Source organism: Ixodes scapularis, unplaced genomic scaffold, assembly GCF_016920785.2.
Source record: "Ixodes scapularis isolate PalLabHiFi unplaced genomic scaffold, ASM1692078v2 PGA_scaffold10__122_contigs__length_95168666, whole genome shotgun sequence".
NCBI classification, from domain to species: Eukaryota; Metazoa; Arthropoda; class Arachnida; order Ixodida; family Ixodidae; genus Ixodes; species Ixodes scapularis.
In genome coordinates, this window is record NW_024609836.1 from 1,113,628 (window position 1) to 1,185,716 (window position 72,089).

Here is a 72,089-nt window from a genome sequence, read left to right on the forward strand (position 1 = left end):
GGAACACAACCGAATGGATGTGGACGCAACATTTCCTCCCAGCATGGAAACAGCACCTAGCAAGAAGAACCACAGAAAACACTAAAAGGCCTTCGCTTCGCGTCATTGGTGACGTCAACCTTACAGAAAAAGCCAAGAAGGTACTGGAACAGGGTCCAAAGTTTGCAGTACCGCCAAAGCTTAAGGCCGTAGACAAGGTTGCACTAGTAAGACGCATCGCGGCCAAAGCTCCAGAAGAAAATGCATCGCAGATAATAAATGAAGGGATTGCTTGCCTTGCAAGCCTAAGGAGCCCTCAACATCAGAAAATGAGTTTTCACTCTACAGTGCAGGAATTGCGGACCAAAGATCTAAAACTATGCGTATCAGACAAGGAGGGAGGGTTCGTCGTCCTCGACAAAGGAAAATACGGAGAAAGAGCTGATCAAGCCATTACAGAGAATTTCATTCCAGTAGATCAAAAAAGAACTACATCAACAAAAAAAGCCATCCTGAAGATACTAGAAAATAACCAGCTAGGCAGTCTCGTCACAAAAGTTAAAGGATCGAAGAATAACCAACTGTCGGTTTTTTTCTCAGCCAAGACACATAAAGAGGGGATTCCGTTCCGGGCAATTATATCATAGAGAAATACATGGCAAGCACAAGTGTCAACATTTCTGGCCAAACATTTGTCCCAAGTGCAGGTACAAGACCCTTTCAAGGTTCCAAACTCAGAAAGTGTGATTTCCTTTCTGCAAGAAAATGGGTCTAACATCGCCTCTGGATTTTCCCTTGACATAAAAGATATGTATTACTCCATCCCCCATGCAGGCCTCCTAAACATACTTCGAGAAACAATTGAACAGCAAGGTCTCGCATCATTCCAAAGTGCGGTTGGCATGTCCCTCGACAGCTTTTTGGAATTGCTTAGTACTTACCTGAAGGCGACGGTGGTGTCCTATCAAAATCAGCAGTATGTGCAAAAAAGGGGCGTTTGCATCGGGTCTCGCGTGGCTCCCTACCTCAGCGATGTGTTTCTCGCATCATGTGGACTTGCTATCCAACGAAGCATGAAAGATCCCCGGGTTGAAGTCATCTTCCGCCACGTAGATGATTTTTTAATACTTTGCAACACGGAGGTAGAAGAACAAAACAACGGTTGCCGCGAGCATGTCATGAGGTGCTTTGAACAGAGCTGCTCAGGACTTGAGTTCACTCATGAACTACCCGTAAACAAATCTATCAGATTCCTCGATCTAGCCTTAGACTTTAAAGAAGACCACGTCTGCTGGCGATACAAAGCTCGATCCTGCAAAGCGTTCCTTCCATTCGAATCCGGACACTCAAAGAACGTGAAACGTGGGGTTGCCACCACGGCACTAACATCTGCCTTAAAGAAGTCTTGCGAACACCAGATCCAGAAGAGTTTCGACACTCAGATATCCAGGCTACTTGATGCTGGGTATCCGGAAACGTTACTGGTATCAATATGTGAAAAGATCTCCCAGAAGTTGAAGCGTGGACAAAAAGGCACCGAGCAAACAACAAAGAAGAAGAATGCAAGTCCCATAGTGGTAGCACCATATCTCCATGGCATCACTCACCGACTAAAAAAGATCGCAGGCCGGCAAGGGGTCCAAGTGATAAGCTCCGCGCCAAACAAAGGGTATTCAATGTGCGGCAGGGTAAACGAAGACCAACGTAGGCACCAAGAGGAATGTAACATCGCACACAAAACAAAGTACGCCCAATGTCAAAAAGAGGTCATTTATAACATTCCATTAACATGCGGAAGGTGTTATATTGGGCAGACAGGGCGCTGTATCAACGATAGAACCAGAGAACATGCCACATCTCTACGAAACGTGACAGCAGCAGGACACCTTGCAGCCCATTGTCGCGCATGCCAATGCGGGGCAACCTTGTGCAACGTAAGCATCGTGGGGCGACATAAAAATCAACTCGCCCGTGAACTCCTGGAAGCCTTAGCCATCGAAGAAAAAGGCGAGGACTGTGTTAGTGCCCCTTCCGTCGCACTACGCAACTCCGAGAAGATTTTCCTGCGGAGTGACATGAGGACCAGGCAAAAGTAGAAGAAGAGGAAGACCGTTTAAGGGAGACAGAAGAAAAGGGATGAGAACATTCTGAAGGCAGAAAGGACAATGCGTTTAAGGAAGAGAAATTCCGAATTAAGCGTAAAGAAAAAGAAAACGTAAATTAAGTGTAAAGAATTAAAAAATCTAAGTGTAAAGAAAAAGGAAACCTGAATCAAGGATTAGCAGAAAAGGAAAAAGAGGAATCATTAAATGTTGCTAGTCCAGCGGTGGGAATGTTATATTTTTTCTCTGTGTGTTTTCCATGTTCAGCTGGCCCCATTCACAAGCAATGAACCAACATGCTCAGCTTCAGCCAATAACTGGTACATGAGCTGACCTTGGATGATTTTTACATTTGGATTAGGCGCCGAGTGTGGACTATAACCCAGAAAATATGGTAATGTTTTTTTTCGTTGGGGGGGAGGGTGGGTAAGGTCTTAGCAAGCTGCATTTTGGTGGCTCTTTGCTTGTATACTTTTACCATTTGAATAACAATAAAAAATTGAAGCACAGAATTTTCTTTATTTTACAGAATAAACAGGAGGATCCTTAAAACTAGAAAGGACAAGACATGGTCGAGTTCCGAGGGCAAAGTCTTGCAACTGGAGCAAAGACTGCAAACTAAACAGAACTCACTAAAAATACATTCAACAGCTTTAATAATACCTAAAAATGCAGCTAACAAAAGTAAGATATGTTACAGGTGCAAAAATAAATTGACATAAAGAAGCAAGAAAAATTCTAACAGGTTTCGTTTCACAATGCTGAGCACACCAAAATCGTCAATCACTAGCTAAAACAGTTGTAAAACAAGATTTGCGTCGATGCTTACACAGTGGAATCTGCCTGGTGTAAACTATACTGGACAACTTGGGCAGACCAGTACAACAAAAGAAATTGGTGCAGGTTTAATGAGCCATTCTAGTTAGGCTTTGAAAGAGTTCCAGTGATGGAAGTGCTGCGCCCTTTTGCACCATAATCGAAAGTCTGCTACATCTTGCGCTGCAGTGACATTTTTGCTAAGAATTTCGCCACACCTGCACAAAAATAAGCGAAGCAAAAAATAAAAAGTTTATTGCTTAGTTATTAATTAGGAAAGTAGGAGGCAAGGAAAAAAGTCTGCTACAGAACCTGCTACAAAAGGTTGAATGCCACTTTCATCGCTGGAGCTCCTAACGATTCTTTCACCAAATCTGGAACATGGCTTTACTTCATCATTGCACCTTTCTGCACGAGACCTCTTTGGATTTTTTCTTTGTCTACACCAGGCAACTTCCACTGCCACATAACCTCCCCTGGTGGACTAGAGAAGTAGTGGGTGTATACTTCTCTAGCTGCCCCAGCCTCATCTGAGAAGTTGCAAAAAAATGTCGGCTGCATCGAGAAGAGCAGCTTCTTCGAAGCCTCCGACGTTTCCGCTCTCCAGGACCCTTCTGTGGTGTTCCCGAAACAATCGTCCTTATCTGCATAGCCTTCGGGATGCTCGCGGTGTTCCAGCAGGTAGTTATGCAACACACACGTGGCCTTGACGACGTAATCCACATTTTGTGGAATCAGGTTGATTGTCCGCAACAGGATCCTCCACCGAGCCGCCATTTTGCCGAAGACATTTTCAGCGCACCTTCTGTGAGGTGGAAGAATGAATGAGGACAGATATTGTAATTCATGTTGTCACAGTTGTTGCTACATGTAATGTAAGCTAGCCAACTAGTTGTCTGGGCATACCTTCCTCGGCTAAGCCTGTAGTTCAACACCCGCTTCTCCCCGGTCAGGTCCTTGGCGGGATATGGCCGCAGAAAATCGGGCCTCAGCTGAAACGCTTAGTCCCCGACGAAGACGTGAGGGGCCAGTCGAGGATCCTGGCACCGGGGGAGCTTGCCCAGGTCGGCGAGGTTGAGGGTGCCGTTCTCGAGGGCTTGCCCAAAATCGGATGCCTTGAAGACTCCCCCATCGCTCTGCCGTCCCTCGGCCCCAACGTCGATTAAAACGAAGCGGTAGCCACTATCGACGACCGCCATCAGCACTATGGAGAAGGTGTGCTAAGAAGAGAGGTGTTGTGGTTAACAAAACTGCTCATGATAACATTACACAAAGTATCACATGTTTGCTTAACTTCAGCTTGGAGACGGTCAACTGAATAATGTTTCCACATTTATCATTATTTGCAGCTGCAGTGCCACAATCATTTTCAGATATCATCAAGCTAACCATTCCACAGTATTTCTTATTCCAATGCCAACTCGTGCACCAATTAACTCTAAAGCGTGGTTTCAAACCTTTAGCAGAAGCTACAAGTGCGAGCTCCGTGCTTTCAGCGTCGCTGCCAAGCACGCGCGCTCGTGCGGTACAAGCACTGTTGAGGGCCACATGCTCGCGCTTCTAGCATCTGCTGCGTCTGGACTTAAGCTGAAGCAAAGTATAGGACAATTATACTAAATTTCAGCCCTTAAGTACATGCTGCATTTGTGCCGATTTTGTTATATTCATAAAAAGCAAAACATGGAAGAAAGCACTGTTCTATTCATGCCGTCTATGCTAAATGCTATTCTTCTGAAAACTTTTCCGGCAGTTGCAATTTTTTTAATAGACTGCTATATCGCAACCTCACTAAGAATCTGAGTAGACAATGCATGCTTCAAATTTATTTATATATTTGTTCTATAAAACAAAATGACAGATACACATGCAAAACGTCTTAGGCCCAACTACACGGACTGTTTTTTATGTGCTTCACCAGTGTCAATGTCTCAGCATTAGCATGCACCTGATGTGAGATAAGGCAGTGTACTGGTGCTGGACAAGAAAGGTTCTTTAGTACTTACAAGCTTTTAGGTTTAATGTTGCAGTACAGAAGCTGTACCCTCAATCTCATAACATTCATAACTTGCTGCATAGGCCACACAGAGACTGACTCGGAAGTTCCAGCCGTTGTACTTAGCCTTACTTCTGCCATGCACCAATCTCCAATTAGTCTCTGCACAGCAAGCCACTTCCGGTGCCGACACCGAAATCTGGCCGGGACAGACATCGGCACATTGCATGAGGAATGCCATGTGGTTGTGGCTTTAGGCATTCCTCAGCAAATTTCCTGTTACTTTTACACAAACCACACAAAATTTGGGCCGTTAGAATTGCTACAGGTTTGTGGTCACCTTCAGTTTCATGTTGATTCTTTGTTATCTTACATTAATTTTGCGAAGCATTATTTACTATAATCCGCTTCACAATAAGATGGATTTCAGTAAAACTATAACCACTTTAGCCAATCAAGTGGTCTGTGTATGTGAGGTGCCTTCACTAGGCGTGTATCCCTCTAGCCAGTTAGAAGGTCACATGGCAAGCTTGAACTCTGTATTGACTTCGGTGACTTGCAGCATCGGCTGTAATCCATTCTAAGCTGAACAGGCTATAACAGTGGTCCCAGGGGTCGAAAAGCATGTACCCACGTGGTATCATCTGCATAAGGGTTTCATAAAAGCTATAGAAAATTCACAGCACAACGGTCAAGCCTGAATTCTGATCATTTACAAACTACCAAGCTATATCTAAGACATGGTGACAAGGACCAGAGACATACCTTGTAGTTGTAATAGGTGCTGCCAGAGTCCTTGGGGCAGGTTATCGCGACATGCTTCCCGTCCACTGCTCCAAGAGAGTTGGGGAACTGCCACCTCCGCAAAAAGACGTTTCCCACTTCGACCATTCAGCCTCCGTGGGGGGCTGTATAATAGACAACATTTATTTATAAATTTACAAATCAGGCTATGGCTTACCAACAAAACAAATTTTATTCTCTATTATTGGGGGTGGAAGAGGAATTGGCAGTGAAGTGTGTTACAATACTTGTATGGCAGGCTCTGACGTTATGAATTCAATCCTACTGTTACCAGTCTACTATCACTACCGGTTACAACTGTCACATCACCTTGTATTAATGTTTACAACACCGAGCAGATTTACCCCAGACACCCTTTAAGTTTACAACATTTTAGATGGCTATAATTATTTTGAAGCCTAATTACCATGTCGACGGCATGGATAGCCTTGACAGGGTCTGGAGGCAATAGTCGGTCAAATGTGACGACTGCTGTTTAACATGCAGACAGCTGTTTGAATGTGAAGAATGCACTGAACGTGAACCGGGTGGGTCGGACCACATGGTGGTGCTCTCGAGTTAATGTTGGAACAATACAATCAAATGTTATGACAAGAAGACTCCTTAAATTCACTTCAAGGGCATGCTGCGCAGGCGATGATGGTCTGATGGCGACTTGTTTTCTTTTTTCACGGCATATCTATCAACATTCTCGGTAAGATCGGGCAGGCAGGAGCCACATGAAAACTGATCATGACGCCTTTCCTAGATCTTTCAGTGCAGCCCCAGTCTACACAATACCGCAAAACCTTGGGAAGGAAAGTTTCTAGTAAGAAAACATAGCAATGCCCGGCCCGCATGCAATTTTCTGCTCACACCTTGAACTGGAAGTGCGCCCCAAGCACCACTGCTGCGGCATGACGTAAGATAGTTGAGTTGGTGTGCAGAGAGTAGACACAAAGGGAGAGCTTTGTCTTCCTGAAGTCACAAACCTTCAGGCTCCGCCTTGATTAAAGAGGAAAGGTACCTCTTCACTACATTCCTTTGTCACCACTCTCAATACACTCTGTCACAGAGCTTCAACCTACCAAGGTGCATAAGGGCGCACTGCACATGATCGCTTTTTTGACCGTTCCATAGCCATTAAGTGGCTAGTTGTATGCAGGCTTAAGGTTTCTGTACTGACACGTCGCCAGGGATTACGAAAACAGAACCATGGCCGGATGACAAGACTTTGTGCACCAATTTTCCAAACGTTCTGATGTGCTAGATTCGGTGTTCCAGATGAACTGTTATAGTTGTGTGAATTTCGAGGGTGTATGCAGAGCAACAAAACATGTGGAGAAACTGTCTCACAGTGAGATATGGAGCCAGAAACCAAAAAACCACCCCTCAATTCCCGTTTTCCACTTGATAAACAAAAACACTTTCCTCCTTTTTGCGAGGACTAGCTAATGGTAAATTCCGCTCGCAGATCTCGAGCGCTCCAAAAGCTCTCCCATTTGGAGCGCGCATATTCTGCTCGCAGATCTGGCTCGAGTTGGTCATCTTCCGCTCGTAGATCTCTGGCAGCGCCCGCTCCGCGGAGCGCATCAAACCCCACCGAACTTGCTCTGCGGGATTTCCCAGATCTCTGCGGAAGTTGACAGAGCGGCCCACGTGGTTTCCGTCTAAATCGGCAGTGCGCATGCGCGGCGAGGTAGGAGAGATCGGCGGCACCGGCGGGCCGGACCGGTCGGGTCATAGAGTTGGATTTGTGTGGGTGCGTCGGTTGTTTAGGCGGGATTGTGACAGCTCGAACGCTTCTACCTCGCGTAGATAAGGGTACAAAGCCGGGACTGTGGAGCGTGGTAAATCGTAAGGGCTGACATCTGTGATCGTGAAAGGAAGATCGACAAAAAAGCCGCAGGGAGACGCAAGGTTAGGCCTGTCCATTCTACAGCCAATAATTGTTTACCTTTTTACACTGGATTCCGCCGGCGTTTTCCCGTGAAATAAAGCAAGAAGTGATTAGGCAACAACCGCGCAAGTGATGGTTTGTTACCTCTGTGTTTATTAAAGTCGTACCAGAAATCTGAATTCCACAACTGGCAATTGCTGTCCGTGCCCCACCGCTCCGAGGCGGCCGAAAGGTTTGTGACGGTGCCGAACGCGGACGTCATTGTTATTTGTGACATGGGCGCCGTGTACGTATATTTTCGCCCGGCCTATGTCGCGTGTTATTTCTGCAGCTAAGCAGTGACAGTCGTTACTGGTCGTCGGAAAGATCAATCGGCGGAAGCGTTGGTGGGCTCATCAAGTTTGAGCAACGGCCATTTTGAAAGGAGGAGGGGGAAGCGGTGGGGAGGGGTGTGGGGGAGGTCGCTCTAAAAATGCAAGTTTATCTTCCCCTTGTCGATTCGTAACGGGTTCCACGGAGCGGAATTTTGCTTCCCTTGCGGATTTCGGAAAGCGCTCCGGATCTACGAGTGGAATTCACCATAAGAAACATGATCCTCCCGGAAGAAGAGAGAAAAGTGTGAAAGGGAATCAACAGAAGCCTGCAGGAAAAGGGTTTTCCTCATGGCAGATAATTCTGTAGGTCTGCCTTGAAAGCCGCATTGCAAGGTAAAGGCCCGTTCACACGATGCATTTTTCTCGCGCATCTAGTGTCGCGAAACGTAGTTTCGCGAAATGGTTGCGCTGTCTGAACGAGTCCGAAAAGGACGCTTGCATCTAAAAAAAGTTGCGCGCACACCTCGCTTCTGGAGCGAGCTTTTGCTGCAACTTTGCCGAGTCCTGTCAATCACTCTGAGGGAGCCGCCAATGGCCGCTCAGAAACGCTCTCACGTGGCCTTTGAGGGGGGAGCGAGCTGTTTGAGAAGACCACTTCACTGCCGGTGTTGTAGCCGAGCCAAATCCGAAAAAAAACCGAAACCACGAACGATGGATACTGCCGGCGCTTCCGCAAGCAGGTAAAGCACCACTGAAAGAAAAGTGAGTAACATATCGGAAAAAAATCCAGCGATGGACGAAGACGTAATTGGTGATGATGATAATTCGCATGTATTTTTAGTCATAATTAAGAAATAAAACCTTGAGACAAGGAAACAAAAAGGGACGTACACAGTACCGTCTCAAAACCAGCACAGCGTACAGCTCTCATTTACTTCCACAACAGTTTTCTTCTTTGTCAACCTCCATCCAAATTATACATATTCAACAGTAAATAAAGTAAATGTCAGTAAATGACAATTCAACTAGTAAATGACAATTTAAGAGTAAATTAAGTAAATGAAAGTAAATGACACGACGCTGAATGGCTAATGGTGATGATGATGATGTTGGCTTTCAACTGAAGCGCCACTTTATGGTCAACACCCAAACTATTTTCGCGAGTCTGAACGTCATCGTTGTTGCACGTGAAGGGGTACGTGTGAACGAGCACATTTCGCGAAACTGTTGCGCGCCAAAACGATGCCTCGTGTGAACAGACCTTAAGATGAGGGGCAACAGTGCAGCAGTGCACCGAGTGCTTGCCAGGACTCACGGGAGACAATGTGTGGATGACATGTGAACTACAATTTGTCTATAGCCTACAGATCAGAGTCTGTAGGTTATGGACACCTCCAGCGGTGTAGACTTTCCATTTTCCCGGGAGGGGCAGGCTGAGTTCTCCTTGGGGGGGGGGGGGGGGGGGGGGGGGGAATGTTGCACGTTTTTTTCTCGCCAGAACTGGAAGCTAACGAAAGCACGCTGAAATTCTATTTCCCATGTATTTTGTCAATAAAGGCAACGTGGGTGTTCTTTTGTTCACATGCTGCTACTAGAAGCTCGTTACATGGCACGTAAACAGCGTCTTGGTAAGGATCACGGCCCGGGCCCGGGGGCGGGCTCTGTCCCCCCCCCCCCCCCCATCCGATTTCACCAGGGGGGGCACGAGCCCCAGTGCCCCCCCGTAGTCTACACCTATGGACAACTCTTAACAAATTAAATTTGTCACATCATACAACCAGTATTAAAAATAAAGTGCTCACCTTCATGTAAATGGGGCACAGTCTGGCCCAGAGGGCGCGGCAGGTCTCGTGAACAGCCAGCCGAGCTGTTTCCAGCCCGACCGTGTACGCCAAGGCCATGTCCTTCACATCTTGACCGGATGCAAGGTAGCTGAAGTAAAGAATATATTCAATTACCGGATGCAGTTAATGCACATATTTTTTAAGTGTTCTTTGTAATTCATATCATTAATATTCAGAGCAAATGGCAATGCTACTGCTATAGCATACTTCTGTGGTTAGAAAAAATCAAATTCATAATCCCTACATGGGGGAAAAGTACCTTTCTACTTGCATTGAGTACGTTTATGCTCCGACGTCGACGAACCTAACGTCCGACGACGTGAAACGACGTTCGTCGTCCACTTCGCCACGCCGCGTTGCGCTGCGAAAGGAATTGTCAACCGTGTTTATAGTCCGGCGTCGTTCAAAGCGCTCCAACGAATTGCTTCACATTGCGCATGCGCGTCTCCATGGCGATTGCGTGGTTTGGTCTCGCTGGTGGCGAATTTCCACTTCCGTTCGCAAGATACAGCGCTGCCCGGCTGCCCTTCGACGGTGATGATGAAAGCAGTTAAATGTGTCAAAAGCTGCGATTCGCGGCAGTTGATTTCTCTGCACTGTGGTATGCTTGAAAACGAGGAAATAACGAAGATAACTTGCATAGAAACACATTTATTTCCTAACGAAAGTCATACGTGGTCAGCGAAAGAAGAACAGTATTAGCCGGTCATGGTGTCGACCAACATCAACAAAAGAGAAGTAGATGGTGGTTCAGAGCGACCAGCTTCTAATATATGTCCTGCGCACAAACCTCATGACTAGACTTTTACGTCGAAAACTCACGGATATGACGCCAAAATGGGAAGCCGATGTTCGTCGAAAAGCTTCAAGCGCGTCCGCGGTGTCGTTACGCCTACACATTTTAACGGCTCCGAGACAGGTGTACGTTGACGCGCCGGCTCACTCCATCGAGCAAATGGAATCAACAGAATGACATCGGCAAACTGTGCACCAACACAAGCACATCCAACTCACCAGCGGCTACACTCCATGACACAAGCACGAACAGCAGGCAGACGAATACACAACTCCGCCTGACCGATGCCCGACTGGAGCAACGACGGGAGCACGGCAATCACAGGAGCTGGCGTGAAGGCTTCTGGGTAACGACCGTCGCCAGCCGACGCCGAAATTCGAGCAGAGCCTACCTTGTTGAAAGCTTCGTCGACGGTTGCCGAGGCGCGCAACGTTACGTTGCGTTGCGTTCGACTGTTGTCGAAGTATAGAAGCTCCTTTCATAGCAACGTAATGCAACGAGGTCGGGCGCACGCGCCCGTCAACGTTACATTGGAGAATAAACAAGAGCTCAAACGACACCGCAGACTTGGTCAAGAGAACAGGCTGTCTGCCTCTGAAGAACCATTGCCATTCACGCCTCAGTAGGAAACTACACATACCTCAGAGTGATGGCCAGTCGCTCTTCCGATGCCAGGGGCTCACGTATGCAGTGCATGCGCTGCAAATCTGCCTTTGACAAGCTCGTGCAGCTTGTCAAAGGCAGCTGGGCTCATCCGATAAAACTCCTTGAAGAACTGGTGGTCTCCTTGTCTCATCAGCTTCATCTGAGCAAATAGGAAAACCTTGTAATTAGCTTGCCTGGTCAATATACAGCTTGTTTTGGGAGAAAAGAGAACCATGTTTTTCTGACAGTAAATTTAGACTATATCACCGAACAGTGTCTCTGTCCAAATGTGGCGCAAACGTTTTCAACCAGATGCCCGATTTTCATTATTTTTAATTATGGACATGAATGGCGTCTTTTACTGAGAACCTTGTCTATTTTTTAATGAAGGTTTACAAAAATCGCAAACTTGTTTTAAATCAGAGAACGGAAAGGTCTGAAACTTCGGCATCTGGTCCCAACTGTTACAATTCTTTACTTTAGCTGGCCAAAATAAGCGCCATAGCGACACAAAATATTATTTAACTGTACATGCAAAGTACAGGAAAAACAGTTTTTGATTTTTCTTGATTTACTCAGGTGAGCCAATCTTTCCACAATTTTAGTGAAAGCTTCCACCACCTTCAGGAACATCTGTAGTAAATCCTAAAGCGATACGATCTAAGAACCCGATTTGTGCGGACAGTCTAAAGTGGGATCGAAGCAATCTCCGCCGCCGCCTTTGGCATGCATCGTATCGTTTGGAGTATCGTTTTCAGGGGTGTCGGAACTCTACTAAAAGTCTATATTTATAAGCTCTTCTACTCACGGCAGTGTGGTAGAGCCCTTCCTCCTTCCTCTTGAGAAAAATCGGGCGAACCCAACAGGTCCGCTTGCTCCGGTTCCTCTTTTCGCGCATTAATCGTAGCAACGCTACCTTCTTTCGTAGGAGAAGCACTTGTAGCTCGCGCTCCATCCTTGCGGAGTCCGGTAAAAAACACAATGCAGAACGGACAGAAAAAGGAAAATACTCGGAATAGCTAAAAACAAAAGTACGAGGAACAAAGCTGCGTACCAGGAGACAAGCTGCACACCGTCAAAACTAGCAGAACGGCGCGCTACTGCGCAGGCGCGTGGTGTATTTAATGATGATGATAACAAATTTGGCATGTCAATACTGAGAGAGACAAAATATGTTGGCACGTAATAGCATTGAAGTATATTTATGCGTTAGATAACAAGTTAATACAAAAGGATAACTGAGTTTAAATCAAGTTTCGGGTTTGATGTACTCTTATTTTCAAGCTACAGGTTGGCAACACCGCGCTATACGACGAGGAGACGCCGACGGAAAGCGCCGTATGTGGGTCGGCGACCCTTCCCCTCTTCCTTCCTACGAAAAAAACGTCCGCTAGACGCCACGATTACGCCCGCTAAAACGCGCGTAAACTCGTTGAGAATACGCCCTATGTTGTTCGGGCTTTAGGCGGCCGTTTCCGGATTAAGTGGCGTCGCCGTCGGCGTCGGCGTAACCGCGCGCGGTGCGTTATGGGATGTCAGAGTTTCCCCGCTAAATTTACCGGGAAAACTGAACTGGCGTTGAGGCCATGCGACGTAAATTTCCCTGCTAAATTGAGCGGGGAAACTCATCCCGCTAAATTTAGCGGGAAATTTAACAGCAAATTTAGCAAAATTTCCAGCTAAATGGGAGGCGAGGAGGAGGGGAGGGTACGGAGGAGGGGGAAAGCCATACCCTCCCCCCTCCTCCTCAAGGGCTGCACTCCAATTTCGTATTAGAGAAAATTGTAAACGTCTTTCATTTTTTACAGGAAGCTATCAGCACTAAATGGTCGTCGAAATACCAGAAATAAAATCCAGTGTAACATGAATGCAAAGCAATATATCGGACTTAACTTATGCGTCTACAAAGAGAGTTTAACTTAAAGGGACGCTGAAGGTAGCTTAAACCGTTTTTGTAACTGGAATGTTTTAAGATTGCAACGAGTGTCAGGAAGAAAGTTTATACAGACATTTTAACTCTGAAACGTGTGGAATAATGAGACAATACAAAAATACGAAGCTCAGTTTTTTTTTAATTGAGGCAAGTGTAATTTGTTTAAAAGCTGATTAATAAAGAAATCAGCATTAGACAAGTGACGTCAAAGACATGAGCTGGCCTATGTGTGCGAGGCATAGGTGGCCAAGTCACTTCTATTTTGTAATTGAATGACATTAATGATTAGTTTGTCTCATGTGGCTGAAATGTAAATGCAGTAGAAAAGTGTGATTGAATTCGACTACAAATTACTTTAAAGAAGTAATGACATTACTTATAAATTACTTTCTCTTTGTTTTCACAAAGTGAAGCCAATTAATGCTTTCTAACTACAGATCGTTTAATTTACATTATAGATACCTCACCTCGTAAACCGCTGTTTGAAGTCTGCCACACTAGGCCGAAGTATCGCGAAGCTGATCGTGAAGATGCGAGGCGAGAGGTCTAGCAGCAACTTTTAAGGCGATTCCACGAATCCAGATGATTTTCTTTTTCGCTACGCCTAGGGGATTGGAACAAGGGGAATCGATATTTTGCCAGCTTCGTTTCGGCTCCCCATAATATCCCTCTGAAGAAAACAAAACTTAAAAGACCAGTAGCTGCCTAGTCGTGCTCTTACCAAAAATCGTAAAAGTACATAGCAATTTGCTGGGCAATTGTGTTGTACACGAAACGTGTGGTTTCGGTCTGATTCCGCTAGGATTTGTCTGCGCTCTCGGCGCTCTTCATCAAATAGTTTAGCCACTGGCTTTCCGCGTGGCATGTACACACAATAGAAATTCCTGGAATTAATATACCGGCGCTAACCCGGGCTTTAAATCCCTTGCGCTCTCCCAGAACCTGAACCAGCCAACCAGCGTCGAGCCAGGGGAGGGACGTCATCAGCTGGCTCAGCCAATAAACATTGAGTTAACCGGTGGCTTCACTTTTCGGATTCACAAAGTTTTAGACCCAATAAAAAACCAAAAGCACGTTTCACGTAAAAAAAAAAAGAAGAGCGAGCCTTTTAGCATCCTAACTGTCTGGTTGGTGACTGCTCTATTCGGAAACATCTGCAACCCAGTTGGTGCCAGGAGCACTTGTAGTGCAGAGGCGCAATGCCTTTCTATGCTCACCTCCACACCGAGTTGCGCTGTGAACTAAGTGCAATAAATACTATCAATATCACTACCTAATCCCGCAGTCTCCTAGTTCCCACCTGAACGTTTCTGTTCTGTGAAGAGAGCGCTCCGTTTGTTCGTTATAATTGAGAAACCAGCCTCAAAATAGAAGTGCTATAGTTGTTTAGGGGAAAAAGGTCCACTCTGAATTCCTGAGCCACTTCAGGTCTTTTTTTGTTACCTGAATTCGAGCACCTGTACTCAAGATTGCGCAATTCTAGTGATGTAAGCAATTTCTAGTCTTCTAGGCGCGTACATAAGCCAGGTTTATTTTTTTTTCAATAGGTTTGTCCTAGCTGCTTATATTTGTAAAAGAATTGCCCCTGGTTCTTATCCTCAAAACGAAGATGTAATTCGGTATTTTATTACCATTACCGCGTTAGAGTGATGAATTATATTACTGATTCCTGTAAAATTGATTTGATTACTGCAATTTTAATACTTTTAGTTTAATAACTGCCACATTTGGTGCGAGCACCTGCAGAATTTGCGTGACAGTAACTTTGGCAAGCTTACAATGACAGCAATGTCACGTGCTTGTACACACCGGCTAAGGACGGTGCATTATGCACGTAGATAACCATTATCATTATTATCTGTGACGCGGGTGTATGGGTAAAACAACATCATCGTTATTGGAATAAATCTGCAGCTTTTACGATTCTCTAAAAAAACGTTGCATTACACGTGTGGCTTCAAAAAACAATTTGGTTGAACAATTAAACATTTCTGAGCCGGAGCCATTTTCTTCCGAAGCGACTAGCGAAAACTTCCTGACGCTTAAATTTCGGTGATCACTGGGACGGGTTTTGGCAAGCCAAAAAAGAATGTACTTTTGCGAATTCCCGGCAGTAACGTCAAGGCACCAGACGCCTTGGGTACCAGACAGATGAACACACACTCCTCTGAAACTCAGAAATGTAAATAATGTGCAAGTGCGAAAACTTAAAAAAAAAAAAAAATTAAGCGAAAAAGTTTAATCATGCAGCTTGTTCTATTTTTGTAACAATATCTAAAAGTGCAGTGCAAGTGAAACACGGTATTCACCATCCAATGGTGCATTTTATAATGTTGCAGTTTTCGATATTTATGCATAAAAAAATATACAGCAACTGTCTTGTACCACTTCGCGGCTTATGTGGTTTTTTTGTAGACTGTTGCAAAAATTTCATTAATGACATATTGGACTGGATTGTTTTGCGCTGTATTATATTATAGGTCAATGTATTGTATTGTCTCAGGAGCGTACAAGTCAGTGCCCGTGTGATCGAATTGACTACAAGTTTCTCGCCACTCACTCAAGTCATCCTTCTCCTGCGCTGGTTCTGCTGTTAGGGAGAAAAAGGTGTGTCAAAAGCAAATCAGGTTAGGCTTTGAACGTTCGGATAGCCAGGTCTGCCATAGTATAAATCCTACCAACGGAGCTGTAAACACCAAAGTAAAAATGTTCATTGTGATATTTTAAATGTGTCCAAAAGAGGTTATACGAATGTATAAATGGACTAACCAGAAACCGGTTCCCTAACACTTCAACGATTACGAAAACTAAAGAAACCTCGTTATTAAAACACAATTCATGCGCATCATTAAGCCAGACTTAAATAAAATATGAATATCAGAAATCCAAATATATACCACGCCTACAATGGGAACAAGCAGTGACCAATTACTAAAACAACAAAGCTCAGTGCTCACTAAGTAGAAACTCACAGCTAAAAAAAAACAACTTCACTTTACGAGACTTGCTCCGTCATTTCTTCTTTGCGATTCTATGAGGAACGCAAGATCGTCTGCTTCTTGGGCAGGGGTTGCGGTGACGTCAGAAAGACGCCGAGCTCTGATTGGCTCTGAGAGGAAGGATAGTGGGTGTCTACCCACTATCCTTCCTCTCAGTGCCAGTTTCAACCTGCAAAGCTCAAAGTTCTGACGTCACCGAAAACCCTGCGCACGAAGCAGACGGGCCTGCGTTCCGGTTAGGTTAATGCCGTATTCCCATTAGTTAAGGAGCGGTAAGAAGATGCTCGCAGCTCGCCGTGCTTTGCGCTTTCGGAGCTCTCGATGACTAAAATGCCTATGCTCTGCGCCTATATTCGTGCCGCTTGTAAGTAAACAATGAACCCCTACAAGTGCAGGCGGCCACGAGAAAACAATCCGAAAAATCCTTATAATCTATAGAATCGCCAATCATTTTCATAGGTGCGCTAATATACAAGTGACCCCATTTCGTACGGCTCTGAAGAATAAAGGTTTTGCGTTCCTCAAATGGCGATCCTTTGAATTATTTACTGAAATAGAATTGTGTTAGTTGTACTATTTCTGCGTTACTAAGTTCCGTAATTTCGCAATGTTTAAAATTACCCAAACAAATTTTGTGCCTTGTTTCTCAATTTTTTATATCTGAAACCCGAACGCATGAACACCTTCCCAGCTACGCCGGTGACATCCCGGCTTAGGAAGTTAAGGAGTAAATATATATTATTTTATCATGTGTTGATAACTTTTGCAAGTTATCCGGGGTCACCGTGCCCGCATATATGTACGAAAGTAAGTCAATAAAAACAAAACGTAAAAATATTTTTGCTGAAATTTCTTAAACATTTCTCTATTTTTTTAAGTAGTCTATTTCGTTCAATAGAGGCGTTTTAGCGCATAAGTGCGTGAATTCTTGTGAACAAAATATTTCGGTCCCATGCGAAGTCGCTCATGCCCGGCGTGTTGCACCTTCTCGTCGGACCGGAAAGGACTTCTTCCCATTTCCTTCTAGAGGGGTGCAAAATGTAGTAATCAGTAGGGGCGAGAACCATGAGTGCCATTGACAAATAATTTCATCTACCATCACTCGGCTATTTTTGTTTTATTACGATGCCTTCAACTGCTGCAATTGCCTCTCTGCTCAACACCGGGTGTGCCTCAGCAGTTCAGGAGAGTCTGTCACAAAAGTCACGCAGTTTTCTAACTTCCTTACCGATTCGCGTACTTTTTCAAGTTAGAGGCAAGAATCACCCTATTGCAACTCCATTCGATAATGCGTTGTTTAATAGTTCTTACTCCTTCACTGCCTGAAAACGACAGCCAGAACGCCGCTTCTCTTTGGTGCGTTACTCACGTGGGCTGTCTATCTTGCTACTGTAACCTAATACGGGTTGTCTGCACTGTGCTGCTACATGTTGGACAATCCTTTAGCAAATGTTAAATAGGGTGCCAACTTGCAGAACAATTACACAACATTTCGAAATATTATTTCAATTTAAGCTTTTCATTGACTCGACCCCGTGTATAATAAACAAATTAATCAAATACCTGCATCCTTTTTATAAATAACTAGAGTGTAATCCAGCAATTTGTTAGAGGCACAGTGTGTTAATTCCTGGCCAAAAGACACAAACGTCTTGTCGATTGCTTTTTTTACTCTTGTAGGGAACCGCAAGGACATTTGGATCATTATCTTTATCTCATTTACGTCATAAACTACGCGCAACGTTCCTACCCATAATTTTAAAGTGGTGTTTTCTCACCATTCAAAAATGCCTACAAAAATATATGGTAATAACATTGTCCTAAGAGTACATTCTAAAAACAATTTCATGTCAACATCTCGTAATCAAACGATAAATACCTTTTTTAAACTACACAGAGTCTCTTCACTATTCTCTTAGGTGAAACGAAATACGCTAAGGTGTCATGACCACCGAAACCCGCTAAATTTAGTGGTGTATAAACACATTCCCCTCCATGTGAGAAACAAGCGACAGCGTTCATCTTGGAAGTATCGTATAACTTACTATACATGAACGGTTGCATTGAGATGTGATCCCCCAAAAACGTATTCTGCGCATCACGATTTTCTCGGGTATGACAGGGTACTGCTGAAATTCGTTTTAGAGCGCAGCTCTTATGCGCCCGTTTCCGGCTTGAGCGGCGTCACCGTCGCCGTCGGCGTAACCGCGAGGTCACGTGACCCCCCCTGAAATCACGTGACCTATTGATGGCATGTGACCCCCATGACGTCACGGGTGTCACGTGGCCCCCGTGGCGGAGTAGCAGGCAGGATGACGAGGTGAGGAGGAGGGGTATACCCTCCCCTCAGTACCTTTCCCTCCTCGGTCCTCCTCCTCAAGAGCTGCGCTCTAACTCGGCATTACAGCGTTACAGGGGGTTGTAAACGGCTTTCATTTTTTTCCTCTCTGATCCCCCGGGGGAGTTCCCTTGAAAACGAAAACCATCCAAGCAGGACAGTTGCAGACATCTATTGTTACCAGAGAGAAACATGAGTGACATAAATTCCTGACCGGCCGGCAGTACCGCGTTCGCAGGCACGTAGCCAGAATTTTGTTTCGGGGGGGGGGGGGGGGGGGGGGGCGCCTATGAAAAAATGCTGTATGAGGGGAGGGGAGAGACGAGGTCCAGCAAAATGGAAGATTTCGGGGGGGTCCAGGGCCCCATAGGCCACCCCCCTCGCTACGTGCCTGCGCGTTCGTACCCTCGGTTGCACTGTCCTTCGAGTTGCCCGATTGGTCTCTTTTTTACTTCGATTATACATCAAGTCGCTGTGTTTTCTAGATGTCGCGATGTAAACAATCCTATATTGCGCTAGTTCTCTAACACATACGCCTTTCGAAAATGCACCCTCTGTTGAAAGCCGTCTAATGGATGCACAATGGCAGACACAAGTACGTGTGACTTTCGATTGCGCTCACCTTGGCCTCTGCTCTTACTACCTTTCACGTTCCGCGGTTTCGGTAGTTCCGCCATTGTGCAGTAAGTGGGTTAGATCTTCTATCAAACGGGTCGTGACATTCGAAAGAAGTGGTGAGAAGTTAAACGCTGCTTACGAGATACCATGTTGATGGAGTGCTCGTTCGTCGTGTCCTTTTCTGTCGTTGGGAAAGAAGGAGCACCTCAGCCAAGTGAACTAAAGTGCGGAGAGAGAAAGAAAGTCACCAGCGTCGACGACTCCCTTGGACGTGACGCCTGCGTGAAAACCGCCGACAGCGTCAGCAAAACGGGCAATCCGGATTTCCCGCGGAACAGTGCAGCTCTTTCGCGTAACCGTTAAGGCCCGTTCACACTCTTGCGACCGACTTAGACTGAGAGAGACCAAACTATTTTAGCCTTTTGCGACTTCTTAGGACCAGCTCCGCTGCATCGCATCCGGTCCCTAAGAAGTCACAAAAGGCTTAAGAACCGGTCTGGTCTCTCCCGGTCGAAGTCAGTCGCAAGAGTGTGAACGCGCCTTCAGGGAGGACGCACTAATTCCGCGTGATAGAGAAAAAAAGCCTATGGAAGCTTCCTGGGCACGCTTTTCTAGTATATCCTGTTCGTGCGGCAATTTTTTTAATATACATGTGTATATATATATCTATATATATATATATATATGTGTGTGTGTGTGTGTGTGTGTGTGTGTGTGTGTGTGTGTGTGTGTGTGTGTGTGTGTGTGTGTGTGTGTGTGTGTGTGTGTGTGTGTGTGTGTGTGTGTGTGAATGGAAACAGTCGAAACATGAAAAAGAATCAAGTTGACCACAAAGGTAAACAACACAAACGGACTGATGGAATGAGAAACCAACGCAGCTCTCCGACGCCGCAGCACTAGCATCTTGGCGCCCTGAAGACTCTCAGGCAGAATAAGCGGGTTGGTTATACGATTCACCCATTTCCCGGGGGGGTCATGGGAACACACAACTTTCCTTGTGCCATGCCTTAAACGGACGAACTGCTTTGTTTTTAACCGACAACCTTTACCGGTCTTAAGCGGACGAACTGTCCTGTCCTGTCCTAAACAGACGAACAGACACAACTTCGGTTGTGTCTGTTCGCTTGTTTATGTCCTCCTTCTAAATGCGTGAATAGACCCTTGTCAAAACCCCACCAAGCAACATTGGGGCGTTTTCAGATAAGATCGAGCAACCATGTCCGGTGATCATTTTTAGTTTTGATGAAAAAATATATATTGCTGCCTCCATGCCCAGAAAAATAAAACCAACTTTTGTTCTGGAAAAACAATTGTCTTTGCGAAAAAAGAAATTGTAAGCACACTGTCACTCACAAGCGCGTTTTGCGTATCGCACGATGTTGGCATTTCGGGAGGCTTCCCCTCCCCAAAATATATCCTGGCTACGTGTCTAGAAATATTTACTAACAAATTACGCATAGGAAGGATTGACAAAAAGTATTCATCACCGACTATTAGGGTCGTTGTTTTGAGAAACAAGATCGCAGATACCGCACATTGCGCAATAACGCTCTGGATTAAAGATTTGTCTTCTCCGTATTTATAAAAGCTAAGGTCTTCACACTTTGCCAGTGTGTTGCCCTCTATATAGTTCATCTGTGCGGGAAATATTGTTGTCCTGGTTAGCAGGAAAATTTTACAAAAATTCTTCGCATAGGGGAATTTAACTGAATATGCATTGTTTTGAAAATCGTTTAAACAAAAGAGGTCGTCTTTAATATTCATTACACCCTCCGAAATGAACGTTTATAATATGTACTGACAGAATCTACAACAATATAATGTAATATTTGTATTGCTTCGAAGTTATGAAGCGAGAGATATGGCCAAATTGACGCTGACGCGGTTGCCATAAATGGGGCGTGCATATACACATTCTCCACAATTTCATTATTTTTAAAAAGCCTAAAAATGCTACGGAGTGGTCAAGAAAAGACAATGTTGAAAGCACAGAAGTGGACGGTAGTCTTGGGGGGAAAATTGCTAATCAATGTTCGTGCAACCGAGCCAAAAATGTCCATGGGCCGGAGCGATCGAGAGGCGCCACCCTGTAACATCCTTCGCGGTGCCTGTTTATTTTATTTTTTTTATTTATTTGTTTTTAACCTACTTCGCCCAGTGGGCATTACAGTAAAGGGGGAGGGGAGGGGGATAGTACATGAGAAATAGCGCAGAACAGCAATATATACAGAAGATGCCGTATAAATAAATATCCTTATTACAGTGCTAACAAAAAAAATTCATACAACGAAGGATGTTGGGCACCTTACATCAACATGATAGCGTCAAAAAAAGAGCAGACAGAATAATGTCCTACTAAGGCATCCGCGAGCATATCCCATTCGTGGATCGTCTGGGGAAAAAACGAATACTTTAGGACATCAGTCTTCGCACAGAATTCTCGATTTTTTTTTTTTTAATTATATACCTGCGGGAAATGTAGGAAGGCGTTATATAATATTTTGACTTATCTAGACCTGTGTTCCCATAATAAAGATTTTGCAAAAACTTTAAACGTAGACATTTTCTTCTAAACTGCAGCGATTTCCATCCCAGTGTGCGCTTTATTTCTGGGGAGCTTTCCCTGAAGTTATAATTAACTGAAACAAATCTAGCCGCTTGGTTTTGAATCCTGTCTACTTGATTAATACATGTTTGCGTATGCGGGTCCCAGACAATACACGCGTATTCTAAAATCGGTCGAACCTAAAATAAATAAAAAGTCTCTTTTAGGTCTGCGTAAATTGGCAGAACGTTGCGACGGAGAAAATGTAATATGCAGCTAGTTTTAGAACATAAACCCGTGACGTGATCATTCCATCTCAAATCATTGGACAAAAGCACTCCAATATATTTTGCCTCAGTAGCAAGATCCAAAGGCTGGTTACCTAGAAGATAAACTGAAGGAATTACTTTACGTTTTCTTGTAAATCTAACATGGATACATTTGGATGTATTAAGAAACATCTTCCATCTGTCGCACCACCCTGAAATGCTATCTAGGTCACTCTTTAGAACTTGAACATCTGCGACTCCGCGTATTTCTTTATACAAAGCACAATCGTCCGCATACATGATGTGAGATGAGATTCCGTTTGTAATATCATTTATAAAAATTAGAAAAATTTTTTACATACGATGAGTGAATTCCGTTAATGACGACACGTTGTTTCCTGTCACCGAGATAATTTGCTATCCATTGCAGGACTTTTGTATCGACGTGCAGACTACGCAGCTTGTGAAGAAAAAGCGAGTGGTCGACTACATCAAATGCTTTCATAAAATCCATAAAAAAGTACAATCAGCTTGAGAGCCTTTATCAAACGAATAAGCAAGGTCGTGATAAAATTCGAGCAATTTTGTGTTACATGAAACCGTGCTGAAGGGTAGAAAAGGAGTTATGGTTATTTAGATGACGCGCAAGACTTGAAGAGATAATATGTTCCATTATTTTGCAGCATTCACTCGTTAGTGATATTGGCCTGTAGTTGCTTACATTATTTTTCGCGCCGTTCTTGTGTATGGGAACTGCATTTCCACTTTACCAGTAATCAGGGAAACAGCCGCTTTTAACGATTTCGTGTATAGTATGATTAGATATGACGCGACGATATCAGCAAATGATTTCAAAACAATGTTGGGGATTCCGTCCGGTCCGGTGGACTTTCCCAGTTTGATATTGCTTAATAATTTACGTATGCCGTTATGATCAAAGGTAATGTCGTCCATAGCATCATTAATTACGTCAACAGTTGGCGGTAGAGACACAGAAGTTGAAGTTGAAAAGACAGACCTGAAATAACCATTGAATGCAGTCGCTTTTAGGCTGTCGTCTGTTACAAGAGCGTTGTCAATCACAAGTGGAGGGACACCCGCCAAATTGTTTTGCTGAGATTTAACATATTTTCAGAGCTCTTTAGGGCAACCTTTAATTTTTTGACCAAACGAGAAGAAAGAATCAGACTTTGCATTTTTTTATTTTAGTTTTGAGCTCCCGTTGAAGCTCTTTAAGATGATCGAGTGTAGATAAATCGCTAGTGTTTTTATACCGTGCGAAAATACGCTTATTTCTAACAATTGAACGTCTAATTTACGGATTCATCCAAGGCTTATCTTGCTTGCGCCTCACACTGACTATCTTAGTAGGTAAGTAAACGTCAAGCAGTTCATTTATCTTATCCTTAAATAAATTCCACAATGCGTTTATATCGGTAGATACACTTTGTACCTCAAACCGAGGAAAACATCCATAAGATCAAAACTTAGGCCATCAAAGTCAGCTCTGTCGAACATGTAAACCTTTTTTGGTTGGCTTTTATATCGTGGTACACTTAAACATTTTATTGTCGCTACAACTGCTTCGTGGTCGCTTATGCCTGGTATTACAGAAACAGAGCTGACAGTTGACGGCCTATTACACAAGAATAAGTCCAAGACAGTTGATAGGCTGGCACTGGTTCTGGTGGGCTCGGTGGCAAACTGATACAAATAAAAATCATTAACAATATCCAAAAACGCTGAATAGAGACACCATGAATGAGTAGTCGTGGGACGATAATTTACCCAAGATACATCTGGGAGGTTGAAATCCCCACCCAAAACTACATTTCCCGGTGCCACAACGGACGTCGCGTTGTACAGCGACGTAAGAGACTGCGCCGTGCTCGACGGAAGCCTATAGAACGCGCCTAACGTCAAATATTCACCTTGAGAAAGCGAGCCAAAACGAAACAGGTTTTACTTGAGCTAGTTGGTACATACTTGAATATGGTCAGCTGAACAATTACAAATTAGAAAAACCGTGAGAGGAAAGACATAGGTGCTACATAGGGCAAACGGGGCGGTGTGTGAACGATCGAGCTAGGGAGCACGCGGCTTCTGTTAAAGGAACATCGGCAGGACACCTTTCTGCACATTGCCGGGCCTGCAAGTGCACTCCTAAGTTTAACAACATCACCATTCTAGAGGGGCACCGGAACGCATATGCACGTGAAGTAATTCAAGCCCTGGCCATCGAAGACACTGCTCAACTATGCGTGAGCAGTGTCTTCTATCACAATCCACCCGAAAGAAAAACAAGACCTGGGACGTGGCACCAGCCGCATAACACCCTAATGGGTGCATCGCGCGGACATGGGGGATGGCTTTCATCACTAGCAGTAGTATACAGGAGAAAAGGAAAAAGGAAGACGAAGTATTAAAGGCAGCAAGTTGATAGTCAGCGGTGTGTATGTCTTTCCTCTCACGGTTTTTCTAATTTGTAATTGTTCAGCTGACCTTATTCAATCTTTCACCACACCGTTTCACAAAACACACCATTATTGTCCACTGGAGAGCTCTGTAAGTTCTGGTTAACAGGCAAGAATACACCACCACCATGATTTTTCTTTTCTTTCTATCAGCTCGGTAAACGTATAGTTCAGAGGAAATACTTCCGTGCCAAGGACAGAGGCGTCAAGCAATGATTCGATTCCGATAACGACGTCGGGTGTGGTGACCGAGATAAGACCAAAAAAACGATCGTACGATTTGTTTTTTAAACTTCGGCAGTTGACGATAAGAAACGTAAGGTTGTTTACTGATGCGGCTCGTGCCACAGACCTGCTTTGTAATTGCTAGCGATAGCAATCCACAACGGATGCAAAACTTTCGTCATACATGTGGTCCTATGGATGTGGTCCTATGGAATGTTTATTAAATCTTAGTTTGTACGGGAGGTTTTTGACCTTGGCAAAATATAGTAGCTTCTTGCGCTCGAAGCGCACCTTGGGAGAGGAATCCTCGCTGACACTAAACGTCGTAATTTATAATTTGGGACTCCGAAGCAAAATCTCTTGTTTCGTCTTGAAAGACATTAATTTAACTATGACAGGTCTGTTCCGTCCATGACTGTAAGCGCCCAGTCTGTGAGCGCGCTCAACAGCGCACGGCTCGAGTGCGAAACCGAGGTTGTCGCGACAAGGTTGTATGACTTTTTGTTCAGAAACAGACCAGGATTCATTCTCAGAGTCAGAAATTCCATCGAAAATTAGGTCTGGCTTCCTAGACTGGTTTTCGAGACTATCCTGTTGTGCGGCAAGCTTCGATACTTGCCGCGACAATTCCTTCGTGGCGACATCGACGGGGAGGACCTGAGTGCTGTCGTTTGAACAGCCGGCCTATAGCGTCTCCGTCTACGCGACGTAAAGATCAGCCTACAACCTTGTCCATGACATAGGAGGTAGGGCGCGGAAGAACCTGACCCTGCGCCGTCTGTGAGCGTCAATAGATCCGCCGCCGAGAAAGGCCGCACAACGCAAAAAAAAAATGAAAGACACTGCAAAAAAAAAAGGAGAATTGCGATTGAATGAAATTTCCTGTAACTTAATTTATATGACAACGGTTTGGAGAATCGTTAAATCCAATTTGGGTATGTTCGTGTGGCCTGCGTCAGTGATGTGCAGCAAGCGACTTTTAGAATAAATACCAACTACACGAGTTGCAGAGCAACAAGTACACGTCAAAGAAGTGGATTTGTTTCGCAACTGTACGTGGCAAGAGTGCGTGCAAATGAATCGGGGGTCGTGTCAAGCACCAGGCAACGTTGTACAACCTCCGAGGGCCCACCACGTCGGTGATCAAGTCAGCGTCAAAGATGGTTGCCCCACTGAACACTTAAGGACCGTTCACACTCTTTCGACTGATTTCGACCGAGAGAGACCAGACCGGTTTTTGAGCCTTTTGCGACTTCTTAGGATCGGATGCGAGGCAGCGGAGCTGATCCTAAGAGATCGCAAGAGGATTAAAAACCGGTCTTGTCTCTCACGGTCGTACTCGGTTGCAAGAGGGTGAACGAGCCTTTAACCGCCGAACTTGAAACTAATCCACCTCCCGAAAGCTGACGACAAAGCGTTCAGGGACAGGGAAGCGAAGGAATGGGCGCGTTCAGTAGCGGCTCCTTTGTCTCCGAACAGAGTAACTCGAGTCAGAGCCCTCGGAGTGCCTACTAGACGGGAAATAAGGGCGCCGCTTGCGCCACCGCGCGACCGAATGTTTGCGCATTTCTGTTTCCGTCAAATTCGCGCGCGAAGATCCTGCTCTAACAAAAGAAGAAAAAAAGTGAAAGCCGCTTACAACTCCCTGTAACGCCGAATTAGAGCCCAGCCCTTGAGGAGGAGGAGGGAAGGGCGCTGGGGGGGTTAGACTAACCAGGGGGGGGTCACGTGACCTTGGGGGTCACGTGACCCCCAATGCCGATGATGTCATCAGTGACGATGACGATGCGGGTACCGATGACGTCATTAGTGACGTTACTGATGACTTCACCAGTGATGATGACGATGACGATGCGAATGTCGGTGACGTCATCAGTGACGTCGCTGACGACGTCATCAGTGATGATGACGATGACGATGCTGATGCCGGTGACGACATCAGTGACGTCACTGATGACATCATCAGTGATGATGACAATGACGATGCGGATGTCGGTAACGTCACCGGCATCCACATCGTCATCGTCATCATCAATGATGACGTCACCGGCATCCACATCGTCATCGTCATCATCCCTGATGACGTCACCGGCATCCACATCGTCATCGTCATCATCACTGATGACGTCACCGGCATCCACATCGTCATCGTCATCATCACTGATGACGTCACCGGCATCCGCATCGCCATCGACATCATCACTGATGACGTCATCATCACTGATGACGTCACCGGCATCCACATCGTCATCGTCATCATCACTGATGACGTCACCGGCATCCACATCGTCATCGTCACTGATGACGTCATCATCATTGATGACGTCATCATCACTGATTACGTCACCGGCATCCACATCATCATCGTCATCATCACTGATGACGTCACCGGCATCCACATCGTCATCGTCATCATCACTAATGACGTCACCGGCATCCGCATTGTCATCGTCATCATCACTGATGATGACGTTATCAGTGATGATGACGATGACGATGTGGATGCCGGTGACGTCATCAGTTTCGATGACGTCATCGGGGGGTCACGCGACATCGGCGGGGGTCACGTGACCTCGGGGGGTCACGTGACCTCAGGGGAGTCACGTGCTCGGGGGGTCACGTGCCCCCCACGAAGTCACGTGACCCCGGTGGGGGGCTCGCGCGGTGCATTATGGGACATTTCCCGTGGTGCACCGCGCGGTTACGCCGACGCCGACGGCGACGGCGACGCCAACGGCGACGGCGACGCCGACGGCGACGCCGACGCCGCTCAAGCCGGAAACGGGCCCCTAAGAGCTGCGCTCTAAAAAGCGCGCTATGGCAGCAGACGACAACGCAGCCAACGCGCTTCTCGAAGTTGTTTTGGAGGATGATTTTGTAGAATTCATGGAGGCGCAGAGGTGAACCAAGCGACGAAGAGTCACCGAGGTGCTTGGAGCCCTCAAAGAAGTCATTTGTGAAGGTAAGCATGCATGATGATGGCCGACATCATCGTGACAGTGTCTCTCTACACACGTCCGCAGATCCCGCTGGACCGTCGGACTCCGACCGTATCCGGGGGATTGAGGGATTTGTCTCCGATGCTGTCCCTCGCTACACCCAATTCAAGGAACATTTCAGGATGTACCGTTCGACGTTCGAGGTAACCCCATAAGCATATGTTCGGAATATAGTTTTACTTTCATCATTCAGAATTTATTTTTAGGCATTCAGTACAATAATACAGCGCGGGAGGTCTGCATTTCTGTCTGGCCACTCAGGAAAAAATTTTAATAATGTTTAAGGCGTGATGGGCTTGTGTTCAAATATTAAAATTGCATAACGATGAAGAGTTACGATATATCACGTAGAAAAAATAACCAAACGAGACAAGGGGTGACACAAGCCGACCTTTGAAGGGTGCTTCGCCGTAGCGCAGCCGCGTACTTGAGGGAAAAACACTCCTCAGAACGAGATAGCGCACGCGCTCGTCCCTAGTGAGCTAAAAGAAAAATATTTTCTTTGGGGCTAATAAAGGGGTACGGAAACCAAATTCTGGAGCTCATTTCTTTGTTTCAACACGACGCAGGTAGCAGCACAACCACAGAAACATAAATATTGCGCTAGAAAACGCAAGAAAACATATTTTAAAGTGAATTAAACGATAATCAAAAACCACCTGGTAGTTGGTTATGAAGCTTCAATGGAATGTCGTGACGACAACATGCCTCTGAAAGCAGCGCCGCAGCGGTATGTCCGCTCACTGGTATAGATTGCCTAGGCCTGAACGCAATACCGAGGCGTCTTGGTGGAAAGAGCCAAAACGAAGTGAGCCACCTTAGTTTCAGCTCTCGCGCGACGTGCAAACGCGTGCTTCGGTTGTTCTCAGGTTTGGTGCGCGTGCTGGCCCCGCGATATCTACAGCCCTTGGGTACTTCGACAAAGCGAGATTGTAACGCATTGACGCCTCCAAGTGGCAAAACTCGTCACTACGGTACGCTTGGTCGTCCGAGGCATGATGACGTCAAGACGTCTGCCGGATCTCCCGAGATGCATCGCGCTCCTCCATGGCTGATTTTGAAGCGCTCGCCAAAATCGCGGCATTTAGAGCATAAAATATAGCCATCTGCTCAAAATACGACCGTGCGATTATTCATTACAGGCTTAGCTGATCATATTGAACTCATTTCTTGATGTTTTCTCTATATTTCAAGTTTCGATTCCGTATCCCTTTAAGCGTAAAGCTAAGCAAGCGTTAGCAGTGTTTGAATGCAAGCTGGGGAATTCATCTTTATAAGTTGAGCCCTGTAACCCTTGTCTCCTTTTACAATAAATATTTATCTTCTCAGATGGCGATTTTGCATTTCGTGTAAATCTACTTGTAATATATTACTGATATGCATAATTATATTACAAGGCTTTATTTTTAAGTCAATTGCGAATTGTAGTAACCTTTAGAACATAATCAGAATATCCAGTTTGGGACTTATAATTATTCTATTTTAACATTATTTCAATAGAACATTACTTCGTTTACATTTGGTTTCATACTTAAAATAGCTGTTCTTAGCAAGTGTATGAAAAAGAGTGGCTGGAATTTCTAAACAAAAGATAGTTCTCGTGACAACATTTTTGTCGCGTGACTGTGCTTCTAACCCAAACTAAAGAGCCAATTGCGTTTTCTGAGCAATTAGATTATCTGTCCTGCAATTCACACTATTGAGTGCTAGCTTCAATAATACCAGCACTCTCTCTCCTCGTCAGAGTAGAATCAATGAAAATAGGGTATAGGTATATGCCTGCTCTAAAAGTTCTTTCTGCTGCTCCAAAATGGCTCGAGCCAATAACATCACTGTATTTCTTGTTTTCATTGATTAAATGTTCAGTTCCACACATTCTAGGTCTTGCTCCAATTGACTGAACCTAACCTAGCCAAGACCATTGGAGTCCGGGTGCCAACTGCCTCCAAGGTCCTCATGACGTTGTGGCTCTTAGGAAATCAGGAATCATACCGTGGCGTCGCTGACAGGTTTGGTGTTCACAAGAGCACCCTCCACTTCGTTGTCTACGAGATTGTGTTGGTATGGGCACGGTGTGCACCCTCTGTAATACAGTGGCCCACGCAGCTTGCCCAGGTGGCCAGCCAATTCGAACGGAAGTGGAGGCTCCCAGGCGTTGTGGGTGCCGTGGACGGGTGCCATGTTTCTATCAAGGCTCCCAAAGAAGAGCAGTCTGCCTTCTACAACAGGAAGGAGTTCTACTCCGTTGTGCTCCAAGGCTGCTGCGACAGCACGATGATGTTCACACACGTGCATGTGGGGTCCCCGGGCCGGATGAACGATGCACGCATCCTCACCAATTCTGGCTTAGATGACATTCTTAGCGCCCTTCCCGAGGACCTCCACATCCTCGGCGACTCCGCTTATCCCCTCGGGGTGAACCTGATCCGTCCTTACAAGGACAATGGGCATCTGACGAGGAGACAAAGTAAATTCAACACAACATTAGGTGCCTCGCGGTCAGTGATAGAGCGGGCCTTTGCCCCATTGAAAGGAAAGTTTCGACGTCTCAAACACCTGGACATGGAAAACCTTAACATGGTTCCCATGTTTGTGATGGCGGCGTGCGTTCTTCATAATGTCATTCTCACGTCTGCAAAGCCCTTTGTCCTTCGCACAGAGGAACTAGAGGATTCATGCCTGGTGCGCAAACAACCAGACATGACAAGAGCGCCTTCCGCTGCAAAAGCTAAACGCGACGCAATCGCTAGCTTGCTGCACCCTGCATGCACCTGAAGGATGAAGTTGCCATGTTACAGATCACTGTATGTCTTCAGCTCCTCGGTTCTAAACCTTTAGCAAAATTAAATTGATAAAATGGATCAATAATAAGGCAATTGACTAGAAAAAATTTTTGTTGCTCGAGTATACTTTTTGGAGAGTTTTACCAATGTTTCCCCCTCCTGATTTTTCCTGTCTTTCATGCCCTTATTACGATTTATTAGAGCTACATATTCACATTGTTACTCCACAAGTTCTTTTGCAAAAGTTTTGCGAATAATTAAAATAATACCCCCAAATACAGACAAAATAAAAAAATAGGCACAAATGAACTGGTGGCTTGCAACGTGTGCCTGAATATAGGTTGTCCCCAGTTAAAACATATTTTAACAATATTTGTACATGCAGGCAATATACTTCTCCCCATCCTAAGTAACTATTTCAGAATAATGTATCTTGAGCGTACGCTTGGACTTTCCTTTTGGAACTGAGTCACTCAGAACGTTCAACATAACAATAATACTGCAATGCCTGGAACAAGACAAACACAAGTGATACAGCTTTGCACAAAAAGATTCAAACAATGGTATTTATTAAGTTCAAAAACCTTGAAAGTTGACTAAAACTTGTCACAATATAAAAAAATCACAGGCCCGTGGCCGCATCTGAAGAACAGAGGAACAAGAACGCAGTGGCATCTGGGATCAGAAAATCATTCATGTAGGGGGGAATGTATAGCCAGGACTCTGGTATAGCTTAGAAATTGCACTTGTCCAAAAGCCAAACTGTACTTAATTACATAAGAATGCACTGATACCCCAACCTAAGGTGCCCGCAATCTGACGGAGGCTGCAACAAGAAAAAAAACTATAGTTTTGAGCAAAAAGCTGCAGTTTTATTCATAAATTTAAACCACGGGGTCATTTTTTAGCACTACAAATGAAACACTTGGAGTGACTATCCCGATAGGTGATATTTGCCTAAAGTAATGCTCATTTATTTTCCAAAAAAAAATAAATCGCAGAATGACCAGTAAAACTAAATGAAGTGTACAGACAGCAACCAAAATGTAGCAAAAACTATGACTCTACTTTTTGTTTACTACTGTATTTGTACTTTCCAGCAACTCGAAACACAGACAAGTCTGGCATGCTTCTGCAAAAGAAAACTGTAAAAATAAACATTAACTGTTACAAACAATATATGCAGCTCTTAAGGTTTAGTACGAAAATGCTTGCTATAGTTGGCCTGACTAGTAACGTTAGCATTTTGCTATACTTTCTTTTCATGCCGCAGAACGACACACTAAACGACCATCGCTGTAGAAAAGTGAAATTTTAAGGTGGACTAAAGAGGTTTTTAACTTTTTCTTTTTGTGGCTCTGGTTTCGTGTATCTGCTCCAAGGATCCTAGAAATCGAGAAATTTATACCGTCCTTCTGCATTACACGCATTCAAAGCCAGACTGTCAACAAGAATGGCTCCAGGGAAAGGAGGAGGACCTAAGAAGAACTAGTGGAGCATTGTGAAGCGCATTCAGTCTAAGCAAAATGACTTTCGAGGTCACATGAATAAGTGGGCTCGGCGACTATGAAAAGATCTTGTCTACAGCTGCCTTGCAGGCCCAAGGCATGAACCAAGCGTGTTTCACTTGGTTTCACTAATTCATTCTTGCCCCTTCACCCCTCTGCAGCATTTTTGTCAGATTTCTAACGTAACATCTCATTTTTTATATTGAAGTGGGGCACGTGTAACAACAGTTTCTAGATTTTTTGAATCCTTGGAGCACAGAGAATAAATTAGAGCTATAAAATGACGTAAGCACCAACCCCTTCGGTGCACCTTTTAAAGGTATGGTGAACCGAAATTTTGATTTCAGAAAACAATGCAGCAGCGGTAAACGGGACGCTACAATCCCTACAACGCCACTCATAAGGCGATATCTCGAATGGACGACCGACAAAGCGCGTTACGTCAAGATATCTCGTTTCCTTCTCTCTTCGCTTCACCCCCTCAAGGCGGCGAGGCAGAGAAGACGCGAGGTTGTTTCCTCTTCTCGGAGAAACAAGACATCAACATACACGTCAAATGCGCCTCCTTTTTTTTATAAAAATACGATCATCTGTTCATGATATCGCTGTATGAGTGATGGTTTGGTGTTTGTAGCATCCTGTTTTACGCTTTTGCCGCCGTGTTTTGTGGAATCCAGATTTCGGTTCAGCATCGGATGCTGAACCGAAATCTGGATTCCACAAAACACGGCGGCAGAGGCGTGCAACAGGATGCCACAAACACCAAACCATCACTCATACAGCGATATCTCGAACAGATGACCGTATTTTTATAAAAATAAGGAGGCGCATTTGACACGTATGTTGACGTCTTGTTTCTCCGAGAAGAGTCGAAAAGAGGAAACGACCTTGCGTCTTCTCTGCCTCGCCGCCTTGAGGCAGCGAAACGAAGAGAGGAAGAAACGAGATATCTTGGACGTCACGTGCCTCATCGGCCTTGTTCAATCTCAACTTTTTTTCCAAAAATACGGCTGTCGATTCGAGATATCGCCTTCCGAGTAGTGTTGTAGGGGTTGTGGCGTCCCGCCTACAGCTCCTGCATTGTTTTCGGAACTCTAAATTTCGGTTCAGCATCCCTTTAAGGCTGCTGAGACTGTTTAGATTGACATACAAGGCGATTCAGCAGTCGGACCTTCGTACGTTGCAGCTTCAGCTGCTGCCTGTACCGCTGCCTGTCTTCTTGTTCCCATGCGTCCATCCTTTCAAGGATTTCTCCCAGGAGGACTGCAGCCGGCCTCTTCCTCCTTGCTTGCGGGAGCTCAGTCTGCCTCGTTGACCTTGGAGTCTCTGCGCTCTGCGGACACACAGTGCCGGCTTGGGAGGGCACGGCAATGGCTAGAGCTGTAGTGGTGGCTGACGGCCCTGTGGTGGCTGGCATGATGACTTGGGACTCAGTGACTGAGGCTGCAGGAACGACCGGCATGCTCGTGCACACCGGGGCAGTGTACTCGGCTGTATCTTGGAAAAGGTTGTCCATATGTTGATAAAATTCCCAATCCTTTCGTCCTCGTCCTGTCTTCCTTTTATCTTGCCGCCTTCTAGTGTAAGTCCGCTTCAAACTTTTGAATTTGTTTTCGCAGTCGTCTGGCGATCTGTGGGCACCAGCCTCTTTCATTTCTACACTGATCTTCCTCCACACTGTTCTTTTCTTTGACTTTCGGTTGTTAAAGTCAGCATAATACTTTTCATTAAGTGAAATCAGCAACAACACCTCGCTGCGGGACCACGCCCCTCCTTCACCAGCCTTATGAGGGCTTCCTTCATGATCTAAAATGTCCAAAACATCAAATGTAATTATTAAGGTTATCAGTTCATGACCCTTTAAACACCAAACCTCAAATATGCAGCTGTAGGCGATGCCGGGGGGGCCAAGAAATCATCAAAGCCCCCCTATTATATGCAACTATACATATATATGGGTGGTTTCATCTCAAATCGTGCAGGCAAAAAGGGTCGAATTTTTAATTTCGATGAAAAAAATATATGTTATGGCGCCGTTTCTAAAACCGCAGTCGACACAAACCGCAAGTTCGTCGGATTTTTTGTTCTCGACTTATGAATTTTTAAAGAGGCCGCGGCGAAAAGCAGTGTTTTTCACACCCGTCGTGGGTCGGATGTTTCGCTTGATCTCCCGCCATGGATGTTCAGTCCATATTATATTAACTTTTTTCAAGCACTCTGTGGACACATTTAAAAGGCTCCAATACCATGAAATAATTTTAGGCCTTTTGCTTTTTGTCTGTAAAAATGTCAAAAACGCCTCCTCGGTCAATTGTTGACAAACTTTGACAATTAATTACTGGCGATCTACTTGGGTTACACCAATATTTTTTATGTCCACGGAGAGCCCAAAACAGGCTCATTATATTTATTATAAAATGCCTTGGCTGTATAAAATATCCTTCGCGGTACGTCTGCGTTAATATTATGCAAAAACCAAAAAGTACCATTTTTGGAATTGATTTTCTCAAAAAACCCATTTTTTTATTTTTTTATTTTTTGTCCAAGTGTAGATATGATAGTTGTCTACACGAAAATCAAGCCTAGAAAGTGTATATTTTGTTTTCATGTTTTATATTTAGGCCTCAATATCGGAAAAAGACGTCTTTGTTTTGCATGACCTAAGTCAGACATAGCGACCCATGCGTCTCTATGAATTGTGAAAAAGTTTTCTTAAATTTTCTTCTGCATTTTGTAATCAATTATAAACGGATTTTGTGGTATTGAATGTTTATGTATGTTTTGATAACAGCGGGAACCATGAGATACATATCTAACCAAATCAGCAGGCCTAGTAGACTTTCAATAACCAAAAGGCACTGACGTTGTATTGTTTCGATTTATAAACCTTTAAAAGTAAACTAGCACGACTAGCTATTAGCTGTCATATTACTAAGACAAAGAAAGTCACCACATCGTCGATATATTATATACAATTCTTTACGAAACCGAACTGGGGCTTGTTCACCGCACATCGCACAGGTCACCATGGAATGTCCTTTCACTTCCGTAATACACAAAAGTGGTGACACAGAAACGGTCCGAAACACACAGAGAGTGTGTCATGGAGAGGGGTAGGAAATAAAAATAAATAAATAGGAATTTAATTGCCCAACTCCAATCATAACGAAAATTGCGTTAAAAAAAAGTATTTAGGTTTGAGCGGTGGCAAGGCGATAGGTCCACGCCTGGTGGAGAGTCAGACAAAGAAGTCGACGGCACGTAAAGGTAAAAAAAAAAAAAAAAAAAAAATTTAATAAAGACGCACATGGCAAGAACAAAAACCAACTCCCCCGGGCATTCCCTAAACGGGACGCAACCAAATGCGTGCAAACACGCTCTCTACATCACCGCCAGGCCGCTACGCCATGACGAGATAAACCCAACAACTGAACAGTGCTAAACAAACAGTTAGTAAGAAAGCATTGAAAAAAAAAACGTTCAGAAAAAACCGCACCCGAGAAACAAAGTTCAGCGGGGCGAAGAAACACACACGAGTCGGCCCCACGACATTGAAGTCTGGCAGGATGACGGCGTCCAGATGATGCTCGAATCTGTTCCTCCCTCTATTACGCACATCCACGACGGCTGTGCGGAACAGTGACTGTACGAAAGAAAGTGAAGAATAGATTCCAGCAGGCGATGCGCGAGAAGGTAACCGAGACTATGCTTCAAGCTTCATATCGGGAGAGGAGCTTTCGAGGTAGTTTCTGCAGTTACTCAAACTTTCTCTTTCCCCTTCCCTTTTTTCAAAAGAGCACGTCAGCCGGCGCTAACGTTTCATCTCGGGAGAAGCCCACTCTTCACAAACGGTTATAGTTGACAAGGAGGCTGACTTCGACCCAACTAGTCTCCGGGCAGAATACAAACACAAACTTGTATATTTACCAACACGCTCGTTTTAATGTCAGTCTCCGGGCTTTGCTGTTTCCAAAAGAGATAACCCTTTATAAGGACAGAACGAGCGGGTTGGTGGGGATAATTAAACTTAAACACTCCCTTCTCGTTTTCTTCCTCAAGTTTAATAGATAACCCTTCGGTGCTATCGGATCTCCCCGGAGAGAGAGAGAGAGAGCACGGCCGTTTCAAGGTAAGGATAGGGCGCTCGAAGCTAGGGCAAACAGGCGGTATCGTTTCACGCATGCACGGATGGCTGGTTTCAAATTTCCCCTCATCCCTAACGAAACCGGCCAATCTTCGTGTGTGCGTCTGCGGGATTTCTGTCCCGCGCCGCCGGTTTTAGCGCGCACGCGGCGTTGTTTTGGCTGGCAGAACAGTTGTTGACCGCCGACATTCGAAGGCCGTGGTGTCCTCATCCTTTCAGGCAACGATTCCTTTGCTTTCCCTTGTGCAATACTCTGACAGACTCCTCCTGGGTGGCTGTCACTGTTCGCCGCTTTAACGACACAATCGCACCATTTCACTGCTCGTGACACAGGGTGCGCTGCTCGCATTACTCTCGCGGGCCGTCCCATCTAACACAACGAGCGCGAAAGGTCGTGGTCATCTGCTGGCTCCGAAAGGGCGGGACGTTCATGCAGGCCAATGAGGGCCCCGAATCAATACGACGTCTGCCGACTGCTGCACGTTAAAAATTTACGACACCTGCGGGTCTGTTAAGAAGTGTTGCTTTCTCTTTTTGGAACTCCTCCGATGTAGCTTGCCGCCTATAATAAAGTTTAAATAATCAATAAATATATCAGGGTGGAAATACTGTATTTCATTTTTATGTGGGAACGTTGAAAAAAGGAAAAAACTATTTCCAAGCTTGCGAAGACGCGCAATTCGCAAGTCCATTTCGAGCCGTAAAAACACGTTTTTGTACGATATTGATGCTTAAATGTAGAACATACAAACAAAATATACACTTTCTAGGCTTGATTTTTGTGTAGACAACTATCATATCTACATTTGAACAAAAAATAAAAAAAATAAAAACTGGATTTTTTGAGAAAATCAATTTCAAAAATGGTACTTTTTGGTTTTTGCATAATATTAACGTAAACGTACCGCAAAGGATATTTTATACAGCCAAGGCATTTTATAATAAATAAAAATAGCGTGTTTTGGGCTCTCCGTGGACATAAAAAATATCGGTGTAACCCAAGTAGATCGCCAGTAATTAATTGTCAAAGTTTGTCAACAATTGACCGAGGAGGCGTTTTTGACATTTTTACAGAAAAAAAGAAAAAAGCCTAAAATTATTTCATGGTATTGGAGCCTTTTAAATGTGTCCACAGAGTGCTTGAAAAAAGTTAATATAATATGGACTGAACATCCATGGCGGGAGATCAAGCGAAACATCCGACCCACGACGGGTGTGAAAAACGCTGCTTTTCGCCGCGGCCTCTTTAAAAATTCATAAGTCGAGAACAAAAAATCCGACGAACTTGCGGTTTGTGTCGACTGCGGTTTTAAAAACGGCGCCATAACATATATTTTTTTCATCGAAATTAAAAATTCGACCCTTTTTGCCTGCACGATTTGAGATGAAACCACCCATATATATAGACAAAACACGAGGTTAGTTAACGCTGGCAGGAAGGACTACAAGCATCCTGGAAGCCAGAGAGTGACAGCCGGCATGTGCTAACAGCCTTCTTAGGCCAGAAAGAAGCTAGGTCTCTTCACACGAGAGAATATTTTTGGCTTCTAGAAATTCCCTTCAGAACCCAAGCGTGAGATTCATACCGTCGCACTCCCTGCTGCTACATGGCTGCGGGTCCAACTCCTCATGACCACTGACTATAAAGAAAAAAAAATTGCGAAGTTGTCAACAAGAGAAAGCAGTTGCATTACAGCACTTTTACGTAACACACTGCAATGCATATTCACACGACAGAATGTGCACGCTAGCGAAGTTTATGAAGATGTGATCAAAACAAGAAGCACGATCAAATGATAGTGTTTGTTAGTGCAAGGGGAAGTGGCTCGCACTTCGATACAAGGAAGGCCCACAGCAACAATAGCGCTTGCGCGGTGGAAGTATCGAGCTGAGCTCTACCAAAATATCGATAGAGATGCAGCGGCCGTGCGCAAGCGGAATTGGGCTGCAGTATCAAGGGAGTGAAAAATGCCGATCGGCGATGGCTCGTGTTTGTCGCGCAACGCTCACACTCACCGACAACTCATTTTCGCCGACAATTTAAACGAGCGATGTCAATTTCAAATGCAAGTGTGTGATCAGCGAAATATGGAAGTACTCACCGATACTAATATAGAGAGGAGTAGTCCAGCGTCCTGTAAGAAGAAAACGACATATACGGAGAGGTTTTTACTTTCAACACGAAATGAAACATAAGGAGGTGAGACGGAACGTTAGACGGAAGACGGAACGAGTTGTCCCTTACCGTCGTTGCTTTCAGCCAGATAAACGGGGCTTTCGGACGCAGTGGATGTCGTCGATGCAGCAGCAGACGCACGGGAGGATTCGAAACCTTTTCTGGATATTCCCGCCGAATTCCCCGGAAATCGTCACCAGTCAGAAAATGACGTCATCTTTAGCTCCTCTGACTCTACGTGCACCGTCTCCGGACTCGGTGCTTCGGAGCTTGACACCGAAGCCCCGGAGTTACGTGCACCGGAAGTGACTTTTGGCCGTCTAGTGGAACGAGTCAGTGACTCCTTGACTCCGGGGCCGCACTGAACGCGCCCATTGGGACTCTGTTTTCTGCTGTCCGTGGAATTCAGTCCTCTCACTTGCGACAGTGTATGCGGTCCGACACTTCGCAACCACAGCTGTTTAAGCAAGAACAGTAGACGCAGAAAATATATATCTTTGAAAGTAAAGTCTCCTATGGCTGCGAAAAGCAGATCGAGGTGGCGAGCTTGCGGTGCCACTGAGCAGAAACGAACAGTGATTGTTACAGGCAAACCAAGAAAAGAATCTTCCTCCTCGGAGTGCCAGGAGAGCGCAGTGACCGACTCAGGTCAGCGTCCGGCAGAAGGAATGCACGCGACAAGTACCAAATGTGCGCACAACATCTTGATTCATTAAACTCGATCGTTTGAATCGTATAACTTTAAACATGTCTTCCTTCTTATCACTATTTCAACCTGGTCGTCAGTAGCCCAGCCTCGATGGCAATCAGTTCGTCGAACGACGTCTCATCGACAGATTGTTTCATCGAGAGATTGTTTCATCGACACGCGATGTTTCATCGAAAGATTGTTTCATCGACAAATCGTTTCATCAACAGCTCGGATTACCTTGCTTTTTTTTCTGTAATAAGCTGATTGAGATTGTTGCCGCGAAGCGGTGTGTACGGGTCGATCAGGTGGGTTAACATATTTGTAAGGAGCCACCGCAGACTGTCGCCGCGAAGCGGCTTGAATGCAAGCGGGGGAGGGGGGAGAGGTGTTAACGCGTACCCAGTGATACACCCGTGAGGAAATGTCCCTACAATGTGCAATTCGCGAAACGAGTGTCGATGAAAAGATTGTGTCGACCCAACGTGTTTCCATGAAAAGTTGTCCAGAAAACGTAATCCACGAAACGAGTTTCGACGAAATGATAGGGACCCTTCAAACTCGCTTGTAATCTTTACCATGAATTCTTATTTTTCACGAACTCCTGTCACAGTGTTTTCTCTTCACAGACTTCCTACATTTTTTGACCCCTTGCTTGCCCTTGTTTGAAATTGGCAACGTCCTATCTTTCTCTACTCCCGTTACCGCAATTCTGTATATTTAGCTCTCTGTAAATTCAGAAACACGCAAAAAAAAAACATTCCAAAGCGTTTTTGAAGGGCCTTATAGGACAGATTATGAGCCTTGGTCTGTGAAAAGTAGAAGAAAAATTAAAATGGCCGTCATTTTAAACTGATTTCCCCATTATTGCGAAATCGGTAGCCAATCTACATATTAGTGTTTTTTGTTTTTGTTTTTGTTTTAAGAAAGGTAATCGTTTTCTTGTTCAATGACAATTTATGCGAATATAGAACAAACGCGTCCAAATCATGCTAAAAAATTTGAATTTCCAGTCTTTTAAGTTCCGGATCCAGAAAGATGTGAGTTGCTCAATAATCAATAGTATATGCCTGCCTCATTTTATTTTATGTACAGCCTCGATCTGCACTAGAAATATTAAACCTAAGGCAACAACAGTTTTTATTTTATAAATATCCAAAATACGGTTTCACGCAAGCCGCAAAAACGTGCGCGTATGCCGACAGCGACTTTGTGATTTTTCTTCTTAAAAAAAAAATGATTTTCCGCAAAAAAAAAAAATTTATACGTTTTTGCGGTTACACAGCAAAGTAAATATATCTCTTGGTAAAAATTTAAAAAAAAAATTTTTTTGACCGGTCATTTTGTCTGAAAACGCCCAATACAAACAATCTCAGTCAATCGAAATGATTTTTGTGTCTTTATTTTCTTTGCGTTGTGCAGCTCTCCACGGCGGCGGATCTCTTGGCGCTCACAGGCGGCGCAGGTTCAGGTTCTGCCGCGCCCTACTTCCTACATCATGTTACGGCCAAGGTTGTAGGCTGGTCTGTTTGCAAATTAGCCCCGGTTTTTACCTTTACGTCGCGTAGACGGAGATGCACCGGCTGTTGAAACAGGCACCGCGAAGCATGTTACAGGGTAGCGCCTCTCGATCGCTCCGGTCCGTGGGTATCTTTGGGTCGGTTGTACGAAAATGTATTAGAATTTTTCCTTAAAAGTTATCAAAATATTAAACATGGCTTTTTTTTCAATAATATTCAAAATAATACATATTTAGTTAAATACTCCTGTATGAGGAATTCTTGTAAATTGCTGCCGCTAACCAGGTCAACAATATATCATGCGCAGATGAGCTATATACAGGGCAACAAACTGCAAAGTGTGAAGACATTAGCTTTTATAGATACAGAGAAAAAAATTTTTAATCTCGAGCGTTATTGCGCAGTGTGCAGAATTTGTGATTTTGTTTCTCAAAATAACAACCCAAATAGTCGGCGATTAATACTTTTTGTCAATCCTTCCTATGCCTAATTTGCCTGTAAATATTTCTAGACCCGTAGCGACAATTGTTTTTCTGGGGGGAAACCGCCCGAAATGTCAACATTGCGCGATACGCAAAGCGCGCACGTGAATGAGACGGTGCTTACAATTTTTTTCGCAAAGACGAATTTTTTTTTTTTAAACAGAGATTGTTTTTATTTTTTTAAGCATGGAGCCAGTGAAATTTTTTCTCATCAAAAATTCTCTTATCGCTCAAATATATGAAATGGCTGCTGAAAAGGTCAACTTCACGTGTTTGCTGGATTAAGACATTCAATATTCAGACAAATTACTAACGCACCAAGGAGCATGTTGACAATGTATTTATACGAGTCGCATGGGCCGGCGTCTGCGGGCATTAAAAATATGGATGTGCGAATAGTGAATATCGGTGGGCAAATTCTGATTGGACTCGAATTTGAAACCAATAGTGCCAGTTAGTGACCAGGACGGAAAGTTAAATGTCAAATCGAATACGAATACCAGAAATGTTATTCGCCGCATTCACCGCATAGCTCAGTGGGACAAAACCCATCGGTATTCACTCGTGCACGAAGTATTCATTTTGTGGGACCTAATTTGGAGCGAAGGACGGTTTGAAAACGTGCTTCCCTTTCCGGACATCATCTCGAAATAACCGCCCATAGGGGCATGTCGCGATACTCAAACTAAGCCTTGTTAACTAAATTATGCGCTAAGTTCCCGATTAAAAAGAACATCAGAATTTTTTATGGTCCACCAAATTTACTCGATGGCCCATCACACCTTCTTAATGGTCCAACCGACCTTCTCTGATGGCCCAACAGACTTTCTTGATGGCCAATCAGACTTCTTCGATGGTCCGACAGGCTTACTTGGTGGTGTCTGATGGACCATCAAACATTTCTTATGGTGGCTGATGGACCATTAAGAGCCTCTGTTTGTAGCTCAGAGACCAATGAAACGTTTCTTCTGGCGACTGGATAACCATCGGAATGTTTTGATGTTGCCCGGGTGAGACCATCAGGATATCTCGATAGACAAAGGCAAAAAGTCTGATGGTGCTTTTCATGACATCTTTTGGCGGTGGAAAACTCCTTACTATATTTTAGAGGTTCCAGCAGTGGTCGAAACGAGGTGCCAATGATCTCACGTTGTCGCGCATGCGTGAATTACATTCGGTGTGGAAAGCTGACAGCGGCGTGGCTCACAAGCCCACGGTGTTCAATTCGTAATAATCCGCCTCAACAATTGTCCTATGATGCTCGAAAGGTAACGAAGACGCGTTCTTATAGAATCAGGTACGTTTTTGCAACCACAGATGTGTTTTAAATTGTGTTATTGTTCGCTGGCGAAACAATTTGTTGATCCGCTTTGAATGTCAAGTTGATCATGTTTACGACCTAAGTGGCAGAGAATGTGCGGAAAAAAACACTTTGCTTGATAGGAAATGGGTTTACTGTGAACTAAATGTTTTCGAGAGGAAACGTTTACAAAGTCGCGAATGCGGTAATACGAGGCTTACCGCGTTCTCGGGCCGACGAGACTTAGTGCATTGCACGCTGTCGCAAGACGCCGTCGGGCCCAGCATGGACGATAGGGACAGAGTGTAGACAGGCACGCAACGAACATCGATAAAGCTTCTGCGCGTCGTGGAGTCTCAAAATTAGCGAGTGGATTAAGCGCATTTTCTCTTCCGTTTTGTTTTTGCGGTTTAATAATGCAACGTTCAATCATTTCGAAATAGAAATGATATCATGCCATAACCAAATCACCAACCTGGCTTTCAGGGTTCCACGGAATCTCGGAAAGTAGTCTAACGCTCCGGGCGTTCCTTTTTTATATACTAATGGTCACAAAATACAGTTAACATTTGACTGTAATGGAATATTCGCCTTCTGCCGGTACATATGTGTGATTCCAAATTCATACCGACCATTAGACCAACAGACCATTAAACCATTAGGCCGTTAGATGTCCCGAAATACGACAAACCATGAGCCTGATGGGCCATCGGAAAATTTATGATGTTCCTTTTCCAGCGGAGCTGGTAATGGCTAGGTTCCCCAGGATCGCGTCCGGTATGTCGACACAAACCTGCCTCAGAGCCGTATATGGGGAGAGTTTGGTCTGTCTAGGATCTCGCCGCGGTAACGCTCTCCTCCCGAGTGAGCCAATCAGCACGCGGCGCAGAGCGAGAGACATGAGCGCATGCGCGTGAAATCCCGGCTGCTCCCAGCTGAGTGGGGAGGGCCGCCATTTTCGTTCATTGTCCCGGCGGAATGCATGGGATCAGCATCTAAATCTCGATTATTTCCTTCTATATCGCTGGCTCTGGAAAGAAAATGATATACTGTTATTCCTCGATGGGTTAAAAGCTATTAAATGAAGTTTTCTCGACGTATGGCCACAACCTTTTAATCAGGAGAAAAAGAAGTCGGCCCGTAGCAGACGACGAGTAGCCTCAGCAGTGCTCCTTTCCGACTAATCTCCGACTCCGACAGCGTTGCAAAAAAACGGCGGTCGTCTCCTTTCTGCTCCCTTCTTTCTCTCTCACTCCTTCGGCGCTCTCCTCCCTTTCATTTACTTTTCTCCTCTCCGGCGCCCTCGTCGCCACACCCACTGGCCAAACTCTCCCAATATACGGCTCTGACCTGCCTGGACAGCTACCGCCATCTATAAGCGACGGTGGCAAGCACACAACCAGTATGGTTTCCGCCGTCGCTCGTAGATGGCGCCAATCTTTCCAGCTAGGGCGGCGATGAAGGTTCTCGATCTGAAACGGGAGCTGAAAGCACGGGGTCTGCCTACCTCCGGTAACAAAAACGAACTTTTAGAACGATTGCAGGCTACAACTGAAGCTCTCACAGATCCGCAGCCAGATCTATCGATAGATACCCAGCAGGGTATCCATTCTGAAGAGCGACTGGACACCATCGTGGCGGAGAATGAAGAAGAAGTATATTCCGAAGCCAACATAATTTCCCTGAAAGCGATTACTTCTGATACGGAAGAATACGTTGACTGCGCTGAGGAGCTCTCAGGGGTCTGTTGTCCAGGAGTACCAGGTTCAACATCACCTAACCACACGGTTGTCGTCTGATGCACTGACCCAGGCTACGCCAGAACGCCAGATCACAGGAAAAGGCTGGCCAGCCACAACCTGCCCGGTCGCTGGTCAGAAGGCCAAGGCACCTGGGAACATTAACCAGGACAGTACGACTTTCATTGAGATAGTTGGAGATGAGAGCAACCAGGAAGTAATTGATTGCTGCTTGACATTACCAGACACCCCGCAAAATGAGGTAGAGCATGTGAGCATAAATGAGACAAGGACTGCCGACTACAACTGCACTTTTCGAACCTCACTAGACTTTACGCAGCAGAGATCTCAACAGGAGAGAATTGAAAATCTTGAAATCCAAGTGAGACAGATTACTGAGCGACTATACCAAGTGGACACAGACAGGAAAAATATGGCTCAGATGGCACTGCTGTTTGAAAGATCCGAGAAGAAATGGCGAGAGACGGTGGGAGGTCGAGAGGCACTGGTGGGTTCGATTGAACGCTGTGAAGGGCTAGAAACAAGGCTCAACAGACTCTTGGCAATTCAGCTAAACGACCTGCGTGTGGCGTCACCAGAGAACTCCCAAGACAACCAGGAGGGGTGTACCATCAAGACACGCGAAGAGAGTACACTTGAAGACGCAGGGAATGGGCGCGACCAGTGTGTCGAACCGAAAAAAATACGGGTTCGGTTACGGTTCAGGTTCAGGTAAATTTATTTTGTTCCGGTTCAGTTCCGGTTCGATTAATTCGATCCGCGAACCGGTTCGCGAACCGGTTCGGGGCGCTGAACCGGTTCGCGAACCGGATCGGAAATTATAAATGACAAATTGCAACATTAAAATAAATTACAAATAAAACATCTGAAATCAGCACATACGAAACGGGATACATCGTAGTGTAAGGCTCAGGGATTTCTACCAGGAATGGCTTCTTTATGTGCACTCAAAGGTTACCTCACCGACGTTTACGCATTCGGACTTCACCTAACTGGGGCCGACGCAGTAGCTGTAAAATCCGCGACCTCCTTACAAACCCACTTACAAGTAGAACTCGCTAACTATCCCGCCACCTCGGCGTGTAACCAATTGAAGGAACAGTGGGGAGAAAATACAGCTTTCTTTATTTGAACTAGCCTTCGGTAACTCAAAGACCCTTAAAGAAGTTTTCATTAAACAAGATACGGAATATAAAAAACACTTCACCGAACGCAACGCCAGAAGGACGTAATAGGATAAATATTAAAATGGAAGAGTTCGCTGTCTCACAAATATGTTAGCTTCAAAGTGCCTATACGAAACCGGATGCATTATTATCAAACTCCACAGCCTTTTCTTTTCTCATTCCGATGGAAGCAAGCTTCAAGAACTCGCGCGTTCTAAAAACGTCTTATGAAATGAGCACACAGCAGCATTCAGGATTTACGAGATTGTAGGAAAATGAAATCCCGTGACGCGATTCTTTTTTTTTTTTTTTTGCACAGCCTTCCAATTTTCTTTCTTCCGTGCAATCCGCGACCAGCGCAATACTGGTTCCTGTGTCAAGATTCATGGATGCAGCGTTTGTCAAGATTCATGGATGCAGCGTTTATATTCCTAAGACCGAGTGGAGAAGAAAAATATGTAAGCGAGGTGTGTGTCAGTTGACGGCACTTAAAAAACAAATGGCATTGATAGCACATTCATTGTCAACAGCGCGTGGCCGAACCGTTTTGACATGAGCCGGTAACCGTTATTTTTTTTCCGGTTCAGTTCCGGTTCGGGTTCATCGCGATAACAATATAACGGTTCGGGTTCGGGTTCAGTTCCGGAAAAAATACCGGTTCGGTTCCGGTGTTCCGTTCGGTTACGGTTCGACACCCTGGGCGAGACACAACGTCTACTTCCAAAGACATTCCAACCTGGTCCAAGAATCGCTCCCAAACTACGTCCAAGTTACCAGAAACCTCAGAGATAGAGGGGAGTCATCAACTGGAGATACACAAGGAAAATGAACCCACAAACGTGCGTCAAAACATAAAAATAGCACACAGGAGATGGAAGAGCTGTGGCAGAGCAGGTATGCCCAGCAAACGACGCAGTGTCCGAAACATCTAACCTGTGGTAGCTTAAACATCACACAAGCCCCAAAAGGAGGCATAATCGCGACCAACCGGGCAGTAGATGCTACCATTCAAGACCAACACACAAGCATGAAGATCTCGAGAGAACGCAACGGTAAAGGCAAATTTGGAGCCGAAGTTCGGCCCCCACACGGAGTCACGCGAAAGGTTATCTTCGCTGGAGATAGCAATGTCGCACGCATTGCGCGAACGTTACACGATGAGGTCATTGATCCCAAGGGGCTTGAGATTTTACTCAATAGAAAAGCTACGATCGATGTTATTCATCAACTCATCGACACATATGAGGAACAGGCACGAACGGTTCCCCGCATGTACACATTACATACAGGTGCCAATGATATCCTCCGAGGCGAAAATCCCGATTCAATCGTAAATCGCCTACAGACGAGGTGGTCAAAACGAAATTCGGCATTAGCCATCTGCTCCGTCCCAGAGATTGACAGCAGAGGAAAGGGGCTACAGGCCGCCACCATGCTGCTTATTGCCAAACTTAAGCGACTGTGCAAGGTGATCAGAGCGAGGTTCATTGACCTCTCTCATGGCATGACAGGAAGAGCGATAAAAAAAGATGGACTACACTACCAGAAAGAAAGAGTGAAAGTCGTGTCTGAGACTGTGGGGGCGGTAACTGTCACGATCTTTCTAGAACGTGGACGAAGGGGGCCGAAGCACCCCCCGAGAGGAGACGACACGCAGCCTGGTTGTGAGGGTGGACGATGACTGGCCGGAGCGGCGTACGCTCAACGGCGTTTATTCGGCGAGGTAATAAATGCTGCCCGCCGAGCCTGGCGGCCGACGACGGGCGGACTGGGGGGGGGGCGCTACATACTTGTTACATCCCGCCCCCCCAGTTTGTTTTCTCTAAAACAAAATAAAAGAATAACCAAAGAACACGGCCAACACTGACTCGGTGTCTGGTCGTGACAAGTCCTGGCCGGTCGACGATGAAGGTCACCCCGGCGAGTAGCGGTCAGGTGGCCTTCGCTGCCGCGTACTCCGCCGGACCACTGGTGTCGACGGGCCAGGTGTGGCAACGCCGGGCGCTGCCTGTCCCGGTCGCGCTCCATCTGGTGGAGCCGCAAGGACCGGATTTGGGAGTAGCACCGGTGCAACTGGTGCCACAGGAGTGGCGACGCTTGTCGCCTCCGGGGTGGATGGCGCTCCGCTGGCCGCTACTGGTGCTGTTGTTGGGCCCCTGCAGGCTGGTCCTCTGAAGCGACGGCCGAGGGTGGAAGCCAGGTCCCGTGGCGAGGCCTGAGATGGTCGGCGTGCCGGTGCCAGGTGGTCCCGTCGGGCATGCGGACGAGCAGCGACGCGGCACTCGCTGGTGAAACCACACGCCCGGCAGACCAGGGTGGGCCAGGACGGAAGTTCCTGGCGTACACCGACGCTCCCGGCTCCGGCAAAGGCCCGAGACGGCACCCTCGGTCAGCAGCCAGCTTCTGCTTCAGCTGCTTCAGGAGCGCCGTGGACCGGAGGTCTGGATGCAAGACGTCCAGGGGGGTCTTGACCATCCGGCCCAGCAGAAGCTCGCAGGGGGCACGACCAGTGACCTCATGGGGTGTGGTCCGATACTGGAACAGTACCCGGGCCACCTGCGTTCGGAAATCCCCGGGCTGGCTCTTCTTGAGCTTGCCCTTGATGGTCTGGACCACTCGCTCGGCTGCACCATTGGAAGCAGAATGGTACGGCGGAACCAGCATCCGGCGGATCCCATTCCTCTGCAGCCAGTCCAGGTACTCGGCGCTAGCGAAAGCGGGACCATTGTCGGACACAATAATGTCCGGCAATCCCTGCGCCGCGAAGACTTGCCGCAGCGCCGCAATGGTCGCGCTTGCCGATGGACTGGTGACTGGCAGTGCCTCCACCCACTTGGAGAAGGCGTCCACTACCCCCAGGAAGTAGTGGCCCTTGAAGGGTCCCGCATAGTCCACATGCAAGCGGGACCACGGCCTCTGTGGGAACGGCCAGGGGGTGATCTCCACGTGGCGCGAGGCTCGCTGGTTCTCCTGGCACACCTGGCAGCCTTGCACCTGGTGCACGATGTCCTGGTCCAAGCCAGGCCACCAAACGTGCGACCGTGCCACCATCTTGGTCTTTTCAATGCCAGGGTGCCCCGCGTGCAGCAACTGCAGCACCTTGGCCGCAGACTTTGTGGAATCACCACCCTGGAACCCCACAGGAGGCAGCCCTGCTCCAAGCTCAGCTCGGCGGTCTTGTGGCTGTACGCCTGGTGACGCAGCTCTTCCCCTCGGGCAACCGCCTTGACCACCTGGGACAGGACCGGGTCCCGGCTGGTCGCCTGCGCCACCGGAGACCTGGTAAGCCCCCCCGGGTAGGCCCGCTCCAGCAGGAACACGTCAGCTGGCTCTGGAACGGCAGCAGGCACCTCCGGCAGGGGCAGGCGGCTCAGGGCATCGGCAGGTCCCAGGTCCTTCCCAGGGCGGTAGACCAGCTTGTACCTGTAGGCTGCGAGCGTCAAGGCCCAGCGTACCACACGAGGCGATGCTTGCACTGGGACTGCCTTGTCAGGTCCCAGCAGCCCCAGCAGCGGCTTGTGGTCCGTGACTGCCTCGAACTGCCGGCCCCACAGGTACTGATGGAAGCGCTGGACCCCGAAGATGAGGGCCAAGCCTTCCTTGTCAAGCTGGCTGTAGCGTTGCTCCGCCGCATGAAGCCGACGAGAAGCAAACGCCACAGGGCGTTCCTGACCATCCTGACCCCGGTGCGACAGGACGGCTCCTACCCCGAACGGCGACGCATCCACAGTGAGGACTACAGGCTTGGCCGGGTCGAAGTGCACCAGCACTTGAGCCTTGACGACCAACTCCTTGCTGTGCTGGAAGGCCAAGTCCTGTTCCTTCTTCCAGGCCCACTGCTGCCCATCACGAAGCAGGCGATGCAGCGGCTCCAGATGCGTCGACAGGTTGGGAAGGAACCTCCTGTAGAAGGTGATGAGGCCGAGGTAGCTCTGAAGCTCCTGCTTGCTCTTGGGCTTCGGCGCCTTGAGCACGGCCTCAATCTTGCGGGGTGCCGGGTCCAGGCCAGCCTGGGAGATGATGTGTCCCAGGTACTCCACGCTGGGGGTCAGGAACACGCACTTGTCCAGCCTCAGCTTGATACCGGCGTCCTGTAGTCGTGTCAGGACTTTGCGCAGGTTCTGCAGGTGGTCCCCGTCGTCGGTACCGGTAACCAGGATGTCGTCCAAGTACACCGCCACGTGCCTCATGCCCTTGAAGAGGTTATCCATCTCTCTCTGGAAGATGGCTGGGGCTGAGGCCACGCCGAACAGTAGGCGCGTGTACTGGAAAAGTCCCATGGTTGTCGAAATGGTGACATACTTCCGGGCGGCATCCTGAAGCACCAGCTGCTGGTAGGCATCTCGAAGGTCGAGCTTGGAGAACTTCTGTCCCCCAGACAGAGCCGACCAGAGATCTTCTACCCGAGGCAGCGGGTACTTCTCGACGGTAGCGACGGGGTTGATGGTGACCTTGAAGTCCCCGCAGATCCTGACGCGGCCGTCTTGCTTGAGGACTGGAACGATCGGTGCAGCCCACTCGGAAGACTTGACGGGCACCAGGATTCCCTCTCGCTGCAGCCGTTGCAGCTCCTGGGTGACCCCGTCCTTCAGGGCGAACGGCAGCGGACGCGGCTTGAAGAACCGAGGCCGGGCTCCCTCGGGAACGTGGATGCCGACCGTCGTGCCGGCGAAGGTGCCCACCCCTGGCTGGAACAGGGACTGGAAGTCGGTCAGGAGGCTCGGGACGTCCTTCACCACGTGCAGCGCAGCTTCTTGGTACTCCGGCAGCCGAACACCCAGCGAGTGAATCCAGTTCCGGCCCAGCAGCGTCGGTGACAACCCCTTGGTTAAGTAAAGGGGAAGGATTGCCTCCCTGTCGCCAAGGCGAACGCTGACTTGGGCCCGACCCTGGACCTGGGAAAGCTGCCCCGAGTAGCTGCGCAGCATGACGTCAGACACCTCGATGGACACGCCGGGGAAGGTCCGCTTGAACAGCTTCCCAGGCATGACCGACACGCTGGCCCCTGTGTCCAGCTCCATGGTGATGGGGTGGCCGCAGATTTCGACAGACACCAAGTAAGGTGGCACAGATGATAGTTTATTCAAATGCCACACGTCGAAGATCTGCGGCTCGTCGGCCACGACGTGGACCCTGGCTGAAGAGGTACCCGGACCTGGTGCCGCTCGTCCCCGCCGCGTTCTCTTGCGACGACCACCCTGGCCGCGGGCTTGGCTGGAACCCGGGCTTGAACCAGGCTGTTGCTGCTGCTGGCCGCCGCTCGTCCTACCCCTCGGCAGACACGTGCGAGGTGCCCAGTTCTCCCGCACGTGAAACACTGTGCTTGGACGAACTGGCACTGTGAGGGGGAGTGGGCAGCACCGCTCTTTGCCGCCATCTTGTTCACCGCCGCTTCCGTCGACGGTGAGCCGGCCGCACGCGCTATCTCGCTGGCGTCCTTCGCTGCTGCTTCCATCGCCTGCGCTGCCTTCACCGCGTCGTCAAGCGAGGGGTCGGGGAGCTCCAGGAGTCGCGTCTGCATGGCGGGGTTGTTGATGCCGCAGACGAACCGGTCCCGGAGTAGAGAGTCCAACTGGTCGCCGAAGGCGCAGGTGCTCCCTAACCCTCGTAGCGCAGCGACGAAATGCCCGAGGGTCTCCCCGTCCCGGCGGCTCCGGTTGTTGAAGCGGAACCGCTCCATAAGCGTGGACGGCGCCGGGCTGAAGTGCGAGCGCAACGTGGCGAGCAGCTCACCCAGCGTTTTGACGTGCGGCGTGGCAGGCTTGAGGAGGTCCAGCAGGAGGCTGAAGACGCGGGTCCCGCAGCTGGCCAAGAAGATGTCCCGTTGTTTCGCCTCCGGCGTGTCGTTCGCCCGGAAGAACACGTGGACCTGTTCTTCGTAGACTGGCCAGGCGGACCCATCTCCCTCGAACGGCTCAAGCCTCCCGTACAGCGGCATGGCGACAGGAGCGGGGGGCGGTGCTGCGACTCTCTCGGCGGCGTGAGTCGCAACACCGTTTTTTAGGCAACCGAAACAAAAGATATCAAAACAGGGGACGCACAGATGGGCCCCAAGGCTCAGTACAGATGGTAAGGGGCAAGGAAAACCAAGCGGACCACAAAAAGATACGTACACATTGTGTTGTTCAAGCACACAGTGTCCCCTACCACCCATCCACACAAGATCTATACTATGCTGCAGAAGAAATACACCCGCATCGACAGACTCACTACCTGAGCGACCCAGTGTTTCCCAACAACTATCGGAGAGTCCAAGCCCCAACTGCCGACCGCACTCACGAGCTATATGGGTCCCCCATCGCCATGGAACCAATCGGCAACACACAGACACACGCGGTGGGGCGTCAAGAATGAGGCCCGGGTATGGCAGTGTCATCCACAATGCCCCTTCCACAGGGAATGCCTGTGAGACTTGTGGCTCCATTGCACCCACCACTCCTGCCGCGCCCACGTTATTTTTACAATACGACGCCACAAAGAGACAGACAGCATCGTATGGAGCTCGAGCGGGGATGGGTGCACTAAAGGTGCTCCATGCAGACAGCGCCGCAGCACGTTCCTTCAACAACGAGTTCGGCAGCAGTGCACATTGAAGCAAGACAACTAATCCCTTGTGTCTGTGCAGAACATCGCCCAGTCATCATTCGTCGCGGGCACCATTACGTGCAGAGCAGTGACCTGGCACGCGTGGAATCCCCTATTGAAAATATTTCTAAAGGGCCCGTCAGCCTTGAAGGATTATGGGACCTCACAGGCCTTCAAAGCCCTTCAAAAATACCCCACAGAAAAACCCTTCAAGGATACCCCATAGAAAAACCCTTTAGCCCCACAGCCCTTTAACCCGTCAGGCCCTTTAGCCCATCAACCCTTTAGACGCCCAAATGACCGTGAACCAAAGACAAAAATGCAGGTCAAAACACTGAAAATTTATTGCCGACATTTAGTTTTACATGCATATTATAACTCAAAAAGCAACGCTTGTTCAAACCCGGCGCAAGGAGCTGTAGACGAAAGGGATCACATCAAACAGGGACAACTGACATCCTTGTCACAAAGAAAAATACCTTTCAAAGTACTCACAATGCCGCTGGGTATATTCCTGATGTACGGTAGTTTAGCTAATAAAACCGAGCAGGTGCACCTCACGGACACATACACAGTCTCAATAAGCACGTTTAGCGAAAACCACAAACTCGTAAGCAGCACCCGCCGCCGTTGAGAAATCCCGAGCACAGTCACGGTTTCGTCCATGATGACATCGCGCCGGAGTCTTCGGCGTATTTTTCGCTCGCTGGTCTGAAGTCGGACGGACGAAGAGGCGCAAGGAACAAGTCCGGACAGCGGCCGTCATCCACTGTCTCAACACCCACAGTGCCATAATCCCGGTGCGCAGGCACAACATGCGGTGGGACGCTGACCCCGACTGCCAGGCTTTGCAGCGAGCAAGCCGACACCGGCCACCATCTCCTTGAATGCGCTGAACACAAAGGCGCTCGAGCGGTGCTGAAGGCGGCCTGCGCCGAACTATGGTTCACCTGCGGTACCAAGAAAGAAACTGCACGGATCAAAACAGACCAAGGGGCGAGCCCTCAAAACCATGCATGCTCACCTTCCTGGAGGAAATTGGTCCGCTCCAAACATCCAGGCTCGATCGTGGGATAACCGGAACCGCACACGAGCAGAGAGAAAATGGCTATGGCCTCCCCCGCTTGCACACACCACCCTCCTCCCCCCGACCGCTGGCCTGGCAGCCCTGCACCCTCTCCCCATCGCCGGGCGGAGAGAGGCGATTGCTTTTTGGGGACAGTCCCCCGTGGAAGACCGGTTCCCGGAACTTCCCGGAACGAGTCGCTCCCGCGTGCGTCCCTGTTCCTGGAAAGCGCGCACTGCTCTCGGCTTGTTCTTTTTTTTTTCTTTTCTTTTTTTCTTGTTTTTTTGTTGTTTTTTTTATACATGGTTGCACGTATTTCGCCTCGAGCGGACAGGATTGCGTTCGCCTGAAAACGCCGCTCGGCCAACACCACTCGGCCCGCGGCTCGTCAATTCTCCACATGGGCGGTCGCCCTCAGTAGCTCTTTCGCGACCGAACACCCGGGCAGTGACAGACGGGTCCAGGAGCCCACTCGTATTTGATAGAAGAGCAGTAATAAAAATCTGACCGTACTCACACACGATCGGCATTCTCCAAATACTTATTTTTTCCCCCGTAGCGTACAATAAGCAGCTATGTTCATTAATTCTGCGAAATGTGTTTTTTCCACCTGGGCCGTTGCCCACACAGACATATCAAGAGGCCTGAAGGTTTTCCCGACCCCATTAGAAAAGTTCTTGACAGGCTCTCAGAGATTTCAAGGCATCGTAAAGGGGACTTTAGACATTTCAGGAGAGCCTCTGACGGGGCCAGTGAACCCACCAGGAAATATCGGTGCCCCCGTCAAACATCTCAGAAATTCCTGAAGTCCCTCTCACACCCTTTAAAAAAATCCTGAAGTCCCATCAGAGCGATTTTCAATAGGGTCTTCACGCCAATCATCGCACAGTCATCGTTTCGTCGCTGACACCGCCACGTGGCGAAGCGGGCGAGGACCAGGGCGCCACTGACGGCGAAGATCTTCCTATATACAAGCCAATTCATCAGCCAGAACTTCAGTTCGGCAGCAGTGCACATTGAAGCAAGACAACTAATCCCTTGTGTCTGTGCAGAACATCGCCCAGTCATCATTCGTCGCGGGCACCATTACGTGCAGAGCAGTGACCTGGCACGCGTGGAATCTTCACGCCAATCATCGCACAGTCATCGTTTCGTCGCTGACACCGCCACGTGGCGAAGCGGGCGAGGACCAGGGCGCCACTGACGGCGAAGATCTTCATATATACAAGCCAATTCATCAGCCAGAACTTCAGTTCGGCAGCAGTGCACATTGAAGCAAGACAACTAATCCCTTGTGTCTGTGCAGGTGAGCATCGTTTATTTTTTGTATAGAACCAGAATATTGTCTGCACTGCTGCCGAACACAGCAAAAAAGTGTTAGCATTCCTCAGAGTGTACAGGTACTGTGACGTCGGGGCTTGTTGCCGGCGTTCCTGTCAACATGAGTAAAGATATTGGGAAAGCTCTTGATGACCTCAAACGCGAGCTAAGGGCAGACCTTAGGACCTTAAAAGACAGCGTAAAGAGCTGCAGCGACACATGTGACGGGGTAAACGAAATAAAAAACGAAATAAAAGAACTTCGAAAAGAGGTTCAGAAACTCTCGAGTAGGAACGAAGAGCTGGCCACCGAAAATCGTAGGCTTAACGAAAAAGTTGAAGAGCTCGAGCAGTACCAGAGTAACAATCTAGAAATAAAAGGTGTGCCCGAAGCAGGTGACGCGTATGATGTCGTTAAAAGGATTGGAAATCTTCTTGACGAACCAATATTAGACTCCGATATTGACGTGTGCCACCGTATTCCTACCTTCCGAGCAACAGAAAAGAACATCATTGTACGTTTCGTACAACGTACGAAACGAGACAAAATCCTTCAAAAAAGCAAAAAGAAAAGGCTGACAAGTACTGACCTTGACTACGGTGGTCACAGCAGTCCCGTGTACGTGAATGAGCATTTAACCAGCTCAAACAAGAGGATACTGGGTGCTGCAATCGCCAAAAAGAAAGACGTCGGGTGGAAGTTTGTGTGGTCCTCAGGTGGGAAGATCCTCGCACGGAAGGACGAGAACGCAGACATTATCAGAATCGCTAGCCTGTCCGATGTTGACAAAATAAAAAATTAAACAAAATACTTGCGGCCCTACAGTACACAAGAAGCTATGATGGAAGAAAAACTGCCTGATTGCAACTATCATGATTGCCAGGACTTCAATAAAAACTATAAGAATTGTGGGAAAACATTTTCCGCGATACATTTAAACACGAGAAGCATTAAACATAAGGTAGACGAGCTTGAAATATTTTTACACTCGCTGAGTGTCGAATTTAAAACTATCGTACTTACGGAAACCTGGCTAGCAAAAGGGGACATGCCTCCATGCCTTCAGGGGTACAACTGCAAAAGCCTGAGCAGAGAGAATAAAAGGGGCGGCGGAATTGCAGTTTATATTAAGGATACTTTACAATACCAAGTTATTGATGATCTCACAAGAATGAATGAAAATATAGAAAGTTTGTTTGTTAAAACACCAGCCGCTGTAGTTGCTGCCTTGTATAGACCGCCATCGGGCAACATGCTTGAATTCATTAAATTTCTTGAAAATGCACTATGTTTCCTTGGATCACTATCTGCGTCATTTATAATTCTTGGCGATGTAAACATAAATACAATTTCAGATGACCCTTACGCGAGAGAATTTCGAGATATTATCCACCAGTACGGATGTAGCAATCTAATAACACTGCCAACCAGGGTGACTGCTGACACGGCAACGTCCCTCGACGTCTGCATCACAGATAGTTGTCATGCTACAGCTGGCGTAATTTTATACGATATCAGTGACCATTTGCCTATCTTTTGCGTTGGGTCTTCTTCAATCAAGGAACAAAATCGTGACATAGAAAAATTCTGGCACCGTTCAATAAACGACGAAACACTGAGACGTTTTGGCTCCATAATAGAGCAACAAAGTTGGGACGACGTGTACGATGAGTGCAACCCCACGCTGGCTTATAGAAACTTCCTGATTAAATACAAACGATGTTATGACGCAGCCTTTCCTCTACGGGAAAAAAAAACAAAAAGAAAAAAGTTAAGAAAGCCTTGGGTAACTAGATATCTTTATAAAAAAATAAAAGAAAAGAACAGTAAATACCATGCATTCATTAAAACTCGTGATCCTCGCTTATTGGCCGAGTTCAAAAAATTCAGAAACGAATTGAACAGAGACCTGAAGAAGGCGAAATGTGATTACTTTCAAGCTCAGTTTCAGCGTGTACAGGATGACCACAGAAAAGTTTGGGACACGATAAACAATCTAACCACCAGAAAGCAGCGTTGCACTGTGAAGGAAATCGTAATAGATAATGTAACTGTCGCTGGAAAAGAACTCGCAGATGCAATGAATCAGCATTTTATTAGTATTGGATCGTACGCGGGAAATGATAGCATTGCGGGTGACTGTACATTTGAAAGATATCAGCTAGGATCAATCATGCTTGCTCCAACAACACCATTCGAAATTGATAAAATTATAAGAAGTTTAGAAAATGATGTCGCTGCTGGAGATGATGAAATCAAGGCTTTACCGATTAAGTACACAACGAGCATAATTAGTCCTGTTTTATCACATATAGTTAATAATATGCTCCAGTCTGGAGACTTCCCTGATGAATTAAAAATAGCCAAAATTACTCCCGTTTACAAGGGAGGCGGAGAGAATTTAATTAATAATTACAGACCAATCTCTGTTCTTCCAGCATTCTCAAAAATTTTCGAGCGGGTTATAAATGATAGGCTAACCTCCTTCCTTCAAAAACATCAAATAATAACGCCGGAACAATATGGATTTCAGAAAAAAAAGTCTGCGGAACTAGCGTTACTTGACATAAAAGATAAAATTGTTGAAAATATTGAAAACAAATTGTTCACGCTTGGTTTATTTTTAGATTTAAGAAAAGCATTCGATACTGTACAACACAGTATTTTATTGAAAAAGCTAGAAAACTATGGGGTTCGAGGAGTTGCGTTAAGGTTGATTAAAACGTATCTTACTGACCGTTACCAATATGTATCTATAAATGATCAGTCATCTAAAAAAATGAGGATACAGTGTGGTGTACCACAGGGCTCTATTTTAGGCCCTCTGCTATTCCTCTTGTATATCAATGATATAACTAAAATTCCAGACTCCCCCGAGCTAATAATGTATGCCGATGATACTAATGTGTTTTTTACGGGAGTGACAAAAAAGTGCTTGGAACTGTCAGCTAATACTTACCTATTAAAACTATCAACATGGTTACAAATCAATCGTTTAAGCCTAAATACTAGTAAAACCAAGTATGTTATTTTTAAACCGGCCAATAGGCGAGACTGTAGCTGTATCAACATATTGTTTGAAGGTACCTTGCTGGAACAAGTGGTGGAACAAAAATTTCTAGGCGTATGGTTCACAGAGGACCTCTCATGGAATACTCATATTAACAAACTGAAAGCAGAATTATGACGCGTTACTGGTAGCATATATAAAATACAAAACCTTCTACCCATCTGGCTGAAACAAACATTATATTATTCCCTATTTTACTCGAAAATCAGCTATGGAATCTTAATTTGGGGAACAACTACAGCTTCGAACTATAATAAGCTAGTAATCTTGCAGAAAAAAATATTACGTATGTGCGAAAATTTTAAAGGGGATAAAAGAAATCTACGTACACAACCACTCTTCATAAAATATAATATGCTGAAAGCAGACCAGGTATACTACTTCAAACTCCTGCAATGGATTTATATGAACAAATTATACATTACACCAACAGACAGCTTGAGTGTGTACACCTTTCGAGACCCAAAGCGAAAGATGCCTGCTATCAGGACTAACTATGGCAGGCAAACAATAACTTTTCAGGTATCAAAAACTTTAAATAGAAACGATATAAACATAGACTTTGACAAACCTTTTTATAAATTCAAAAATGAATGCAGAAGATTCCTGGTGGGTAGTGGTATTGCTTTTTCATCAACTTGAGACCTTTTATACTAACGATACGCACTTCAAAGCTTATTTTGTACTATTTTGTAATTATTTGATCTTATTTCTGACACTGTAAATGCTAAAAAGCTTTTTCTGCCTTTTTATATTTTTCTAGACCAAATTTTCCACAAGTGAGTGCATTTCAATGTCTATGTCTCTTTGTTTACAGTGCATATGTATGCATGTATATATGAGTATGTAAATGCGTGTGTATATACATATTGTTCAGTTTTTGTGGCACTTTCAGTATAGTTTATTTTTTACTCAATTTCCCGATATTAGTTCTTTCGTACTAGTTTCATGATAGTTTCAAGTGAATTTTGTGTTATGACATATGCTGTAGTTATTTCTGTTATTTTCATTTTTCCGTTCAATATTATTTGATGCTGTTAGTTCAGATTATTCATGGCCATTGCGCCATACGCTGTTCAAGTTTCTTGATACTTTCTGTTTGTTTTATTCTAGTTTTATTTTTGCTGTATTGCATGCATTTTTTTCATATATTATGCTGAACTATAGGGGGCAGAGGCTCTGTCAGGCATTACGCCTTTATCTCTGCCCCCTATGCGGAAAAGTTATCCGCAAATCAAATAAAGAAAAAAAAAATAACCGGCGCAAGTGTGGAGGTAGAAGAAGAAAACGAAAGTGCCGACGGCAGGCAACGGTCACCAGCGGGGTTCTTAAATCTACAAGGAGCGCGTAGAGAGCAGAAGTGGCAAGAACTCTTCCAAGAAATGGAGGCTGCAAATATGTTACTGTTCGGAGTGGCGGAAACTCATATGAGAGATTTTGAGTTAACCACAAATGTTCCCTGGACACCCCGATCGGCGCTGGGCGGGATGCAATCGTGTAGAAGGACAGCGACGTGGAGGCGGAGTGGGGGCCTTTTGGCGCAGTGGGTCAGACTGGAAAAGAGAGCTCCAGGGGTGCAAGGAACATTTGCTGTTAACTGGGGAACTTTTAGGTTTTCCTGTGGCAGTGTGTATACTGTACCTCTCGGTGGGAAGCGCGCGTAGTGAGGTGAACCGTCTATCTATGGAGTGTATAGCTAACGACGCACGAACAATGGCAACCGGAAAAAATCTGCTAATCATGGGAGACTTTAATGGACATACACACGAGTTGGATGGACGGGAGGACGACAACGGGCGCATGCTACGGAAAATAGCGGAAGAGCTAGACTTAGAAGTAATCAACCTACGCTCCAATTTTGAAGGTCAATATACATGGACGAGACAGCAAATCTTGCATTGACTATGCCTTGATCTCACATCATTTGGGGCGATACCTATTACGCGTCCAAATTGACGAAGCGGGGGAGAATAGTCTAGGCAGTTATTACAATAGAATTACTCTTCAGCTGTCTAAAGGAGTGTGGAATAAAGAGAGAAACAAGCGGCATGACACAAGTCGGCCGTGTCTTTCCCACGCAGCTGCGGCTAATGTAGTTGAAATGTTTGAGAAGAGCGACCAGAGGAAGAACGTATCAGGGTACGTGGAATACATAGATACACTAAAACAACTGATAAGACAGCATTCAACAGAGTCATGGTGGCCGGAGGCGACGGAAGCGATGGTGGGATGGAGAGGTCCAATCTGCAATCCAATTGCGAAAAGAGGTGAATCGGCAGCACCGTTTCGCACTCCACACGGGGTCCAGCCACGAGATCGCAGAAAAGTGGAAAATGTACCAGGAACAAAAGAACGCCACCAAACAACTGGTACAACTAAAGCTGGCTGCTGCAGACCTAGATAAAATTAGGGAAATACGGTCAAGTGGGAAAGATGCGCCCAGGAAGTTTTGGAAATACCTGGGAACCCTGGACGGCAGGGATCAAACTCCAGTCATCATAGACGAGCGAACAGGATTGGAGGTGGACGCGCTTGACCAGTGTCTCACAGAGCATTTGATGGGAGTGTTCGCAGCACAGGAAACGGCGCTACTCCAAACAATCACCGCAGAGAACAGCACGGAATGTACTCTCGCGAGTTCCGACGAGAAGATTGGCCTGGTGTCAATTGCACGTGCTCTGGCCCACGTCAAAAACAGCACGGCTCCAGGCTTAGACGAGATACCAGCATGCGTCCCCAAAACACTACAAAAGGATTCGAGAGAACACCTGGCTGCGATCTTCACGGACATTCTGATCGGAAGACAGCCTGTACCTAGAGACTGGACGCGAGGTAAGGTTGTGCTTGTACCGAAGAAAGGAGGAGATCGGCGCTACCTTCGGAACTACAGGCCCCTTACAGTCACCAGCATTGTGTACAGGGTTTTCGCAAGCATCCTGAAAGAGCGCATGACAACATGGGCGGAGAAAGAGGGTATTCTCACCGAGCTCCAAGGAGGGTTTCGTCGTGGCCGGCGACTGGAAGACAACGTGTACACCCTTACACAGTGCATTGAAGTGGCTCGAAAAGAGGAGAGAAGACTAATATGCACCTTCTTAGACGTCGCCAAGGCTTATGACAGCGTTCTACACGACAAGCTTCTATCAAGGCTGGAGCAGCTCGAAATGCCGACACAGTGGACCGAGCTTATTAATCGCTTATACACCGGCAACACGGTGACAACCCAGGTGGGAGAGGTCAGATCCGAAGAAATCGTCGTAACACGTGGATTGCGCCAAGGATGCCCACTCTCGCCGCTTCTCTACACGTTGTATGTCGCGCGACTAGAGGAGCGGTTGATAAAATCAGGACTGGGCTTCTCGCTACTGCACGTTGAAAATGGAGAGGCCGTGAACTGGGTGCTACCGGGTCTGACCTTCGCGGACGATATTGTGCTGACGGCGGGCTGTGCAACGGCGATGCAGCAACTTCTCGACATATGTGCTGATGAGGCTGCCGTGCTTGGTCCCAAGTACAACACATCCAAGTCCGCCGTGATACAATTCGCGGGCACTGAGAAAGAAAAGCTCGATAGCCTCAGATTGGGTCTTGACGTATTACCGGTACTGAACAAGTACAAGTACCTAGGCGTTGAGTTGTCCAACGAGGCAGACTATCTGAAAGAGCATTACGTCCACCTCCGTCAATCCGCCACACGGGGAGCTAACATCCTCCGTAAGCGCAGCCTATGGAGCTGTAATAGATTCATAGTGAGCCGCGAAATGTGGAAGGCGGTGGTGGTGCCAGGTTTGACGTTCGCCAACGCAGTGGTGTGTGTACCAGGTGACACAAGAACCGCCTTGGAGCGCAGACAACGAGAAGTGGGACGCCAAGCGCTGGGCTGCCATGGCACGGTGGCGAATGAGGCAGTGCAGGGGGACCTGGGCTGGTCGTCTTTCGAAGCGAGGGAGGCGACAAGCAAGGTTTCCTATGACGGGCGGCTTCGACTCATGGACCGGTGCCGCTGGGCCCAAGAGGCTGTTCATATACACACAAATGACTTCTCTGCAGAGCCGTTGGCGAAAGCGCCTTTGTGTTGTAAACACCTTAAATTCCTTAGTGTCAAGATGTGATATGGGATTAGTTCTTTATATTCATGGCCGTGCACTTCGGATTGTGTTTTCTACTCGGTGTGCAACAGTGTATGTGTGTATGAATCTATTGTCAATGTATTCGTTGTTTCTGTATTGGTATTTTCAGTTTATGCGTAATTTATAGTGTGTGAGTTTCGGTTGTCAGCACCAAGGCCTTATACCGTTGTTTCCGAGCACCTAATAACATCTATTCTTGTTTTTATTAGTGTTACATTTACGCAACTGCATGCTTCCTTTGTCCTTCGGAATTTGTATCGGCTAATGTTCTCCATCTCACAAATGTCTGCAGTAAAGACAAAGGCATAGGCGCGCGAGCCTAGCTCGGAAAAATTATTTTGTTCGTACGAGAACTATCGTGCATAGGAGGCACTCTCCACCGCCATGCGCTTGTGCCGATGCCTTTGCCAGCACTGCAGATGTTTGTGAGATGGAGTATATCGTTGTCTGCCAAGCTATCATGAGACGCTCGAGACCACAGAGGAAGAAGAAAGGCGTGCCGAAACAGGGCCAGAGAAGGGGTCGAAGTTTTACTGAGGCTTCGCGCATGTCCCGGCGAGGCACTCTCGAGTTGTGGCACTTAAAGTCACTGGATCCTGGGAAAGTAGCGCAAGGTGCGTCGATGCAAGAGGCACGCGCAACGTGCGGCCCTTGGGAAGCTCATGGCCGCACAGCGTAGAAGCTAGATTTCAGACGCCATAGTCTTCCCAGGAGTGACGCGCGGCATGTGTCTCGAGCATTTCCACAACAATGAATGACGCCCCTTTTGCCAGGATAGAAGGACTTTAGTGGCCCACTGGCGCGGTCGCGCGCCTCCCGGCGTTGAAAACGTGTGGGCGAGTGAGGACGGTTCCTCGAGCTACTGTCATGCTGCGCCATAGCACGTGGCCATGGCATATATAGCGCACGGCCACTCGATTAGGACTCCCCTTGGGAGCGGCCTGCCGTATGCCTCACTCCGCCGGTGAGAGCGATAGTTCTACTTTACCCCGCAGCGCCAGCTGTGGCGCTCGTTATCGGTGAGAGATAAAGCCCCTTGATAAAGGTGTTTTCACAAGTACCGCCAACCATTGTTGTAGAAATGCGCAAGACACGTGCCACGAGCGGGTGCTCCGCCGCCATTCGCTTCCAAGGGCCGCTCATTTCAGTGCTGCGCCGCCATTTGCTTCCAAGGGCCGCTCGAGACCTGAGCCACGTGCGCTCGCGCATTTGGCGCTACTTGCAAAGACAAACGAAAGCACATCGAGGGGCTTTAGTGAGAGATAGAGTTCCTTTCGGGGGAGTATATCGAGGAACTCTATACTTCGTTTCACGTTAGTATGTACTTGTTAGCCGAAGGTGCTAAAAGCGCGAGATAGTGGCTTTGAAGCCACTATCTCGCGTGAGCGCTCGTGCAGCGAGTGCTCCAATCAAGGCAGTAAAGGCTAGCCGCTCGCGCTAGCAGAGCGTTCGCGGTTAGTCCATGCTAAGATAAGACGAAATATAGTGAGAGAGGAGCAGCACGCCCGGCCCAGCCCGGTGTGGCTATTTAGATTTTTTTTTTCGTGAAGCCGCAAGTCTCAATTGAAACGAGTGCCAGATTGCATGAATGATGTGACAAATCTGTGTAGAATAAAAGCACGCGATTCTTTCTGCGAGGAGCTCACTCAGCTGCAGGCTGCGCGTTAGAGCCGCATTCTGCTGGCAGTATTAGCGAATTATCGTTTTCTTGTTCCCGTAACTGTTGCCCCGTTTCTATTACCACTGTAATATAGGAGTTATAGTTGGATATAGCTAGGGCCGTATGACTTCCGGTTTTAACCGACGCTCGAGCACGCGCGAGCTGTGCCATTTATTCATCTGTGAAGGACAATATAAAATCTGATTCCGCGTGCATAACTTCAGCAATATAAACCTCATTGTTCACAAAAAACAAACAAAGGAAGTCATATAGTTCACAAGCGGAGTACCTTTCGGAAAAGAGGCTTTCGCGAAAGCCTCAATATATTCTCTAGTGGGCTGTTTAGGTCACCAGCCCAGTTTGCCAAAAAAGGTCTGAGGAGTTTTCTGAGAAAGAGCTCGCAGAGCTCTTCGCTGTGATAGGGGTCTCGGTAGTTAACACACCACATCAGCGGGCAGTCCATAAGGTGTGGAAGCACAGCGCTCGAGAGGACCTTGCAAATCCTTTCACAACCACGAATCTCTGGCGACTGTAGAGCCCTCTCGACAAAGGTGCAGACGAGCTTGCAAAGCCAGACAGCTTCAGGTCGTGGATAGCTGAGTCCTCCTTGGTTAAGGCTAAACATGGACTGATATGCTCCGTCATGCGATGCATTCCCTTAAGTTGCGCTTGCATTCAGGCCACGTCACCTGCAAAGTTTAGCGGGTTCTACACATTAGCCTCCCTTGCTTTTACTGAGAAATGCTTATTGCTTTGCTAGGTTGAATGTTTCAGCTAATTACTTTGAAATTACGAAAATTTCTACAAATAAAAATTGTCACCTTTTGTTTGCAATCGAGTAGCCAGCCATGTAAGTCAGCGGTGCGAACTCAAGTTCGGAAGAGACTTCATTGTACTTCATCAACTGCAGGATTTCCTGTTTCACGAGTGGAGTTGTCACATTTCATCGCCGTCTGGCACTCAGAACTAGAACGCGCATTTACATTTCCGGCAGCTTCCAAAATGCCAACACAAACCACACACGCGAGCGCAGAGTGACACAGCGATATTTTCGCCGAGCACAGCGGTGCATAGGTGGGGGAAAAGCGAGTTTTGCTGCCTTCTGCAACCGCGGCAGCGCCTCGGTATCGGCGAAGTCAATTACAGGCAGATACTTTATCTGGGTAGCGGAGCAAGAGCGCGTTGACCGCCTTCTCTATGCTTCGTTTCACCTTATGTTGTACCGCAGCGAAGGCTGGAAGCGCGAGCTCATAGCGTTGACAGCTGCCCTTACTGCACGAGAGCTTGTGCCGCCGAGATCTGCCCCAGAGCAAGGAGCTCGCGCTTACAGCCTTTCCTGCGGTACAACATAAGGTGAAACAGAGTATAGCTATAGCTCACAAAACCGCTGACCGATGTGTAGCGCCCCCACGGAAAATGGGAGAAGTTCTCCTCTCACGCGCGCTCTTTTGTTAAACATCGGCAGGCCGCACCAACAGGGAGATCGAGTGGCCATGTATAGGGAGTATTCACTGGCGGCCATAGTTGTGTGCGCGAATTTTGAGCGCGTGCTGGTGGCGAGCTTTTACAGTTGTTTTGCAACGTGCATTCCGCACCATCAAGAGTGCCGGTCTTTGCAGTCTATTGATGTGAGCTCGTTCTGAGCATGCGCTTTAAACAGCACCCACAAATATGGTGTCCAGTGAATACTTCCTATACACTCCGTGCGGGAACTATAGGGGGCGCTTTGAAAAACGCGCGCAGCGCCGCTAGCGGAGGAGCTGGCGTTCGACTGCGAGGCGCGTTCAGCAGCCTGCGGCGCCTTTTCGCATGCCAAGCTGCGGCGGCGGAAGCGCGCACGTACGAAACCTTTGCTTTTTGAGCCCATAAGTTGAGGGTGACGTTGCATAAGTGCTGGGGCAGAAGGGCATTTTGCTGTTCTCCACTTCTTATATATTGAGTTTGAGTCGTTATTAGGGGTAATTTCTCTAGTCGCGGCCGAAAAAGAAGTTGGAGCAATTTTCCCAAAAAACAAGACGGCCGCCACCATAATTGCTCTGAGTGCGAAATTTATTTCGCTCGTCGCTGTAAACCTAGGACTGCTGGAACGATGATATTTGGAGGCGAGTGAGATGTTCACTAAGTTTGTGCACGAAGTGTGCCAAGTTTCTTTAGGACAGCAGGCGTGAAAGTTATGTTTCTAACGAAAAAAGAAATAAAGCTATTGGACCCAAAATGTTGTGTTATAGCGGGCTGTGCAAAGTGCAGATTTGGGCGCACAGGTGCTTGGACTTGACAGTAACATGACACAGCACTTATTATACAAAAAAAAAGGTGGCATAGGGAAATCAGGTGAAAATTTGGTTTCGGCGGCGTAACTCAATGGGAACCGGTTTTGACCATGAAAAGGCTGTCAAGAGAATACCACTGGTCGGGGGAGGTGGAGACTTTAGAGGTAGGAAGGAACTAGTGGACTGTACTTCCAATTGAAACAACTTTACGAAAGGTGGTTTCAAAGCCGAGAAAGGAAAGTTGTCGGCCAACACACGGTTTGGCCGCCAAGGGCTTTTGCGGTCAGCTGTTGTGTAATAACCTGTTGTGCGAGGTGCTGATTTTCGGCGCACAGGTACTTTGACATGACCGTCACTTGGCACAACACATATTATAACAAAAAGAGTTGGCATAGCGAAACCAGGTGGAAATTTAGTTTGGGCGGCGTAACTAAATGGGAACTGGCTTTGACCGTTAAAGGCTGTCAGGTAATACCACTCATCGTGGGAGGTGCACACTTTACAGGTAGGAAGGGACCGGTAGACGGTACTTCCAGTTCGAACCACTTTGCGATAGGTGGCTCTAAAGCCGAGAAGAAAAAAAATGTTGTCTACAGAACTCGGGGTGTCAGCGTTTCCACATCCAAAAGGAGGCTGATCAAGAAAGAAAGCACACCAAATAAACTTCCATACTCAAACGTCGATTGTCCAGTGATTCCGAGTTTCATTGTTGTTTTCTTTAGATTTATATTTGTCACTTTTTTTTTTGCGTTAGAATCTTTCTTCATGAAGTACAGATTGCATGCCATACTTGTCCGGAAATATCATCGACACGTACGATGGGGACGAGACTTCTTTGGGGGGCATTCCTCCAACGAAATTGGCACTGCATACCCACGAGTGTGAAATGGCACTTCAGTTCGTCCCATCACCGCTGACACATGTAGGCGTCACTGATACGCAAACAAACGCAGAGCGCAAAGCGGCAGTGTAGAATATGTCAGCCGTGCCGACACAGTGGCAGCCATGATGGGGAGACCGAATTTCTCGCGTCGTACGGCACGGCTTCATAGTTGTCGCTGTCCCACAAAACATCGGCGAGGTGAAAAACTGTGAAACTTTGTCTCCACGAGATGCGACGCATAACTATTGAAGCACTTAATGACGCAGCACAGGCAGCACTTCATGCTGGGAACCCAGGGCAACCGCACCGCTTCGACTTCAATGCGTACCAACGTACGCGGCGTGGTTTCGGTTTCGTTTTCTCTGGGGTTCTCACTGCCTACCTTCGGTACCGGCCGCGCGGCGGCGCGCCAGTCGCGTCGCACGGAGTGTATATGTCAGAGATGGGAGCGAACCTTCGACACGTTCGCTCCGTACACGGTGGCTCCGTAGCACGCAGTGCCTTTCAGACACCTATTCTTTTTTTTCTCCCAACGTGCTCGGGACTGTAGTCCTCGAGCGTATGTAAATAACTAGATTTTTAAAAAAGCAGAGAGCGTACGATTGTAGATGAGGATGCCCACACCGACGATGAAGGCTGCCGTGAGCAGGCCCAGGCAGCCGACGCCGACCATGAGCCCGACGAACGGGTGGCCCAGGTGGGACGGCCGGACCCTAGACGTAGACGGCCCCCGAGTCAGCGCATGGCGAGCCCTGCCGGGTCGTCTGCTTACGCCACGTCATCGCCGTCCGTGTCCGATGACCTGCGATGGCGGCGCACCATCCGTCGTCACACTCTTCGTCGTGATGCGAACTTACAACGGCGTACATTTATCCCCGTTTGCACTCTTTCACGTTGTAGGCGCCATCAGCGCCTTAATGGTGAATTCCACTTGCGGATTTGGAGCGCTCCAAAGGCGCCCCTTTAGGAGCACGCTCGCAGATCCGGCTGAATTTGGTCATCTTCCGCTCGTAAATTTGTGGCAGCATCCGCCCCGTGAAGCGCTTCCAACCTCGCTAAACTTAATCCATAGAGTTTGACGGAGCTTGGCGGAAGTCGACAGAAGCGCGCTGTCATTTTCTTGCACTAGGCGGCGTGCGTACGTGACGAGGTTCACGAGGTTGTCGAACCGGCCGGGCCGTCCAGTCGAATCTGTTCGGATGCGTCGGTTGATTATACGCGGGATTGCGACGGCTCGAACGCTCCTACCTCGCGTGGATCATGGGTGCAGAACCGGAATCGAAGCGCGCCGAATCGTAAGCGCTGACATCTGTGACCCAGAGAGGAAGACGGAGTGAAGGAATGACAGAAAATCCGAAGGAAGCGGACGTAAGGTTAGACGTGTTCATTTTGCCGCCACGGACCGTTTACTTACACTGCATGCTGCCGGCGTTTTCTCGAGCAATAAAGCGAAAACATACTAGGCAACGACCGTGCAAGTGATGGTTTGCTACCTCTTTGTGATCTTACAGTCTTCCCAGCAATCTGGGCTCCATCGATGTCGTATGCTGCGCTTGCCCCGACGCTCCGAGGCAGCCGAAAGGTGCGGGGACTGTGGACAAGGCGGAGGTCTTCCTCGTTCCTCCCTTCCCTCTTCTTGAACAGGTTGGCATACTCTCTCTCTCTTTCTCTCTCCCTCCTTTAGCTTTTGCTGAACAACACTGTTTTAGTGAGACGGAGAATTTACTTCCCGGTTTTAACCAAAAACGCCGATAAACATCCGTCGGTGTCGGATATAAAAAAATCGGCTAAAACCGAAAAAACCCGGTGTTTTCATATTTTCGAGCAACCGCTGGTTTTTTTCACCGAAAACGTCCCGCATACTTCCCAGGTTTAACCGAAAAACATCAATAAACATTCGGCGGTGATGGAAATAAAAATCGTTCAAAACGACAAAAGAAAACACTGATTTCTAAATATATATTTTTTTTCTAGCAATGATTTTTTTTTTTTTTCACTGAAAAAGTTCTACGCAAATCTCCGTCAAACACATTAGAGAGTTTTAGTAGACCGTTTTCATTTTCCGCTCCGCTCTGAGGGTGCCAAACTGCGCATGCACGGACTGCTTCGGCGGAATGGAAAACGGAGGTCCAAAAACGCGTTTTATACCCCGTACACGGGCACACTTAACCGCGGTTAACTCAGCTTTAAATGCGGTTACGTGGCAGCACAGATGCCGCACTATAACCTCGGACAGCTATTTCAAAATAAGTGAAGAGAGCGCGTGCACTGCTTTGATGGGTGCTCAAGATGCTCAAGCGCAAGTTCGCCCATAGCTCTGACTGCATCGCCGCAGAATGTTGTCGGCAAGTATTGTGCACCAATTGTGGTTTAGCGTAACTGCAGTTAAGTGTGCCCGTGTAACAAGGGTATTAGTAGAGCGTTTTTCTTCATCGTAAAGCGTGTTTCACACGCAGCGTTTTTAGCCCTAGAGCGGCGCGATTTCTGCCGTCGCGGCGTTCTGGCCAGCCGCAGCGGTTGAGCGGCACGAGCGCCGCGACGGCAGAAATCGCGCCGCTCTAGTACAGCCAAGTATTCTAGTACACTGTAGCTCTAGGGCCGAAAACTTTGCTTGCGTAGCCCCACAAGTGGACGTTTATAGTACTAGTAAGACAAAAAAAAAAACCTAAACATTAACACCAAGAGTGTGAAAGGGAGCGTGTTTGTAGAAGTAGTAAAAACGAAGGCGACAATAATAAACACAAAAGGGTAGGCACACATCCGAAAAAATATTAAGCTATAAAATATAAATATAATCGTTCCACCTTATGTGCGAGTGAAGCCGAAGGTATAAACATGAGCATGTTGCTCTAAGCGGTACTTGCACTGCACGAGCGCGCGTGCTGGTCAAGGACGCTGAAAGGCCGGCACGCGCTCTTGTAGCTTCTGCTCCACTCGAATTAAAGCGGAAACAGATTTACTTATTCGAAGTAGAAAAATGAAAAAGGACGAAGTTTGCGCATTGCGAGTACATTCTTTTGCAAAGTACGAGTACAGTGTTGCTCAAGGCTAGCAAGGCATCTGCACGATGAATCCCCGCTGTTCTCAAGGAAGGAGACTTCTACTGACGAGATTAAGCTGGCGAGACATCGAATCTATGATTTGTATCCCTCGTGCCATCAAGCGCCGAAGCTTCCTTTCCGAACGCGGTTTGCTGGATATTTACAACGTAGAAGAGAAACCCTTTAAGGTGTATCCACACGACGGACCGGGCCGCGGACCGATTGATCACGTGATGCGCGGGACCGCGGGCCGCCCGGCTGCAATGAGCATCCACACGGTAGACCAAAAGAGCAGACGACAGAGTGAACGGGCCGGTCTAACCCTCGACCTCACAGCTCCGCCAAACGCATGCAGCGAGCAGCTTTAAGGCTATTTGTAAGGAGCCACGATGGAGGTTAAACGAAAGAGACGTTTTGCCGAGGTGGCCCTGGCGTTGACTATTGAGGAAGAGGACATCTATTGTCTTACAGAGCGGGGAATCGCTCCACGAGCGCGATGAAGTAAAAAGTTGCATAGTCGCTCCATGCCGCCATCGTCGCACAACAAAAGGTTCGTCTTCTTCGTCTTCAACAGTTGGCGCCAAAAGAACACGACATTGGATTTGTATTCCAATCCAAACAACAAAAGGCAGCTTGTTGCCAGACTTAGCACTTCAATTATACTAAAAACGCCGCGATCCGCCGCCAAGGTCCGGGCGAGAAAAGTCGCTTGGCATTTCTCACAAGCGCGGGCCGCGGACCGCCGGCGGACCTCGAAAACCGGTGACGTAAGATCACGTGATGCGCGGCCCGCGGACCAAAGCAGCAATTTGGTCCGTCGTGTGGATACACCTTTAGGAGGCTATCCCGCTTAAAGAAGGACCTGGCTGCTCTGCAAGCGGGCCTCCAAATCTCAGCACCCGACAGATCGGCGCAGGGTGTTGCGAATCTGGCGAGACGCTTTGCATGGTTCTTTGTCGACTGGCCCATCCCAACCGTCTGTTCGTGCTTGGATGAGCGTTTGGACGGAACTTGTCGGTATTCTTCAGTTTTGTGAACCTCATCGTGGGTCACATCAACGAGAGGTTCGGCCACCTGCTCACTGACATGAACAAACATAGGTGGTTGACCCTGGTGGAACTGGAGCTGTGCTCACAGGTGACACCCTGCATGGTTTGTGTAAATTTCGCGTTTCTATTATTTCTAGCACAGCTGCTTTTCTGGTAAAAAGTTACTTTTTTCTATACGCCAATAATTTGAATCTTTACTTTTGTTTGGGCACAAAAAAAAAAAAAAGGTGTACATGGGCAGTGTCAGGACAAGTCACGACGAGCGCGTTCGTAATCTGTGAGTTTTAGTAGGCCACTTTTATGAGCCCTCTTTGCTCTACTTTACGCTCTGCAAGAAGCATCGTCCCCACCGCGCATGGGTGGCCCACCCTGAGTTGGAGCGTATAGTTGGCGGAGTGAGCGTGCGCCGCCGCTTCACAAGTTGCAGAGCGGACTGCCCTCAGCGTCCTTAGCGTGATCGCTTACCGCCGAATTCAGAAACCTCACTCAAACTATACTCAAACTGAAGGGTCCCTTCACTTCCACGAGGAAGGCGCGAGGGCCGGCGCTGGCCAATCGCGACGGCAGATCCGTCCTCGCGATTGGCCAGCGCCGGCCATCGCGCCTTCCTCGAGGAAGTGAAGGGGCCCTTCAGTTTGAGTGTAGTTTGAGTGAGGTTTCTGAATTCGGCGGTAAGATCTCAAGATGGCTGCACTTACTCAATACGCGTCGATGTTTTTACCGTGACCTCAGCTTGAAAGAGGCCGAATCAAGAAGTAAAGCGTACGCCCCGCGCGTGAAAAGTAAACCATTCAATTTGAGTTTTATGTAACACAAAACAGCATAATCAAACGAAGTGAACGAGTATCACTTTGCAACCAGCACGGCGTCGGTAAAGTCGTCGCGTTTTTCTACAGCTATGCAGTCAGATGTACGGGAGCGCGTGCTTGAACGCCGATTATATCTGCGCACGCGCCCTACTGTCGAAAATGTCACTGAAAGCTGACCACGAGCATAGCGCTAGCAAGCTGCACCAAAGAAACCATTCCTCTCAACTTCATTTATTCACATTCGCTCGCAACTTTTGAATTGTTTAACCTTCCTCCGGAAATCTTCGCCTTGGATTTCCTTGGCACATTTAGAAAATAATAGAGACTTGAATGCAGCCTTTTTAAAAGTGCAACCCATGGTGCGCTATTCTTCGAGGCCGCCTTATTTTGGCCAAGTGTCTAGGGAGCAAGAGAGCTGCGTCATTGTTTGTCGCGGATGCGAGTCTAAATGTATTAGACACGAATGCTGCGTCAAGGCCGTATATAAAATCGGTTCTAGTCACAAGTCTCGCACTAAAAGCGATGCCCAAAATATGACGGCCGAATATGTTACCCGGTGGTGTTTTGAAAGGGTTACCAATAACGGTCGAAAGAATACTCCACGTCAAGTTATTGTCTTGTGAAAACAAGACAGGCATAAACAATGCAAAATTTAGCAAATACAACCCTGGACTTCTAAGCAATAGTGGTAGATTAGAACGCTTTTCAGAAGTTTCGTTTTGAATTCCGGCGTAGCGGGCCTCGCATGCACAGTTTGACGGCCTCAAAGCTTAGTGGAATTAAGGAACTATATATATATATATATATATATATATATATATATATATATATATATATATATATATATATATATATATATATATATATATATATTAATTTACGAGACAGTTTTTTACAACCCTACAATGGAAATACGCTTTATCTTAGAGGAGTAACAAGTCCCATATCACATGTTTTGGTAGTGTTTAAATACTGCTGTGTTGTAAGGGTGCCTTTTTGTTCTTTTTATTAGGCCTTCAAGGACAAGGGAGCACCCCTGGACAACTGTTGGGGTTTCGTTGACCGCACAGCATGCCCATATGCCGTCCATCAAAAAAATCAGAAGAG

The 72,089-nt window shown here is 47.0% G+C and overlaps 1 protein-coding gene and 1 pseudogene across 1 annotated transcript; one reads left to right on the forward strand and one right to left on the reverse strand.

The window, feature by feature from the left end:
* Positions 1 to 3,284: 3,284 nt before the first annotated feature.
* LOC121048674 lies at positions 3,285 to 4,096 on the reverse strand (annotated as a pseudogene).
* Positions 4,097 to 4,103: 7 nt separating this feature from the next.
* LOC115324115 (protein ALP1-like) lies at positions 4,104 to 30,347 on the forward strand. Its single transcript, XM_042288761.1, has 2 exons — positions 4,104 to 4,112; positions 29,454 to 30,347. The coding sequence occupies exons 1-2, from the start codon at positions 4,104 to 4,106 to the stop codon at positions 30,345 to 30,347; spliced, it is 903 nt and encodes a 300-aa protein (XP_042144695.1).
* Positions 30,348 to 72,089: the final 41,742 nt, after the last annotated feature.